This window comes from Adiantum capillus-veneris, chromosome 16, assembly GCF_014529385.1.
Source record: "Adiantum capillus-veneris isolate H3 chromosome 16, ASM1452938v2, whole genome shotgun sequence".
Lineage (NCBI taxonomy): Eukaryota > Viridiplantae > Streptophyta > Polypodiopsida > Polypodiales > Pteridaceae > Adiantum > Adiantum capillus-veneris.
The window spans coordinates 42,372,660-42,444,748 of record NC_140946.1 but is presented as its reverse complement, the minus strand read 5'-3'; the positions used below and the strand labels follow the sequence as shown (position 1 = coordinate 42,444,748).

The window sequence follows — 72,089 nt, the reverse complement described above, 5'->3', positions numbered from 1 at the left end:
GGTCGACATCAATATCGACATCGACATACATCACTTATTCGTCTTCAGAGCATCATCTATAGACCAGGTACACATATATATCATCAGATATATATATTGCAGTCTGCATTGCTACTTCTTGTGCTTGCCAGGTTCCAGGGGAGGTGTGGCCATACGACGGCTTGACACCACTGGCATGTATTGCAGATTGATGTACTGTGATTGTGGGTCTGCTAGTTGTGAGTCACGCTAGCAAACAGACCGCCGCAGCGGTCATAGGACAGTGATTGGTCTATTATAGGATGTATGCTAGTTCTGGGCAGTTTGCTGAGCCATCTGAGAGGGTCGTGTGTGAGGTTTTTTGAAGCCAAGCACTGGGGGCTGGGTTACCCAGTGTGAGGTGGATTAGGTTGCTGGAGTTCCCCTCTACACGCATCCTCTTCGGCGACTTTTATCCCTTAGGATGTATGACTTTGTGTAGACACTGGATTGCATCTTATGCGTCAGGCCGTTGAGGCATTGTTCAGGGTTCAGTCTTGAGACAGATACAGGTTCTATCATCGCCCAGAGAGGAGACAGTGTATGCTTACAGGACAGCATATTACAGGGATTTTTTAGATTTGTCATTGGTCAGCTATTTATGATTGTTTCTTGAGCTATCTTTTGGTTCCCAGAGCTCAGTTTACAGGGGAAACTCTATCAAAAATTTTCAAAAATACTGACAGTTCCTGAGGAGAGGTGTTCAGCTTGTTGATTATAGCTTGTTTACTGTGTACAGAGGCCAGTTTACAGGGGAAACTCTGCCGGATTTTTCTCAGGAGTAAACAGTTTGGCAGATATGGCATCTTCTCACAGTGAGACTCTTTACAACATAAAGAAGCTGGATGGCACAAACTTTCCATTCTGGAAGAAGCAGATTTGGCAGGTTTTGGTGCAGAAAAAACAAGTGAAGCCACTGAAGCTCAAAGGGGAGAGACCAGAATTTATGGCTCAAGATGAGTAGGAAGAGCTTGACGAGTTAGCTTGTTCCACAATCATGCTGACACTGGCAGAAAATGTTTACTTCAATGTAGCAGAAGAGACTACAGCGTATGGCGTATGGCAAAAGCTATGTGATATGTACGAGAAACAAAGTGCTGCTTCTCAGATTTACTGGCTCAAGAAATTGGTGGATTTGAAGATGAAGGAAGGGACAGCCATGTCAAATCATCTGAATGAATTTCACTCAATTTTCAGCCAGTTAACAGCACAAGAGATATACTTTCCAGATTCAGTGAAGGCTATGTTTCTCTTAATCACTTTGCCAGACAGTTGGGATACTTTTCGTACAGCGTTAAGTAATTCTGTCGCGCCAGAAGGTCTTACAAGTGCCAATGTAGAAGGCAGCTTGCTCACAGAGGAAGTGAACAGGAAGAACATTGACAAAGGCAAAGGCAATAGTGCTTTGGTCGTTCGAGGGAGACAACAGTTTAAAGAGAAGAAGGGTAAGAAGGCACAAAACCGAAGTAAGTCTCGTGATTCGAAGTCAAAGGATGACATAGAATGCTACCATTGTGGCAAGAAGGGTCACATGAAGCGAGACTGTACGAAGTGGAAACAAGAAAAAGGCAAAACAAAGAGTTTTGAGCAAGATGAAAAGAAGAGTTCAGTGAAGATTGAAGAGGTGAATGTCACAGGATCTGGTTCAGACAGTGATTCTGGTATAGCAGCTGGTGACATCTTCCTTACAAGCAATCTTGATTCTGTTTTCTTGACTGCAGAGGATGGACATGCTATGAGTGATTGGATTATCGACTCAGGGGCATCTTTACATGTTTCTCCGCACAAAGAGTGGTTTACATCATATGTGGCTACTAAAGACTATGTCAGACTTGGCAATGAGCAGGTTTGTGACATACTTGGAGTGGGAGATGTGCAGTTGAAGTTTCAGAATGGCTCTTCTTTATGGCTCAAGAATGTCAGACATGTTCCAGCAATCCGAAAGAGCTTGATTAGTACAGGGAAGTTGGATGATGCGGGTTATGTGACAGTTTTTGGGAACAGCGCTTGGAAGATCTCCAAAGGTTCGATGACTGTAGCACATGGCAGCAAGTCAGGAACTCTGTACACTTTACATGTTTCAGAGGTTAAAAACCATGTAATTAATGTGATTGAGCAGCCAAGTGTGTCACTGTGGCATCGTAGGTTGGGACATATGTCAAAAAGAGGAATGGAAATACTTTCTCATTATGGTTATTTGCCTGGCTTTTCATTTCAAGATTTCGAGTTTTGTGAGCATTGTGTTTATGGTAAGCAAACACAAGAACCGCACAGATCAAAGAGGAATCGTAGGGACGAACGGTTAGCTCTTGTACACAGTGATCTATGCGGACCAATGCCTGTTTTGTCACTAGGGGGAGCAGCGTACTTTTGTACATTCATAGATGACTATTCTCGCAAAGTATGGGTTTACTTCTTGAAGCACAAGGATGAGGTGCTCAAGGTCTTTAAGACATTCTTGCAGCTGGTGGAGAATCAGAGTGGTCAGAAGCTGAAGTGCTTGAGAACTGACAATGGTGGAGAGTACGTTTCCAAAGCTTTTCAAGACTTTTGTCAAGAAAAAGGGATTAAGCGGGAACTTACTGCACCATATAATCCTTCACAGAATGGGGTTGCAGAACGTATGAATAGGACCATACAAGAGAAGTTCAGAAGCATGTTGTCAAATGCTGAGTTGCCTAATGGATTTTGGGCGGAAGCAGTGGCTACAGCAGTCCATTTGATCAACAGGTCTCCTAGTAGGGTTCTGGATAAGAGTGCAGTGGCCGAGATGCTATGGACAGGCAAGGCACCTTCGTATAAGCATCTCAGAGTCTTTGGTTGTGAATCTTATAGCCATATTCCTAAGGAGTTCAGAAATAAGTTAGAACCAAAGAGCAAGAAGTGTATATTTCTTGGCTACGGAGAATCGGGCGAGATGGGTTACCGGCTTTGGGATCCTGAGTCCAGAAAGCTTATTCGTAGCAATGATGTGCATTTCAATGAAGCCAAGTTTCACGCTAAGCCAGAGAAGACAGAGGAGATCAGAAGAGTTGTCTTCAGGGAAGATGGACCTAGTGCTAGCACATCAAGACAGCATGGTCAGGCTCACGAACAGCCTATAGTGGCTAGAGAGGCAGAATCAGTTGTGGTGAGACGTTCTGAGCGTGTCTCCAAACCACCTGATCGTTATGTGCCATCTCTAAATTATGTCATGCTCACAGATTGCGGAGAACCATCTTGTTACAAGGAAGCATTACAAGTGGTTGACTCAAAAAAATGGCAGTTGGCCATGCAGTCAGAGATGACAGCTCTGCATAAAAACCAGACATGGAAGTTGGTTAAATTACCACAGGGCAAAAAGGCTCTACCTTGTAAATGGGTTTACAGGTATAAGATCACCGCTCATGATAGTCAGCCAAAGTACAAAGCAAGGCTTGTTGCCAAGGGCTTTAAGCAAGAACAAGGCATTGACTTTGATGAAGTCTTCTCTCCAGTGGTCAAGATGACTACATTGAGATGCTTTCTTGCATTGGTTGCTATATTGGATTTGGTGTTGCACCAAATGGATGTCAAGACAGCGTTCTTGCATGGTGATTTAGATGTGGAAATTTACATGCAGCAGCCAGAAGGGTTTGTTGAGAAAGGCATGGAACATTTGGTATGCCAGTTGTTAAAGAGTCTTTATGGCTTAAAACAATCACCGAGGGCATGGTACCATAAGTTCCACCAGTTTATGCTTTCTCAAGGCTACAAACGTAGTGAGTTCGATCACTGTCTATATACAAAGAAGGCTAAGGATGGCAGTTGGCTGATCCTTATTTTGTATGTGGATGACATGTTGATTGCCGGCAAACACTTGGAAGGAATTTCAGCTTTGAAGTCAAAGATGGCAAAATCGTTTGACATGAAAGACATGGGTGAGGCAAGTCATATACTTGGTATGCGCATTGAGAGAGACAGATCAAAGAAGTTGATTTGGTTATCTCAAACAGAGTATATTGACAAGGTTTTGCAACGTTTCAATATGGAGAAGGGAAAGGCATTGAGTGTTCCATTGCCACCATATGTGAAACTTAGCAAACAAGATTGTCCTGTGTCTGAGGAAGAAAAGGCTGAAATGGATAAGATTCCATATGCGTCTGCAGTGGGTAGTTTGATGTATGCAATGATTGCTACACGTCCGGATATTGCATTTGCAGTGGGAGTGGTTAGCAGATATATGTCAAATCCCGGCAAGAAACATTGGGAGGCAGTGAAAGGTATCATGAGATACTTAAAACATACAAAGAGTATGCGCATATGCTATGGTAGTCAGGATTTGAGTGTCAGAGGATACACTGACTCAGATTATGCAGGAGACTTGGATAAGAGGAGATCTACATCAGGCTATGTCTTTACATTGGCTGGAGGTGCCATATCATGGCGATCTCGATTACAAGATTGTGTTACGCAGTCTACTACAGAAGCTGAGTATGTTGCAGCAAATGAGGCATGCAAAGAAGCTATTTGGCTTGGTAGATTGGTTGCAGACTTGGGAATCAATGCAGATATGCCAGAGTTATATTGTGATAGTCAAAGTGCTATACAATTGGCAAAGAATCCAGTGTTCCATTCGAAGACTAAGCATATTGATGTGAAGTATCACTTCATTAGGGAAGTACTTGAAGACAAGCAGATACAACTGCTGAAGATCCACACCAAGGACAATCCTGCTGATCTACTCACAAAGGGACTTCCAGGAGAGGGCTTTGTGCATTGTCGTGAGTTATTGGGCATTGGATAGATGGCAGCCATGTAAATCTTTGTACATTTATGTTCATAGATTTACAGTTACTTAAAGTGCCACATTGGACTTTAAGTGGGAGGTTGTTGGGATTAAAGCCCAAGTGGCCTCTTATGCGGATATGGCCGGCCGCCCGCCTAACTCACTTACCTCTAACTCTTTGTATATACTAACATATTCTTTGTGAATACTAAGGAATTGGGAGATAACCCTTCTAACAGTTCTCTGCGTACTGTACTGTGTAAGCTCACTGTGTGTGTGTGTGTGAGAGAGTCGACCCACGCTCCGCTCCGCGACTTCATGTTGTCCCTTGAAAGCTTCATCGGCAGTTACAGTATCTCCCATCTCGAAAGCTTGAATGCCCAACTTAGTGACCAACTCCGTTGATATAAAATTGTGAGTAGAGCCAGGGTCAAACAAGATGAAGACATCATTCTCCCTTACTTTTTCCCAAGCATAGGAGAGAGGTGATCATTTGCAATGAGCATCCTCTTTTGGAGCTTTGATGGTGGAAGCTCTAGGAGTCTCACTGCGGGCATTTCTCTTGGGACAAGAACGATAGCCATATCCTTGCTCCCCACACTTAAAACACTAATGGTCCTTGCGAAAAGCTTCAAGATCTTCAGGAGAGAGTTTGTTTTTACCGTTGTCTCCCTTCTCCTTGGACCGATTGTTGTTGTTGTTGTTATTGAAATTGCATTGGTTTTTCCCTTTGCATCATTTTTGTCTTTGTTTTCCATGGGCTTGGCATTCCGTCTAGCCCCCTGTTAGAAATTGATGCGGGAAGCAACCATGGTGTGGTGGATTACTTCCGTGATAGAACCAGGCCCTTGGGAGTTGGCATACTTGGCCATTTCTTCAAGTAATCCCGCACAAAATTGTTGCTTTTTCTTGGCGAAGTTTGGAAGACAGTAGCCTTGAGATATAAATCCCAAAACTTGTCTACATATTTGTGGATAGACTCGTTGAAGAGAAACTTCAAGCTCCGCACTAAGCACTTTGTCCTTTGCATCTCTTGCAAGGAATTACTTCATGATGGAAACTCCTAGAGTTTTCCATGTCTTTGGGGTATCACCATTGTCACGAAGGCTATCCCACCATTGAGGAGCATATTTTCGGAAGTGTATAGCTACATAGTGTAGCTTGGAGGACTATGTGAAGCCCTCGTCTCCAAAGGCCGCATCAAATTGTTGGATAAAGGCCAATACTTTGTTTGTGGCACCAAAGGTGCCATCATAGGTGAGAAAAGAGATACTCTTTTCTCTCTCTTTGAACTTCTTGAGCTTTTGTGATCTTTGTTATGCAGGGTATGATTTACGATGTCCTCCCCTCTTGTATTCTCTATGAGAACAACCATAGCTTTCATCGGAAAGGAGGAAGGTGAAGGAGAAGGAGAAGAGGGTGACCTCTTTTTTTCTTTGTTTCCTCTCTTCCCTTTCGGAGTAACGAGGAGAAAGACTATGGGTTGACCATTTCGTCTTGGAGGAGTTGGCGATAGTCTAAACCGCTGCCTTCATGGAGCCACATCTTTAGAGGAACTTAGAGATTCACTTCTTTCTCGTTCTTTAGATTCCTCCTCTCTTATGGGAGAGAGTCTTCTTTTGGAAGTCTCATCAAGAGGCCTCCTAAACTCTCTCTCTCCTCTTGCAGAGAAAGGGAAATCTCATAAGCACGAAGTTCTTGGGTAACTTCGGCTTGCAAAGTAGGGTTGCCTATAGCTTGATGCAAACTAGTAACGAGATAATTGATAAACATGGGGGCATCATCATTAGCACTTTCATGTACAAAATCAAAGTAATTAATGTTCATTCTACTCTCTTGGTTATTGTTAGTCATGCTAATTATACTTATATGTTTACTTAGTGTATCCTTTGACAATTCAAAACCTTAGTTGCTACTTCTCTTAGCCTTTAAAAATAAGCACTTAAGTATCTACACCCACGGCTCGAATTGGTTAATTATAGAGAGTAGTGGAGTGGGTCTAACATAGCAGAATTACCGCCGAGCGATAGCTCCTTTCGGACTTCTTATGGCTCAATAATGGTAAAGTTGTAGGCAAGTCTTAAAAAACCGCACTATTAAGACCAAAGCTCCCGAGGTGTGCACCATATCCCACATAATGGACTCAACAAAACCGATAATAGATCCCAGTCCCACTTACCCTAATATAATCAACAAAATCAACTATGAATAGGCTATTTAAGAACCTCTAAGCAAGAAAAGAGAAACCAAATGGTCTGATACCAATGTAACGGAAAGGGTCTATGAACTTTGAGAATAGCGGAATTAAGAGAATTCGAGTGAGCATTTTAGTGAGATTACTTTGAGAACATAGAGGGTGAACTTAATTGATGGTAGCAACATAAACATAATACTTAATTAACTTGACATGAACAATACTTTTGCAAGAGAGAGTATTAGAGAACATGACAATAGTTGAGGACCGGATTTACTTGGATCCGGCGGTCCCCCCTTCAAAAGGCATTTGTATTATAGATTCTCCCATCAAGAGAGACTTGATACAATACAATCTTTGTGTTCCTTGTGACCTTGGTGATGCTATAAAGATGGAAAGCTTCATATATCATGAGCATAACATAAACTTTGCAAAAATCATTGACTATCCCAAGCCTCAATCCCAAGGCCTCAAACACCTTCGAAGGTGGCGAGAGCTAGCAGGGAATGAAGGTAGGGAAGAGGAAGAAGTATCATTCATAGAAGAAAGAAATAGTTTCTCACTTATTATCACTCTTCTTGCTTAGCGTAACATAATAGCATAGTAATGAAGATGAAGAAGATGGCAAGCTTAAGCATTGAAGCATGGCTCTTGGTTGGATTTGCATTCCATAGCCAAAAGTGTTGGTGTAAGCTCTCCACTTCTCAACAAGCTTGAAGAAGGAGATGAAGCTCTTGCACTTTGCACTCCACATAATGAGAGAATGTGTGTGTGTGTGGGAGAGTATACACCCCCCCCCCCGCCTCTCTCTCTCTCTCTCTCTCTCTCTCTCTCTCTCTCTCTCTCGCTCGTATTATTTAAATATATCATTTACACATGTGTCCTATTTTTTCTCTTTTGAGAGAAAGAACTTAATTATTTATATTTATGCATCTAATTCTCATTGGACCGCTTTAAAGCCTATCCAATAGGATTCAAGCACGTCATGTGGAGGACGTGTCTTTTACGTTGCTTAAGTCATTTGGTTTGAATTGAGCACTTCAAGCACTTAGTCAATTAAGCATTGAAATCGTTTATGCCTCTTGAGAGTTTATCTTTGAATTGAACACTTCAAGAACCTTAAGCATTTAAGCATGAGAATCACCTCAACTTCAAGGTCAGCCTTAGCTTACCTAAGGTCAAAGGACGTTTTAACACTAACTTTTGAGATCTTTAATGAAACTAACCCTAAGGTCTTTTAAGCTCCATTAGATGCACATTGCTCTTTGATAGACTAACTCCTTTTGGACCCCTATTGAAATGTAACCATCTCTCCTATTGGTCACTTGTTGAGGTAAATATAGAAGCACTTATTACACATTGCTCTTTGGTAAACCGTCTCCTTTTAAACCCCTATTGAAATGCAACCATTTCTCCTTTTGGTCCCCTGTTGAGATAAGTATAGAATCACATATCTATATCTTAACTCTTGTTTCCCTTTTATCTTCCCATATTAAATAATCAATTTAAGATGGGAAAATCATTTGGTGAAGTTAGATATTATATTTTATGACAAAGATCATCGTCCTCGTAGATGTCGAGAGCTGAAGTGGGAGGTGCTTGTGTGTGTAGAAAAGCACACACCTTGCTTCTCTTTCTTTGATGCCAGAGAAGAAGCACCTAATCTCCCTCCCTCTCGCCAGCCGAGAACCGAATTGGGAGATGTGTGTGTGTGTGTGTGTGTGTGTGTGTGTGTCTCAAAAAGCACACACCTTGCTTCTCTTTTTTCGATGCTAGAGAAAAAGCACCTTATCTCCCTCCCCCTCGCTATTGAATCTGATGTCAGATCTCGGATATATTGCCATCGAGAAGAAAAACGTGGAGTGTGTGCATGGCCGAGTATGGCCATGATCGAAACTCCTTTCTCTCTCATCGTTCGAATCTGCTTTCTCTCTCGTTGAGACTGTGTGTGCCGTGAGTGAGGCAAGGAAGCTCTCTCTCTCTCTCTCTCTCTCTCTCTCTCTCTCTCTCTCTCTCTCTCCATCGTAACAGTAGCATTAGTATGCCAACTGGCTAAAGGAATACATTATTTTATACTACAACTGTAGGCCAAGGTCTTTGTAGAATGTCTCATGTGTTATGTATATTGTTAATAGTTTAAACTCTCTCTGTCTCTCTCTGGTTGTGCACACAGTTGCTATGTCGCTGGGGTTGTAGCGAGCACCGCCGATCAAAGAAACCTCCCATCTGTCTCTCTAGAAAGCCCTCACTTCTCATCAACTGAAAAAAACCCAGAGCTTTTGTGTCCTAACCCTATTGGCCCTACCTTGCAATCAATGCGTTCAAAGAGACTGCATCCCGGATAGGAAGCTCCTCAAGCACTTTTTGTGCTTTCTAAAGTACACAATGTTTGGCATTGCAAAGCAAGATGGCATTTTTCAACCCCCCCTAACATACACTATAACCGTGAATTGATTGGCCCATATCAACAAAGAGGGCAACAAATGCGCTATGAACAAGCATGCCAAGCACGACATCTTTTTTAAACATCCCCCTCATGTGCACATGACTTCAAGATGCAATGTGTCAGTGATTGCATCTAAAGAAATACCCTTGCTTCGCTCCTAGGAGTCGACATTCTGGACTGGAAAGCTCTTCAAGCACTCTTTGTTATTTTTAGAGAGATGCCCTCATTTCTGGACTGGAAAGCACTCTGTTATTTTTAGAGAGATGCCCTCACTTCTGGACTGGAAAGCACTCTTTGTTCTTTCTAGAGAGATGCCCTCACTTTGCATTGGCTGAAAACTTGCAATCAATGCGTTCAAAGAGACTACATCCCAAATAGGAAGCTCCTCAAGCAACTTTTGGCATACATGTCCACCAAGGCATTGCCAAGCAAAACGTCCTCATATCGATTGCAAGGCACATATATTGTGATTGCATCTGCCCTGGCTTTCTTAGGCATTGCCAAGCACGATATCTTTTTTAAACACCCACCTCACCTATACATGCCTTCATGATGCAATGTGTAGATGATTGCATCTCAAGAGATGCCCTTGCTTCGCTCCTAGGAGTCGACATTATGGACTAGAAAGCTCCTCAAGCACTCTTTGTTCTTTTGAGAGAGATGCCCTCACTTCTATACTAGAAAGCTCTCCAAGCACTCTCTACTCTTTCTAGAGAGATGCCCTCACTTTGCATTGGCTGAAAACAGCCCAAAGCTTTTGCATCCTAACCCTACTAGCCCTAACTTGCAATCAATGCGTTCAAAGAGACTAGATCCCAGATAGGAAGCTCCTCAAGCAACTTTTGGCATACATGTTCACCAAGGCATTGCCAATAAAGACGTCCTCATATTGATTGCAAGGCACATATATTGTAATTGCATCTTGCCTTGACTTTCTTAGGCATTGCCAAGCACAACATCTTCTTTAAACACCCACCTCACCTATACATGCCTTCATGATGCAATGTGTAGATGATTGCATCTCAAGAGATGCCTTTGCTTCGCTCCTAGGAGTCGACATTTTGGACTGGAAAGCTCCTCAAGCACTCTTTGTTCTTTTTAGAGAGATGCCCGAACTTCTTGACTGGAAAGCTCCTCAAGCACTCTATCCTTTCTAGAGAGATGCCCTCACTTTGCATTGGCTGAAAACAGCCCAGAGCTTTTGCATCCTACCCCTACTGCCCTAACTTGCAATCAATGCATTCAAAGAGACTACATCCCAGACAGGAAGCTCCTCAATCAACTTTTGGCATACATGTCCACCAAGGCATTGTCAAACAAGAGGCCCTCATATCGATTGCAAGGCACATATATTGTGATTGGAAGAAAGTGGTTTCCATGAATTGAGAGATTAAGCAATGTAAGGTTGAGATTGTATCATGGATACCCCCCCCAAAAGAAAAGAAAACCCTTGGTGTGCACTCCTCAATTCACCGTGCCCAAGGAAGTCTCACATCGACAACCCTTGCAATCAGCTCTGTGTGTGAGAGAGAGATAGATAGAGAGGACTTCCAATATTGGAGAAAACACAAATGTTGTGTACCCTACCCTATTCTACCTCCCACTCAGCCACCATAGCTACGCTGAAGTGTAGCCAGCTTGACAATGGGGATCTGCAAGACATGACATTTCTTTGAATTCTAGCACATCAACCTATGCACTACTGTTGAATAGGTATTCAAGTGAAAGCTTCATCGTCATCACCATCGTGTTGACCATTAACACTGCTGCTTTCAATTTCCCTGACTGCTTCCTCCATTGTTGCGCGCTTGGCCGCCTTACCTTTTCTTTTACGTCACCTTACCAAGGAAGATACAAACTCGTCAACAAACACACGTAGAGAGAGAGAGAGAGAGAGAGAGAGAGAGAGAGAATGGCCATGTGTAGCGAGCCTCTCTGATCCTGCCTGGGCTGGGGCCTCTTGACTACTTCTGAAGGCTACCAATGCTCATGAACAATGTGAGTACTTTACCCACTGTTCGATGCATAAGGCCACTATTCAAGAGCTCTTGTGTGCCTGGTTGGCAACGTGCTGCTTCACAACATTGTCCCACCTATGACCTCTCCTAATTGGCAGCCTGGCTATCCCACCTCTCGAGAGTGCTGATGACTATATTCCCTGGACTGAACGTTGTACACATGCGCTCCCAATGCAAGGCATCACAACAGCGGCAGCCTCAGTCCTAGGCGACCCGACGCGAGCAAACAAAACAGAGAGAGAGAGAGAGATTAAATATCTCCTGGCTGCCACCCACTTCATTACAACTCTGGAGTCAGGCGACGCGCTCTTGCTATCTCACTGTTCGTGTGCAGAGTCTGTAGACACACTGCCTATTGGTGCCAGAGCAAGCAGGTGTTGACATGTGGCAGGGGGGAACCGGAATCCCTCCCCCTTTTATTATAGTATAGAAGTATAGATAGATACACATGCGCACGCACACAAACATAAAGAGCAAACCATGGTAAGGGAACAGAAACCCGTGAAATTTTTGAGAACTTAGTTAAAAAATGTTGCAAATTTCAAAAAGTTAATTTGCTAGTTTTTCGGGTTTTCTTCTTTGCCGGGAGGAAACTCGACAATCCCGAACAATGCTTCACTTTATATAATTCTAGTTAAACTCAACTTATTACTTTCTTATTGTTTTAGAAAGCCACCGTGACCCTTTCACTTGTTAAACTTCATTCGAGACCCGTGGTGTACTGTGTGGAGGCACTGGTGACCCACAGGACTATTTGACACCACCTTGTCAGGTGGGATCGACGGTCCAAGATCTCTGAAAGATGTGGTCCGTCCATTTATTCCCAAGAATAAAAAAATTTCAATCGGTCTGCCCCCACGATTTGAACCCACCACCTCCCACACTAGACACGTCGGCTCTCCCATTAAGCTATCACGCGCCACTCGAAAAGGGTGAGAACATAGTATGATATGGCAAAAGTGACGGGATGCGGCTCATGCGGTGTTCACTTGGAGATCACTTTGGAATGGTTGGGGTCAGACGATGATCACTTGGAGATCACTTTAGAATGGTTGGAGTCACACGGTGACGACTTTGGAATAGGTAGGTTCACAAGGTGATCACATCTCAATTGGGAATCACTTGGCGATCACTTGATGTTCACATCGAGTTTCCTTGGGTTTCACTTCGATTGTGATCACATGACGATCACTTGGGGATTAATTCGCCATCGGACGTACAAAACCAATCCCGCCGCCCCCAATTAATAGCAACCATTGATCCCACCTGACACAAGTGGCGTCAAATAATCTTGAGGCAATCCTTCCCTCTGGAGCACGGCAGACGAGAAAGCGGATAAGTATGCACGTCTTTTGACATATCCAATCACGACATTGCAAAGAACCTGCATACAATCTCCTCAGCCCAAGAAGAATCACCAAACTTCCACCCGTAAGGTAACATTACACTGCAAAAAAGAAGTACAATATACAAATATTTGCCCCTTCTAAGAACTTTGCAGCCCCACCAAAACTCATTTTCTGTACTCACTTTCTTGCTATAGTAAGACCTATGAACAACCAGTTATTTTTTCCATTGGAAGTCCACCCAGAAGCGAATACAGTAAACCACACCAATTACAGTTGTGTTTGATTTACATCCAAGGACCAACCAAAGTATGGGACCAAAAACATAAGATGAGCAGCAAGAACATAGCTCCTGATAATATACAAATATTTGCCCCTTCTAAGAACTTTGCAGCCCCCCCAAAACTCCTTTTCTGTAGTCACTTCCTTGCTATAGTAAGACCTATGAACAACCAGTTTCCTTTTTCCATTGGAAGTCCACCCGCAAGCGTATACAGTAAACCACACCAATTACAGTTGTTTTCGAATTACATTCGAAGACCGACTTAAGTACAGGACCAAAACCATAAGATGAGCAGCAAGAACATAGCTCCTGATAATACCATTCAGATTTCACAAGCTCGTCAGCGGGCAGAGTATACACAATCTGAGGCAGCTTGTTTAGAAACATCGATGAATTTGGGCCACCACCACATATGACACTACACGCCAACATAGTCGGCTAGACATTTCGAAGTATTTTTGAAGTATCAAATCACTACTTCAAAAAACAATAACAATCTTCCTGGTATTCTCAAGACAGTCGTGCAAGATGGCGATATGAAAGCAAGATGCAATCATGCATCTCAATACCCACTTAATAGACAGCATAAGCGGTAGCCATAGACATAATGCTATGTAGTGAGACACTGCAGGCTGGTGGTCAGTTGCACATAAAAGACTAGCCCAAAATCTGCAGTGCTGTTGTGGTAAAAAAAAGAACTTAACAAGAAATACACTCAAAGAAGACACTGAATTCATTACAACAGACCTGACTATAAATCCGATGAAATTGTAAACGAAGCATAAGGCACACGTATGGAAGGAGCTCTCTCATACTTCACAAGTTGTTGCAAAGTGGGCAAACTACACAAGAATGTCCTGAATCTCTACATAAAGTTAGCACATGAGCTGATAAACGACCTGTGCACTAGGACTTTTGTAAATTGAACAGCGGACAGACACTGAACCCCCTGGACAGACACTGAACTCCCCGCCACAGCAAAGGTTCCAAAGCCAGGACAACCTCACAAACACAACCTTGAAAATGGCATATCAATCTCTTCTGATTGAGTGGCTCTAAGCCACAGCCCAAGCCACAAGCCCAGAATTGGAAATGCTTCCATTCATCCCACTGTGTGACCAAAAGTCACACAACCTAACATCTTCATACTTGGCTTCAGAATGTGCCCTAGCAGAAGATACCTTTCTTTCAGCCATGGCGTTACCAAAGTCGTACAACAGCAAACAAACAAAGAGCAGTGATTTCAAGCAGTGTACAAGCTCCTCACCTCGTACCTTGAGAAGAGCTACACCGGGTATCTTCAAGCAAGAGGGTCAGCGAGCTACAGACCGAATCGCTGAGTCCAATCCCGGACTCGTAATTTGATAAAGAGAATAGGCGTAGTTGTTGGCAAAACAAAACAAGGCGTCTGGAGACAAACGTTGGTAGTGCCCCATATGGAAATCCACAGATCCGAGGAGGAAAGGCAAGGTGGGGTACTTAAATGGAGTTTCTGCTCGCAAGGGCAGCACAAGCACACAGCTCCAGAATGTGCCATTGGGATTCCACAAGCTCACTCAATTCCTCACCCTGTTTGCTTGCCGGATCGCCTGTTTTGACCACAATAAAGATCCAGTGGGGAGCTTGCGGCCTCCAAATGGCCCATGATGGAGCTATGCAGACAGTGCGTGTGCTTGATAGAATGCCCCTCCTCTGACGGCTTTGCCGTGACAACAGATCTTGAGTGCGTGCGTTCCCTTATTGGACGGGTTCAGACTGCTCACCGTTCACACCGCAAGCTACGTGGTCACTGGTCCTCAAGATTATTTCCAATATCATACTATGTTCTCACCCTCTTTTCAAGTGCCGTGCGATAGCTTAATGGGAGACGGACGGACGGTCCGTCCACATCTTTAAGAGATCCTGGACCACCGATCCCACCCGACAAGGTGGTGTCAAATAGTCCCGTGGGAAGGATTGTGAATGCTCTGGCTGGTGGGCTCCCAAAGTAGTACGCTTTACTGCAAGGTTGGAGGTGGTTTTTATACTAGCAATAGAAGGATTTGTAAACACTTTGTTGGAGTGATTATGGGAGCTAGTTTTCTTTTAATTATCCAGACTCCCATGAGAATTGCATTGATGTTATGTGGGCAGTGAGTGAGAATTTATTGGAGTGAGCAAAGTTATGATGGGGATAGTTGGAGTATGCAAGGCATGGATCAATTACGTGAAAACGGAGTTGGCAATAAATTTTCCTCTGTGAATGAGCAGCACTCTCTAATTTATTCTCCATGTTGTATCTGTAATTCACATACATATTACAAAGGTATCATACTTTCTGCTGAAGGATGTGCAACTATTCCTACTCCACTTCTTTAACCTTGATTAATGCAAGAAAGTCTTGAAGAGGACAGAAGAAAAAGTTTTATCCTTACTTGGAGACTCTTGAGTTTCATTTGATATGAGATGTTTTCTTAGTACTCTTTACAAAGTTAGCACTTTACTTTTCCTATTTTGTTTTGGGGAGACAACAAGACGGTACCCATCTTCGACTCCTAAACTATACGAGACAAAACTCCAGTAGCACTATCTCGTCAACATTTCCATTAGTTTTGATAGGTTTGCACTATCTCATCGATAGTTCCACGTAACTTACCCAAGGGAGCTAGCTTAAGTGGTTGGACTTGTATCACCAAGTTGGTGGGTTCAACTCCCACTTGAGGAAAACCGTTCAAATGTCCAAATGGTGTTGATCTTGAGGGGCAAATACATGAACGAACTACAAAGTAGGGCCATATGCAACATTTGACAAACCATATACAACTAGGCACATGGGCAAAAATTGAAAAGCTGGATGAAGTGGAAAGTCTTTTAAAGAGAATTGAAAGTATCATGGCCAACTTAAGAAGAGAGAGGATGGCATTGCCCTCTAAAAGATGGGCACTTCCCACCAAAAGTTCTTTCTATGACTACACTTCAAAATCCCAACATAACTAGAAGGCCACAAATAGGATTAGCAAGAAAGCAATTTGCTACCAATGGAGTTTCTCAATGTCGACGGGTGAAAGCATACCAACTAGTACCATCTGCAACCATGGTATAGAGGAGGCGTAAAAGAGGAGGATTAGTCCATGATGAAGATGATAGATCATAAGTAATTGGCATCACTACACAATCTTTTGAGGGAGATAAAAAAGGAATTACCATCGAGAGCACTAAATTAGAGCTGCCAAGGAGGTCTCAACCATTGTAAAAGACAGTCCACTTGTTGAAGGGGGCTCCTATAATCCAAAGATGGGGAAGTTAACTCTAAGAAGACAAGTAAGAAAATGTCAGTGCTCAAAAATGATTTTCATCCATAGAAAGCCTGATAGAGAGAGTAGCCCTCCAACCCAAGCACTAAGTTGCATTTATATGTCTATTTAGTTATTTTTGCATGTTTAAGATGGGTTTATACATTGTATTTTTGTATAGTTTTCAAATATTCGTATAAGTTGAGGTTTTTTAGGTCGAATAGGTTTTTGATGAACCATTTTTCAATTATAAACATTTTATTTAAAAAAGCTTTTTAATTGACAATGTGTTTTATATAACAGTGGGCGAATGCAATTGGAACTTCCATTGTGCAACTTCTCATTTTGCAAATTTGTGGATCTTGCTTATAGGAATTTGTGGAGCATTGCAACATGTTTCATATACACGGCGTGAATATGATCAAAAAATTCATTTTGCAACTTGTGATTTTGGAGCTTTGTGGAGCTTGCTTACAAGAGTGCAAAGTTTTCTTAGAGGCATTGAAGCTCACAAAGTTTTAGGTAACTATCAATCTTACAACCTCTTCGTTGAAGTAACATACCTTTAATTTTGGTTGCTAGCTTGTGTTGTGTAGAGGCTTGCCTTGCCCTTTAGGGTTAGTTTGCAGGTACTTGAGCACATTTTACGGTTGTGTAGACCTCATAGTCACACTTGAGAAACGCTCTACATAGTGTAACCTGACTTGTGGCCACTGGCTGTGTAGACCTTAGGGTCACACTTTTGGGAGAGCTAAGAGAGTATAGAATCTTACTCATGCTATGTAGAGACTTGCCTCATTCTTGGGAGATGAGTTATGGTGTAGCAATTAATTCGTGCAATGTTAGTGGCTTTGTCTCACATAGTGACTTCAAGATTTGATTACTTTAGATTAGGTTTCTCATATTTTTCATTCATCGACATTCACACGCAACAAAAGTGTAGAGTTGAAGTTTACATTCTCTGTTCATCCTCATTCATTCCATGAGATATTCGATGTAGATGAATGTGTTTGTTGTCTACATCCCGCCAATCCTATCAAGATTGATGTAGGACCTATTTCTATAATTTTTCATATAGTCAGCTATTGACTTGTGTTGGAGGCATGACTAGATTGACATTAAAAGTTATCAGTCACCTTTGTAATAGTGTTTGGACTTGTGTTAGTGACATTATCTCACATGGCTAGGCTGTGTTGTCTTACTTTTCAAGACAAACATACAAAGTACGTTGTGTAAAAGATACTTTGGTTGTGTGAAAATATCTTTACTCTCTGATAACCATTACTTGCTCAAAAGTTTCCTTATATGGAAATAAGTGTAATTTGCATTGATTGTTTCAAAATTCTTTATAGATCGTCTTGGTGTATTAGGATTGTAATAGCTACAAAAATTCTCGGATATGTGTTTATGTATGCCTCTAGTGTTTATGATTATCGCTTTTTACACATGATAGAGACAAGGTTATCACATGAACATCGCAAATTCATGGCCAAAACCACAATTTGATACTTGCACTAGCTCGTAGAGAAAGATCTATGACATCTAATTGACCCTGGTACTCCTCTTTTATTCAACGGCCTCGTCAATTATCTTACAATTTCTTGAAAAAACTATAACTCACTTTTGCATCCACAATTTGCTCCATCTTTAATTCTCATAGGTTCCATAATTCAAAGTACCTGTCCAACCAAATCAAGGGCAAATTCTAGCTTGCTTCAACGTCCTAAAAAATCCCGAGAAGTGAAAGCCCTTCATGGCATGTGTGAACAAATGTATCTTTTTCATTTCCAAGTAGTTGCATGCATAATTGAAGGGTTAAGATAAAACAAGTGGCAAAGGCACATGAGTATCCATAACACAACACAATTGTAGGAGGAGATACAACTACACCTGCAGATCGATAAAGGAAGTATAGCCAGCCATGTCTTAAGCTCTAGACCTTGATTAAGTTTTAGCACCCCATCTTGTATCTTCTACCAAAAAGGGTGATATTTGTTAATAACTATGGGATCACGTACTTAGCAAAGAGAGAAGTTTTCATACAATGTGTAAATGTTAGGATCGCCGATATATGCTACCAGTATGACAATAGTATGTAGCCAATATGAATAGGTTAGTATAGATATGAACCTGATAAATTGGCATGATATCGATACATCACAAAGATACTATCAAGGCTACCAAATCTAATGAATGGGAGCAACTTATATTATTTCATCCATAGGATAAGGCATGTACAAGATGAACACTCCAATGATGAGTGGTAAGATGGAGAGTAAACTCAACTAATGATAGACTTATGATGGAGCAATCCCCAAGCCTAGTACAAGGCTAATGAGCTCTACAACATCAATTGTCCGCTGGTGAAGTGTGAGTGTGTGGCCAAGTTCCAATACCACTCAATACAAGTGTAAAGTCTACATTTATTTAGTCTCTTGCTTGCATTGTTTGTCCACTCTTTGTCCATTTTTTAATCAACTAACCTTTGTTTTAGCTTCTCTTATGTATAGATATAAACCATGACTCTGAGTGAAATAGTTAGACATATTGTATACAGAGATTATCAATGATATAAGAAATGTGGCTACAATTTGTTACGATATAGACGTGGTAGTGATGTGTGTGAGCATACTTAGGACCATCGGGGCATTTTTTCCCTCTTTAGGGGGTTTTTTCCCCCGTGCACTGTATATACGCCCATTCATTATAGGGCTATCCATCTTTCCATTACACACTAAGTACTACACTCTCTGTTGTGTGTAAAAAAAACTAAGTAATACACTCTCTGTTGTGTGCCTTGAGCTTCCTTCATCTTCTCCAAGATGTGTGCATTTCTGTGCAACCCTAATTCCAACAATTGGTATCAGAGCAGGTTGCATACTCCTGGGCTTAGTCGCCAGCAACTCCAGCACACACCTGCTCACTTTCTTCGATTTTTGTGAGCTTTGGCGAGCATTTGTAGGTCAAGACAACTTTCAGGGTAGCTTGTAGAGCTGAGCCTGCTCAGATTTCTGATTCGGACTCATTTTGGCCTCCGTTTCCACTACAAATAGTACTGCACAAGCTATTTCGTCATTTTGTGCAAAATTTCTGGCAGTGCCGTTTTTTGCATAACAGGTTCCTAACAGTCTTCTAAGGTTTGTGCTATATAGCACGTGTTATTCTCACTTCGTTTCTCCTCTTTTCAGGTAGTTTTCACATCAGGTGTAGCATTTACCATGGCTGACAACAACACAGATGTATTCAAGATGTTTGCTTGCTGAGGACAGAATTGGATATGGAAAATTACCCTATGTGGGCTTACATGATGCAACATGTTCTTGTGTCAAAGGGTGTTTGGAATATTGTGCAAGGCATTGATGTATGTCCTGGTTCTGAGGATGTAGGCGATGTTGAGGAAGTTGCAGGTCTTGCTACTGCTGTTAGAGTTGGTTTGCCTATGGTAGAACAAGCTCGTTGGGATACAAAGGATGCGCAGGCTCATGCGTTGATTGCATTTTCTGTGAAGAGCACCATTACTCCTCATATTTGTTCAGCGAAATCTGCAAAACGGGCTTGGGATATTCTGGCTGGTCTTTATGCAAGCCGTAATGAGGAAAAAATTGCATTGCTGCGTAAAGAGCTGGAGTCAAAGATTATGCATGATGAAGATGATATGGACACTTTCCTTAATGGTGTCAATGATATCAATGAGCAACTTATTTCTGCATGTGAAGTCATTTCAGACAGTTCCCTTGTGCAGACTATTCTTGATGCCTTACCAGATTCTTACCAGAATTTTGATAGTACTTGGAGACTTATGACCCAAGGAAATCCTAAATTTTTCAGGTTTGATGCATTTTGCACATTGATGTTGCAAGAGTCACTTTCCAGAAAAAACAGGACTAGACAGCGTGCAGATGAACAGGCTTTTATTGCTGCTCAAAGAAAGGGTGGTAACATCAATGCAACCACTTCTTATGGTTCTTCTGTGAGTGGAAAATCACCTATTCCTAATGCTTTTGCTAGCAGCAATTCATCTGGAAATTCTGGTGATAAGGGCAAAAAGAAGATGTGTTGCCATTATTGTAAAGCTAATGATCACTTGATCAAGCAGTGTCATAAGTTGAAGGCAAAAGAGGCTGAGAAGAAAGAGGGTAGTTCCACTACAAATACTGGTTCCACTACAAATGCAGCTATTGTTGAGTCTTCTATGAAAGGAGACTGTGATGCTAATGTTGATGCAGAATGGGCTTTTAGTGCAGAGTGTACCTATAATCCTACTGTCCATGATGCATGCATGTCAGTTGTTGCAGATTCACATGTGTGGTATTTTGACAGTGATGCTACAAATCACATTACCTCACATCATAATTTGTTCACCTCTCTTGAGTCTGTCCTTCATGGAAATTCAGTTACTTGTGCCAACAATGCCTCTTATCCGGTTTAGGGAGTTGGAAAGATTGTGCTTACTGCTGCAAATGGCAGTTCTTTCACACTTGTTGATGCACTTTATGTACCTGGGATCAAGAAGAGTCTTTTGTCTGTATTTGCACTTGTTAGACTTGGTCTTGTAGTCAAATTTGTGGATGACAGATGTACAGTACATGATCTCAGTTTCGGTGATGAAATTGTTGCATCTGGCATTTTATGTCGTGGGTTGTATAAGCTCACTTTGTATGACAAGTGTGGGAAGAATTTTGCAAATGCAGTTTTGGATTCAAAAGCTATTTCAGATGCAAAACTTTGGCATGCACGTTTTGGTCATCTGAATTTTCCTAGTTTGCTGCGTTTAAAGAAATCTGATATGGTTACTTCTTTACCGCCTCTTGAAGCACCTGTCAAACATGTTTGTGAAGGCTGTATTTTGGGTAAGATGCAGCGTTCTAAGTTTCCAAAGGATGGTTCAGTTAGGGCCATATGCACGTTGCAGCTTGTGCATAGTGATGTTTGTGGGCCCATGCAAACTCCGTCCTTGGGAAATTACCTTTACTTTGTGACTTTCATTGATGATTACTCCAGACATGCATGGGTATTTCCGCTTAAAGTCAAGTTCAAAGTTTTTATGTGCTTCAAACAATTTCTGGCTATGGCTGAAAATGTCTCGAAATGTAATATGGGCACCCCCGTTCCGATCAAGGGGGGGAGTATATGTCTCATGAATTTAATGCATTTATGGCTAGTCGTGGGATAAAACACCAATGTACGGTGCCTTATATGCCTCAGCAAAATGGTGTTGCTAAGACAAAAAACATGTCACTTACAGAAATAGTAGGATGTATGGTCAAAAGTCAATCTTTGCCGCATTCTTTTGGCTTGAGGCCATCACGTGTGCCACTTATGTACTAAACAGGTGTCCTACGAGAGCTTTGCAGTCTCCATATGAAGCATGGCATGATAGAAAGCATTCTATTGAGGACATGCGTGTTTTTGGTTGTTTGGCATATGCTTTGGTGCCACAAACACAACGCAAAAATTGGATGATAAGGTTGTCAAATGTATTTTTGTTGGTTATAGTGTTGAAAGCAAAGGTTACAGGTTGTATCGTCCACAAACAAAGCGTATTCTGGTTTCACAAGATGTGTTTGTGAAGATTCTGTTCAACCCTTGGTGTCATGTACTAGAGACATTAATGTAAGCTGATAGGACATTTATGACACTTTGTTGCCTCTTTTTAGTGGTGGAAGTTCGAATGTAAATTCCAATGAGGCAAATATACAACCTATGGGGGTTTCTAAAAATGTTATAGATCATCCTATTATTGATGTATATGTACATGATAAAATGCACCTTTGTCTAGTCGAACTCATTCAGGCTCTCACCATGCATCTTATGCATCAGATTGTTATGCTTTGGCTGTGTCTAGCCTACATGATGTTGAGGAACCTCTGTCTTTTGATAAAGCACAGAATTCAAAAAATTGGATGGCTTCCATGCAATCAAAATATGATACACTTATAGAAAATGACACATGGACTTTATGTGATTTGCCTCCTGGCAAAAAGGCCATTGGTACGAAGTGGGTTTACAAGTTGAAACGCAAGCCGGATGGTGAGATTGATCGCTATAAGGCTTGACTTATTACAAAGGGTTATGCACAACAAAAATGCATGAAGAGACTTTTTCTCCCACTTGTCGTATGACTACTGTGCATTTTCTATGTGCATTGGCAGCTTATTTTGGTTGGGATGTACATCAATCAGACATTGTTACTGCTTTCTTGAATGGTGACATATTTGAGGAAGTTTATGTAATGCAGCCTCGCGGTTTTGTCAAGAAAGGACAAGAGGATAAGGTGTGCAAACGTAACAAAGCTTTTGTATAGGTTGAAGCAATCTCCTCTTGCTTGGTATGTGTTAAGTATGGAGCCTGATTTACCCTTGTAATTTTCTGTGGTAAAAGCGCACATTTGTAAGGCCCCCATTATGAGGAGAAGCCATCGTGCGTGAAGGAAAATCACTCACCGGAAACCAAAATTTTCACGGACAAGAATCAAGGGCGACTTTAGGGGCCTCGGGGGTGGAGGCCCCCAAGACTTTTTTTTCCCTCGCCGGAATATTATGGCCGGACGGCGGTCGGAAAATCGTCGGAAAACAACCGGTTGGTTGGCCAGTGGTCGATAGTCAATGGCCGGTGGCCGGTGGTCGGAAGTCAATGGCCGGTGGGCCGGTGGCCGAATTCAAAAGCGGACTTGTCTTCTCAAGGACGGCCACACATGGGCGGATTGGAGGGTCCGATTTGGACTTATTCGCACAAGGGCGGCTACACATGGTTGCCTCTCATAAGAGAGGGCAGTCCTTTTGGCCTATAAAAGGAGGCCATTTCTACACACATTTCATAGTGTGTGAAGTTGATGCAACAAGGTGAGTGTGAGGTGGTGAGAGTGAAGCAAGGCGGGAGCTCCATTAAGGGTATAATCCCTTTGTAAACTACTTCTTGTTTTGAAGTACTAAAGCCATTGAGTGGCTGCTTTCCCGTGGACGTAGCCCACATTGGGTGAACCACGTATATCGTGTGTACTCTCTCTCTCTCTCTCTCTCTACTCTATAATCCCTTGTGTGTGAAATCTATCTCTCTCCATTAAGTAATCTACTCAAATATCTATTTAGCTACATCTTATTTCCTAACAACTGGTATCAGAGCAAGGTTTGCTCGTAGCTAAATTATCTCAAGGAAAGGATTCCTTGAATTGAGTGGGAGTTATGGCAGAGGAAGGGAAGCTCAAGATTGAGAAGTTCAACGGCAAAAACTACAAACATTGGAAGATGAATGTTGAAGACTATCTCTACCAGAAGGATCTCTATTTTCCACTAGGCGGTCTTGCAAAGAAGCCCGCAACAATAGCAGATGAAGCATGGATTGTCCTTGATCGAAAGGCACTGGGAACAATCCGGTTAAGCTTGGCGTCAACGGTGGCCTTCAATGTTTCGGAGATGAAGACCACGGAGGACTTGATGAAGTCACTTGACGACTTCTACGAGAAACCATCAGCATCCAATAAGGTATTTCTTATGAAGCGCTTGTTCAATCTAAAGATGGCAGAGAATGGTTCAGTTGCAGAACACCTAAATGACATTAACACAAACAGTAGTCAACTTCGATCGGTGAAAATCAATTTCGATGACGAAGTGCGAGCTCTCCTTATACTATCATCTCTACCGGATAGTTGGGACAGCCTTGTGATGGATGTAAGTAATTCTATCTCTGGTACAAATACTCTTAAGTTTGATGATGTTGTGGGTGTTCTCCTAAGCAAGGAAATACGAAGGAGAAGCACAGGAGAATCATCAAGTGCTGCATTGTCAGTGGAAACAAGAGGAAGGCCTAAGGAGAGGTTCAAAAACCAAAAGAGTCGTGATCGCTCAAGGCGGAGCAAGTCACGCACAAAGTCAGTTCTTGAATGTTGGAACTGCGGCAAGAAGGGCCATGTCAAGAAGGATTGTTGGTCCAAGAAGAAGAAGGAGACTGAGTCTCAAGACAACAAGCCAACATCGGAGGCCAATGTGGCAGGTAAAGTAGAGCAAGATGCTCTAATTCTCTCATTAGACAATGTGTCTAATTCTTGGATAGTAGATTCTGGGGCTTCATTCCATGCGACACCACACAAGCAACATTTCCAAGATTACACCAAAGGTAATTTTGGGTATGTATACTTGGGAGATGATGAAGCTTGTGCGATTGTCTGCAAAGGTACAGTTTCTGTCAAAACTGCTAACGGAAATGAATGGAAGCTTAAAGATGTTAGGCATGTTCCTTCTCTTCGCAAAAATTTGATCTCTACAGGACAATTGGACGATGAAGGTTACAACATTGCATTCGGAAACAAACGGTGGAAGATCACAAAGGGATCTTTGGTGGTTGCCAAGGGAGAAAAGATCGGTACACTTTACTTGTGTACTATTAGCACGCAACCTTCAGCTTGTGCAACAACTACAGAAGTTGACAGTGCGGTGTGGCACTATCGACTTGGGCATATGAGTGCCAAAGGAATGCAAATCCTTCAAACAAAGAAGCTTCTACCAGGTTTGAAAGAAGTGGACTTAGAGTTCTGTGAAGATTGTGTTTATGGTAAACAAAAGAGGGTAAAATTTCAAAAATCAAGAAATGAAAGAAAAAACAAAAAACTTGAGTTGGTTCATTCTGATGTTTGGAGTCCTGCAAGTACACCATCACTTGGTGGCTCATTGTACTATGTAACATTCATAGACGATGCGACTAGAAAAACATGGGTTTATGTCATGAAGAATAAATCCGATGTATTTTCCATATTTCAAAGGTGGAAAGCCTTTGTGGAGAATGAAACAGGTACCAAGGTTAAATGTCTCAGATCCGACAATGGAGGTGAATATTGCAGCCAAGCTTTTGAAAGCTTTTGTGCTAGCAATGGCATTCGGAGGCAAAGGACAACCCCAAGGACACCTCAACAAAATGGGATTTCGGAAAGGATGAACAGGACAATCATGGAGCGAGCACGAAGCATGCGGCTACATGCAGGTCTACCGCTTGAGCTTTGTGCGGAAGCTGTAAGTACGTCTGTGTACTTAATCAACCGGTCACCCTCAACGGCATTGGATGGGGGAGTTCCATAAGAGGCATGGACAGGTAAACCGGTGAATTATGCATTTCTCAAAGTGTTTGGGTTTGAGGCTTTCATTCACATAGATAGAAGCCTAAGATCAAAGCTAGATGCAACGTCCAAAAAATGTTTCTTCATTGGCTATGGAGAAGGTGACTTTGGGTATCGCCTGAAGATGGTAAAATCTTAAGGAGTAGGGATGTAATTTTTAACGAACAAAATATGTACAAAGATTACTTGGAAAGAAAACAAACAAAAGAAACAGGTGATGAGTACATGGAGCTTGAGGACGGTGAAGACTCAAGGACTGCAAACGGTGACAATGTGCAACAACGTCAACCAAATGAGGAGCCTCAACCTATTGCCCGAAGATCTACAAGAGCAAGTAGACCTCCAGAAAGGTTTGTTTCTTCCTTCAACCATCTCTTGATCTCAGATTCTGGAGAGCCAGAATCATACGAAGAAGCTATGCAACATGAATCCAAAGAAGAATGGACGAAGAGCATGCAAGTGGAGATGGACTCACTACATCACAACCAAACATGGGAGTTGGTTGAGTTGCCTAAAGGTAAGCGAGCAGTTCAAAACAAATGGGTATACAAGGTGAAGGAAGAAGAAGGTGGGAAGAAAAGGTACAAGTCTAGGCTTGTGGTAAAAGGGTTTTCTCAAAAGAAAGGTATTGACTTCAATGAAATATTTTCTCCTGTTGTAAAAATGAACTCAATTAGGCTTGTCTTAAGCCTTGTGGCTGCTCATGGTCTAAATCTCGAGCAAATGGATGTAAATACGGCATTCCCTCACGGTGACTTAGAGGAGGAGATCTCCATGCTTCAACCAAACGGGTATGAAGTAAAAGGTAAGGAGAAAATGGTTTGCAAATTAAAGAAGAGCTTGTATGGTTTAAAGCAAGTATCAAGACAATGGTACTTGAAGTTCGATCGATGGATGTTGGATCATGGATTCACAAGATGCAACTCGGATCATTGCGTCTACACGAAGAATTTGGGAGATGGGAAATTCATCATCCTAATGTTATATATTGATGACATGTTGATTGCAAGTGCTAACATGCAGGACATCAAAGACCTAAAAGAGGATCTGTCTAAATCTTTTTGAATGAAAGATTTAGGTGTTGCAAAGAGGATACTTGGTATGAAAATATCAATGGATAGGACGAAGAAGACAATAAAGCTATCTCAAGAAGATTACATCAAGAAGGTACTAGAAAGGTTTGCAATGCAAAATGCAAAAGCAGTTTCTACACCTTTGGCTGGTCACTTTAAACTAACGAAGGATATGTGTCCAAAGACACAAGAGGAGATAGCTTATATGTCTAAAGTTCCATATGCTGCAGCGGTAGGTTCTCTAATGTATGCTATGGTTTGGACAAGGCCAGACATTGCACATGCAGTGGGAGTTGTGAGTAGGTTCATGGACAACCCAGGTAAAGAGCATTGGCAAGCTGTGAAGTGGATACTTAGGTATCTAAAAGGGACAACAACAAATGCTTTGTATTTTGGAGGAACTGATATTTTTCTAGAAGGGTATGCTGATGCAGATATGGCAGGTGACAAAGATACTCGAAGGAGCACTACTGGCTATGTGTTCAGGGTTGGAGGCACAACAGTAAGCTGGGCTTCAAAGCTGCAGAAAGTGTTTTCACTTTCTACCACAGAAGCAGAGTATGTAGCAATGACGGAGGCAAGCAAAGAAATTCTGTGGCTTCACAGATTCTTAGAAGAGCTTGGATTCAAACAAAACAATTGTGTCTTGTACAATGATAGCCAAAGCGCTATCCATCTTGTGAAGAACTCACCCTTTCATTCAAGGACAAAGCACATTGAGGTGAGATATCACTTCATACGCACTCTTTTGGAAGAGGGACAGCTAAAGATAGGAAAGGTGCATACAAGTAAAAATCCTGAAGACATGTTTACAAAGGTGGTCAACAAGGAGAAGTTGAGCTTTTGCTCATCTTCAATCGGCATTCAAGGATAAGAATCCAAGATGGAAAGCAGTCACAGGTTTGGTTTCCAGATCAGTCTCCAAGTGGGAGATTGTTAATTATGGAGCCCGATTTACCCTTGTAATTTTCTGTGGTAAAAGCGCACATTTGTAAGGCCCCCATTATGAGGAGAAGCCATAGTGCGTGAAGGAAAATCACTCACCGGAAACCAAAATTTTCACGGACAAGAATCAGGGGCAACTTTAGGGGCTTCGGAGGCGGAGGCCCCCGAGACTTTTTTTTTTCCCTCGCCGGAATATTATGGTCAGACGGCGGTCGGAAAACAACCGGTCGGTTGGCCGGTGGCCGGTAGTCAATGGCCAGTGGCCGATGGTCGGAAGTCAATGGCCGGTGGGCCGGTGGCCGAATTCAAAAGCGGACTTGTCTTCTCAAGGACGGCCACACATGGGCGGATTGGAGGGTCGGATTTGGACTTATTCGCACAAGGGCGGCTACACATGGCTGCCTCTCATAAGAGAGGGCAGCCCTCTTGGCCTATAAAAGGAGGCCATTTCTACACACATTTCATAGTGTGTGAAGTTGATGCAACAAGGTGAGTGTGAGGTGGTGAGAGTGAAGCAAGGCGGGAGCTCCGTTAAGGGTATAATCCCTTTGTAAACTACTTCTTGTTTTGAAGTACTAAAGCCATTGAGTGGCTGCTTTCCCGTGGACGTAGCCCACATTGGGTGAACCACGTATATCGTGTGTACTCTCTCTCTCTCTCTCTACTCTATAATCCCTTGTGTGTGAAATCTATCTCTCTCCATTAAGTAATCTACTCAAATATCTATTTAGCTACGTCTTATTTCCTAACAGTATGAAAAGGCTGACACTCATTTGGTTAAACGAGGCTTACGTAACAGTCCAACAGAAAGCACATTGTATGTCAGGAGTGAGGGCAATGTACTTCTCATTGTGGTTCTTTATGTAGATGATTTGCTAATCACTGGACCAAATAAGAGACATATTGATGAATTTAAGGCTGATTTGAATGCTACTTTCAAGATGAAAGATTTGGGGCTGTTGCATCATTACTTGGGTATACAATTTAATCAGTGTGATGGTGGTATTTTCTTGTGTCAGTAAAGTTACATAGAGACATTGCTATGTAAGTTTGGACTTCAGGATTGGAAACCTATTGCCACTCCCATGGAAACAGGTTTGAAATTGAATCTTCATGATGCTGGTGATTCTGCATGTCACTGTTTACCAAACTGCTATTGGATGCCTCATTTATATATGCAACACGAGGCTGGATATTCAGTTTGCAGTCTCACAGGTCAGCAGATTTATGCATAGCCCAGGGTCTAAGCATTGGCACATTGTCAAGAGGATTTTCCGCTACTTGAGTGGCACTTTACATCTTGGCTTGTTTTATCCCAAGGGGGGATCATTGCCGCCAGACTTACATGATTTTTCAGACTCAGATTGAGCTGGTTGTTTTAACATGCGAGTGTCCGCAAGTGGGTTTTGTTTCATGCTTGGTAGTTCATGTATATCATGGTTGAGCAAGAAGCAACCTACTGTGGCCACTTCTAGTTGTGAGGCTGAGTACAAGGCAGTCTTCACTGCTACAGTTGAGTGTGTATGGTGTTGGGGTATAGGCGTCTGTGCCATGCCCGGCCGCCCAGTGTCTGGGCGCCCACTGACTTGTATACCTTATACATAGCATAAGTGTATAGGGGGCTGCTCACTCTTTGAGTCTCCCCACCCATATCTGTGTCATGTGTCTCCTTCTCTCTCTCACTCTCCGTCTGTGGTGCTCCCCGATCCCCTTCAATTGGTATCAGAGCTATGGTGACCGCGGAGAGCACGACGACTTTGAGAGCTTCGAGGCGATAGCTCGCTCGCTCTCGACGGTGGAGTTCGATCGCGGAGTTTCACGGAGAGCGATTTTATCTTGAGGAGCATTGTCTTTGGAGCTTAGGATCTTGGTGTGGTCAAGCTTGGTCGAGGAGGCGGTTGCGGCTTCCTTGGTGAGAGGAGCTTTTGAGCTCAGTGGAGCTCGTTAGAGAAGTGCTCGGCGGAGGAGAGCTTGACATTCGAGTGCTTGGATGTTGTTGTGGCAGAGCTCTTGCGTTGGAGCTTGCATTGAGAGGACATTGCATCATGCAGAGTGGAGCAGGAGCAAGTTCAAGACTGTGTGCAGCTCGTTTTTGCCATTTTCGGGCTCTAAAACGCAGTTTTTTGCGTAGCTCCGTCATACAGAGTCAGATCTACATGATCCAGGAGTCTAGGTCAGGGTTTTGGCACGCTCCAGACGCGATGGTGATGTCTATTTGCTGAAATTATGCTTTGAATTACAGCAGGTACAGCAGCAGGTTTATTTGTGCACTTTCGGGTCCCAAAAACACTGTTTTTGGTATATCTCACACACACGGAGTATTTTCTGCAGCAACCAGCAAATTCATAGGTGTACACAGGTTTTTTGGATATGCATTTGTCCAGAGAGCCACTCATGCGAGAGTGAGCTATGTTGCCATGGTCTTGGCGGTTTATGTATGCCATATATGGATTTGTGTATTTGTTTGTGGCCGAGATTATTTGAGATTTGGCTCAATTTATAGAAGAAATCGGTTGGATTTTATCCAGGTTCTCGCCATAGCTTCTACGTATCCGTAGGTTGCTCTTTGACAGTTTAGTGGTTGAGTTTACTCCCACTTTGACAGGTGATTTTCAGTCATCATTTGGTTGGAGTTTGGAGTCACTTGTGTATGCCCTTGTGTGCCGTATTTCGTATTGCGCATAGCGACAGATCTTGCAAGGTTTTGCGAAATGTTGCTATACTTATCTGGTAGACATTTGGTCATGAATTGAAAGATATTTTAGCAGCAATCATCACTCACATGTATGTCATTTGAGGTGCCGTTGAGTGGTACTCCGGCAAGAGCGGGTATGCTCATATGTATGACTTTGTGAGGTGATTCCGGTCGAGGTTATTCCCAGATTGGCCATTGTGGCATATATTATTGTCTCTTTGAGGTTTACTGTTGAGATTTTGCTCCAGTTCCAAAGGAGACTCTGCCAAAATTTTGTCAGATATTTATGCGGATTCGAGTCATATTGGCTTGTGATTTTGTGCAAGGTTTTGCACGGTTATTGGTGCAACTTTGCATCAGATTTTACAGCCATATTTGCAGACTTTTGTTGATGCGATTCGAGCCAGTTTAGGGCTGACTTGTATTGACATTGTGGGAGCTCTATTTTGGAGTGTGTCTCATAGGTTTTACATTGTGTTTCTGGCCATATTGGTAGACAGTTTTCAGGTGTTGTTGGTGAGGTGGTTTTGCTTTCTAGTTTGCTACATTGTGCTCATGGCAGAGACAGGTGATCGATCAGATTGTGACCTCTCACAGATGTGCGTGTTTGATGGGTCAGACTTTGCGGCATGGAGAGAGTGTATGCTTGACGCATTGACACAGCGAGGGTTGCATGGACCATTGAGTGGTGATGCAGGTAGACCTTCATGCTTGTCTGACGATCAGAGGCAGGAGCTAGAGGAGATGGCACTATCTACACTCTCTTTGCACCTTGCAGAATCTGTATATGCTCTTGTTATGTATGAGACTACTTCGAGAGCACTTTGGCGCAGATTACATGATATGTATGATAGATCTGAGTCATCAAGGACTCGTGTGAGACATGTACCTTCACGAGTACGCCGATAGGTGACATGTTAGTATTGTGGTCATTCTAGACACATTAGACGACGCTGTTTTCGTCGTATGTGACATCGTAGGAGACATGGTAGTGTCAGAGATGTATGTAGTGATGCCATGGACTCAGTTTCTGTGACAGTTGAGGCACATGTAGTGTCGGAGTATACTAGTGACGGGGATGTCATTTTTACCTCGAGCTATGCACGAGATGCTATACATGTGGATAGTGCACTCCCTTCGCACTGGTTGCTAGACGCAGATGCTATGTTTCATGTCACGCCGCATCGTGCATGGTTTTGTAGCTATTCTAGCGGGATGCTTGGCAGTGTACGTTTGACCGATGGATCGGTGCATGCGATAGCAAGTGTAGGAGATGTGAGACTGTCATTACCGAGTGGTGCATCTTACTTGTTACGACATGTGCGCTATGTACCAGATTTGACAGTGAATCTGATCTCGATTGGTCAGCTTAGAGATTGTGGATGTCAGATTTCGCTACGAGAGCGAGATTTTGTGATGCATTTGGGTTCGCTAGTGATTGTAAGAGGTGCCAAGAGTGGTACAGGTTACCCATTGCATGTGGATCACGGGAGAGACGATGTTGTCTCTGTGATCATGCAGCCAGGTAGACAGTGAGAGAGCAGGCGAGTCTCTTTTGCTTGTGGGTTGCAGGATGCTTTGCATGGAGTGTAGAGTAGTGAGCTCGTTGTGCACACAGTTGGGGCACGACTTGAGCACTCACATAGAGAGGTGACAGAGTCAGACATGCATGCTTTGCTAGTGACTGAGCAAAGCAGAGACTCAGTTGTGCTAGATACTTCTATGCAGGATAGATAGGTAGAGCGGTCTTGCTCTAGTGAGTCACGACAGGAGGACGTTGTGCAAGAGTCTATGCATACGGAGTTAGAGCATGAGAGCTCTAGTGATTCACAGCAGATTGAGTGGTCATGTTTGCAGTGGATGATTGCAGAGGAGGCTAAGATGTCAGCGATTATGCAGTCATTCCTTTCTATGCTCGACAATGAGCATGGGGATATAGTTGTGCAGGATATGTCTTCCAACAGACATCTAGAGCAGCTGGTTTGCTCTGAGGTTGCACGACAGGTTGATGCGTCTTTTGTGGACAGTCAGGAGATGCATGTGGCTGACACGCCTTGTCAGTCAGAGATGCCTATTTCCAGGGACATATATGTTGATGCATGCTCTGTAGAGCTAGCAGGGCCCGCTAGCATTGCATCGGCATTCGGTGGTCTCATGTATGAGATGTTGATCTTGAGACCGGATATCGCAGTTGCAGTGGGAGCATTTGCAGTTGGGGTTGTCAGTCGTTTGTTGACTGATGATGGCATAGTGCACGAGGGAGATATGCAGGTATTGCATACATACTTGCAGTACGTGTGCGGTACGTCTAGTGGTGTATGGACTTACACGGGAGCAGGACAGCCGGATGCACACGATCACAGCCAGCCAGTGGGCATCGGTTGAGAGCGGTTTTCTCTCACCTTTTGTAGTCTTTAGACTAGGTTCTCTTGCTTAAAGGAACAGTCGCCTTTAAGTGGGAGGTTGTTGGGGTATAGGCGTCTGTGCCTTGCCCGGCCGCCTAGTGTCTGGGCGCCCACTGACTTGTATACCTTATACATAGCATAAGTGTATAGGGGGCTGCTCACTCTTTGAGTCTCCCCACCCATATCTGTGTCGTGTGTCTCCTTCTCTCTCTCACTCTCCGTCTGTGGTGCTCCCCGATCCCCTTCATATGGCTCAGACACCTTATGGCAGATTTGGGTGTTGGATAGGACACTGCCAACACTATCTACATTGGCAGCTAGAGCACATTGGCAGTTGCGAGGAACCCAGTTTTTCATGCTCGCACAAAGCACATTGAGGTGCATTACCACTATGTCAGGGAGAGGCTCTCAACAGGAGAGATTAGCTTGGCTTACGTGCCAACACAGGACAACCTTGCAGATCTTTTGACAAAGGCATTGTCTCCTCAGAAGTTTGAAGCTTTCCGCAAAGCTTTGGGCTTACTCCCCTTTGTGGACTGATCATGTCCTCAGAGCATGGCACTTCCCTTTACTCATCTGCCATCTCTTGTTCACCACATCACTCCAGGAGGGATTTATTACCATATAGATGTGGTAGTGATGTGTGTGAACACACTTAGGACCGCCGGGGCATTTTTTCTCCTCTTTAGGAGGTTTTTTCCCCCATGCAATGTATATACGCCCATTCATTCTAGGGCTATCCATCTTTCCATTACACCACTAAGTAATACACTCTCTGTTGTGTGCCTTGAGCTTCCTTCATCTTCTCCAAGCTATGTGCATTTTCCTGCAACCCTAATTCCAACACAATTTATGTCTGTAGGTGGCCAACTTGGTGACTTCACTAAATATAGCAGAAATTGAATTATGATGCCTCTTAGAAAATTATTATCCATACTTTGATCACTTTTTCTCCATATACCTCCACAAGAAAATGAGTAGATTGAGAAAAGTTTTCTCTAAATCAATGCTTAGAAATGTGCACAACCTAAAATGTCCCCTTCGATGCAGGAGCACTTTCCACAAATTGAGTAGGTGATTTTTGTAAAGTCTTCGAATGCATAGACCAATCAAATAGATAATGTAGGTCTCCCCTTGTGCCATACCATTAAAATAAGTTCTTCTTGGCATAGCTTCACCATGCCATTATAACAAGAGTAATGTTGTGACATGGGTAGATTCTTTTGTATTAACACTTGAATAGTTTTGCAAGGTTTCGTAGGAGGTAGCATGTAATGAAAATGACCTATTAACTTTGAGAGTAGCGGAAATTAGAGAAAGTACTTTTGTGAAATTACTTTGTGAGCATAGAGGGTGAACTTAATTGATGGTAGCAACATAAACATAGCATTTAGCTAACTTGGCATGAACAATACTTTTGCAAGAGAGAGAGTTTAGAGAACATGACAATAGTTGAGGACCGGATTTATGTGGAGCCGGTCCCCCCTCCAGTAGCCATTTGTATTATAGTTTCTCCCATCAAGAGAGACTTGGTACAATACAATCTTTGTGTTCCTTATGACCTAGGTGATGCAATGAACATGGAAAGCTTCATGCATCACGAGCCTAACATAAATTTTGTGGAAAACATTAACTATCCCAAGCCTCAGTCCCGAGACCTCAAGCACCTTCGAAGGTGGAGAGAGCTAGTAGGGAATGAGGGTAGGGAAGAGGAAGAAGAAACATTTTATAGGAGAAAGAATTAGTTCCTCACTTATCATCACTCTTCTTGCTAGCATACATAATAGCATAGTAATGAAGATGGAGAAGATGGCAAGCTTAAGCATTGAAGCATAGCTCTTGGTTGGATTTGCACCCCATAGCCAAGAGTGTTGGTGAAGGCTCTCAACTTCTCTACTAGCTTGGAGAAGGAGATGGAGCTCTTGCACTTTGTACTTCACACAATGAGAGTGTGTATGTGAGTGTGTGTGGGAAAGTGTACCCCCCAAGCATGCCCCTAGCTTCCTTGGTCGACCCCCCCTTGTAGCTCGTGCTTGAAGCTCATTGGACCCCTCCAGGCCTAGCCAATTACATGCAGGGGCATATCAAGCAGCAAGGGTAGCCTTGGGACAAGTGTCCCCCTTTCCCTTTTGAGAGAGAGAGGACTTGATAAATGCTAAAACAATTGATTAAATCAACTAATTTATCATTGGACCCCTGGGGAGGCCAACCAATAGGCTTTAGGCACACCATGAGCAACATGAAAAGGAACTTGACAAGTGTCCCTTTTTATTTCTTTGTACCAAGCTTGCCTTGTGTGAGGGTGTGTGTGTTCTCTCTCATCCCCCCTCTTGTAGGGCTCACCCCCTCCTTGTAGGGATATTATTGACTTTTGCACACCTTACCCCCAAGCACCTTAGTTAGCAAGCATGACAAAGCACCTCAAGCCTGTGTAGTGTTCTCACAAGCACCTCAGGCTCCCTAGTCGGCAAGCACGACAAGTACCTTAAGCATCTTAGTCATCAAGCACGACAAGCACCTCAAACACCTTAGTCATCAAGCACAACAAGAACCTCAAGCTTGGGCCGGTTTCCCACCTCAAGCTCAGCCCTAGCTTACCTAAGGTCAAAGGACTTTTTAACACTAAATTTTGGAGATCTTTAATGAAGCTAACCCTAAGGTCTTTAAGCTCCATTAGCTAGCCTTTCTCTTTGACAAACCATCTCTCATTTGGACCCCTTTACCATTGGCCCCGTGTTGAGATAAATCTGAAAGCACATGTCTATATTCTAACCCTTGTTCTCGTTTATTCTCCCACATTAAATGATGAGTTTAATATGAGAAAATCATTTGGGTTGGTTAGATATTAGATTTTATGGCATAGCATGTGAGAAGTCTTTTGAAGCATCAATTACCCAAAGGAGAACTTTGATTGAAGACGCTTGACTTCCTTTTGGAACCATTAAAGTTAGGTATGATGAAGCTTCCATTCCTAGATTTTCTCTTTGAGACCTCAACAAGAGATAAGTGCATCTATTTCTCTTTTTTAAAACTAGAATGGGGCAGTTAGCTAATGGTTGAGTGTGAAGTTGTTGTGTAGGGTTAGATTTAATGTGAAATGTATACATTTTTGCAATAGATTACGTTTATAATATATTTTTTAAAAAAAATATTTCTAAAATCAACACTTTATGTTTAATAGAAGTATTTTGGTTGTGTATATTTAGGGCAGCTCTTAGAGTACTTGAGAGAGAGAGAGAGAAAGAGAGAGAGAGAGAGAGAGAGAGAGAGAGAGAGAGACTGATCTCAACTTTTTCCACCATTTGCAGATTCCAATAGCAGAGTAGTTGCTTCCAAGCATGGCATGCAAAAACTGTCACCATAAGTGCCTCCTTATGCTATGTAAGCCCCAAGTGCATACATAGCATAAGGAGGCACAATACACTGAGCACGAGCTCCATAAGAGCCCAAGAGAAAACTAGGGCCGGGTGTAGCCCCCAACTGGGATGGCCTGCGGCTCCAACTGGCCCGCTCAGGGCTCTGACTACCACCTGCACACAGCCCCCACTGTGGGACTACTCACTGTCTACACTCGCAACTTGTGACGACAAGGATGCAACCCGACTGTAGGCTGCCCCGAGACCTGTATTTGCGTATGAATCAACCCTGTTGTTATCGTTTGTCTGTGTCGCATTCCTTACGCTGCTTATCAAGTGCGTGCCTTGCTCGTGACTACCAAGCCCTTGGAGCACCAACCTTGTCAAGAAAGCTACAATCATCAGTGTGCCCACTCTACCTAATTGGGGATCCCATGCCCTGTTTCGCATCTTGCGAAGTCGGTCACTTTGATTGTTCATGCGTCTTCCTACCCCAGATAGTCTACTCGTTGTCCTCTGTCTAGTCTCATTCTGGTTCAGCATAACCTGTTGCCTAGCTGTGCCCGCCAGCTGATATATACCAGTCTGTGTGAGTAGTAGGCCCCTCGATTCATGTTTATGCTGCTCATCTCCTGTTCGTCCATCATGTTTTTCCCTAGGGGGAATCCATCGGCCATCTGTGGCCTGCTCAAAGACCTGTACCCAAATCAGCCCCAAGCTGTGTTGAAAATGAAAAAGTGAGGAAAGCCTCTCAAGGGCTGATGCAAAAGGCCCCAAACTGGGGCTAAATCAAGGATAAAATGCCAAGGTAGAAGCCGCAAAACCTGGTCAGCAGAGAGCCCAAAAGAAGGTTGACAGAATATGCTCATCAACAAATTTTCATGTTTCCATGAGAATGTCCCATATAACGTACATTTTGACCAAGGAATCACCGATAAAACTAATCTTACCCATCACAATTTTGAAACATGGACACAAATGAAACAACCTTGGTATTATTGATCTGAATTATACAAACATACGAAAGCCTAGAAGGAAAAATGAGACAGATCAAAGCTATAAGGCTGCTTCATCAAGACCGAAATAAATCTTTGTACATACTGTAAATCTGTAAAGTCTTATGAGACCTGCATGCACTGAAGGTAACATCTCACGAGGCACAAGCCTAGCGGGCTGATCTGCATGTCTATCAATAGGTGGCCACTCATAGAACTCAAGCTCGCGGCCAAGCCAGCCCAGAATTGATGATAAGCCCAAGCTCAAAAATGACTCGAGCTCTGCAAAGACTACATGGAGCCTGATCGGCTCATTCGAAACAACGGGTTGATCCTTGCCCAAGTCATAAGGCAGTCACAAATACTCTCCTCATCACAACAAGCGGCAAGTTGTGATGCTTGACAACATGAGGAGCCTTGTGCATAATGTCCAATATATCGTCATGGACTACAGTTTCTACGCGCTTATCCATAAGCACATCTCGGCAACCACATGTGCCGCACACCATCTCCTCCATCTCGCACTCAAAGTCATGCATAACATCCTCACACTCCCAAAGTCCAATCATACCCAGATCAAGGGTCTCCTCATCTACATCATTGTCTAAGTCGTGCTCACACACCGCAGAGGGCTCCCACAATGTACATTGACTTTGCTAGATCATACAAAACTGGGGCAACTCATGGTGCTGATGCTTATGCATATCCTCACTGGTCATCTCTACCACACAAGCCTCATAGGCGTTCATAAGAGCATCATGTTGATCCTCCTCAACAAGAGGCAAGAACTCATCCTCACCTATGTCCACATCCTCGTACATCATCTCACTAGTAATGCGCTCATCTACCACATACTCCCAAGCATCCCCATCGTCATGTGCATAGGACTCTATCAAACCCTCATCGAGCTCTACGGACTCATCAGTGTCCGTAGCAGTATCATACTACGTATCTGTTAGGAAATAAGACGTAGCTAAATAGATAATTGAGTAGACTACTTAATGGAGAGAGACAGATTTATATACACGAGATTATAGAGTATAGAGAGAGAGAGAGAGAGAGTACACACAATATACGTGGTTCATCCAATGTGGGCTACGTCCACGGCAAAGCAGCCACTCAATGGCTTTAGTACTTCAAAACAAGAAGTAGTATACAAAGGGATTATACCCTTAATGGAGCTCCCGCCTTGCTTCACTCTCACCACCTCACACTCACCTTGTTGCATCAACTTCACACTATGAAATGTGTGTAGAAATGGCCTCCTTTTATAGGCCAAAAGGGCTTCCCTCTCTTATGAGAGACAGCCATGTGTAGCCGCCCTTGTGCGAATAAGTCCAAATCGGACCCTCCAATCCGCCCATGTGTGGCCGTCCTTGAGAAGACAAGTCCGCTTTTGAATTCGGCCACCAGCCATTGGATTCGGCCTTTAAAGTTGCCCCTGATTCTTGTCCGTGAAAATTTTGGTTTCCGGTGAGTGATTTTCCTTCACGCACGATGGCTTCTCCTCATAATGGGGGCCTTACAAATGTGTGCTTTTACCACAAAAAATTACAAGGGTAAATCAGGCTCCATACTTAACAATCTCCCACTTGGAGACTGATCTCCAAACCAAACCTGTGACTGCTTTCCATTCTGGCTTCTTATCCTTGAATGCCGATTGAAGATGAGCAAAAGCTCAACTTCTCCTTGTTGACCACCTTTGTAAACATGTCTGCAGGATTTTCACTTGTATGCACCTTTCCTAGCTATAGTTGTCCCTCTTCCACAAGGCTGCGTATGAAGTGATATCTCACCTCAATGTCCTTTGTCCTTGAATGAAAGGCTGAGTTCTTCGCAAGATGGATAGCGCTTTGGCTATCACTGTACAAGACACAATTGTCTTGTTTGAATCCAAGCTCTTCTAAGAATCTGTGAAGCCACATCATTTCTTTGCTTGCCTCCGTCATTGCTACATACTCTGCTTCCGTGGTAGAAAGTGAAACCACTTTCTGCAGCTTTGAAGCCCAGCTTACTGCTGTGCCTCCAACCGTGAACACATATCCAGTAGTGCTCCTTCGAGTATCTTTGTCACCTGCCATATCTGCATCAGCATATCCTTCTAGAAAAATATCAGTTCCTCCAAAATACAAAACATTTGTTGTTGTCCCTTTTAGATACCTAAGTATCCACTTCACAGCTTGCCAATGCTCTTTACCTGGGTTGTCCATGAACCTACTCACAACTCCCACTGCATGTGCAATTTCTGGCCTTGTCCAGACCATAGCATACATTAGAGAACCTACCGCTGCATCATATGGAACTTTAGACATATAGGCTATCTCCTCTTGTGTCTTTGGACACATATCCTTCGTTAGTTTAAAATGACCAGCCAAAGGTGTAGAAACTGGTTTTGCATTTTGCATTGCAAACCTTTCTAGTACCTTCTTGATGTAATCTTCTTGAGATAGCTTTATTGTCTTCTTCGTCCTGTCCCTTGATATTTTCATACCAAGTATCCTCTTTGCAGCACCTAAATCTTTCATTGAAAAAGATTTGGATAGCTCCTCTTTTAGGTCTTTGATGTCCTGCATGTTAGCACTTGCAATCAACATGTCATCAATATATAACATTAGGATGATGAATTTCCCATCTCCCAAATTCTTCGTGTAGACGCAGTGATCCGAGTTGCATCTTGTGAATCCATGATCCAACATCCATCGATCAAACTTCAAGTACCATTGTCTTTATGTTTGCTTTAAACCACACAAGCTCTTCTTTAATCTGCAAACCATTTTCTCCTTACCTTTTACTTCATACCCCTTTGGTTGAAGCATGTAGATTTCCTCCTCTAAGTCACCGTGAGGGAATGCCGTATTTACATCCATTTGCTCGAGATTTAGATCATGAGCAGCCATAAGGCTTAAGACAAGCCTAATTGAGTTCATTTTTACAACAGGAGAAAATATTTCATTGAAGTCGATACCTTTCTTTTGAGAAAAACCTTTTACCACAAGCCTAAACTTGTACCTTTTCTTCCCACCTTCTTCTTCCTTTAGCTTGTACACCCATTTGTTTTGAAGTGCCCGCTTACCTTTAGGCAACTCAACCAACTCCCATGTTTGGTTGTGATGTAGTGAGTCCATCTCCACTTGCATGCTCTTCGTCCATTCTTCTTTGGATTCATGTTGCATAGCTTCTTCATATGATTCCGGCTCTCTAGAATCTGAGATCAAGAGATGGTTGAAGGAAGGAACAAACCTTTCTGGAGGTCTACTTGCTCTTGTAGATCTTCGGAGAATAGGTTGAGGCTCCTCATTTGGTTGACGTTGTTGCACATTGTCACCGTTTGCAGTCCTTGAGTCTTCACCGTCCTCAAGCTCCATGTACTCATCACCTGTTTCTTTTGTTTGTTTTCTTTCCAAGTAATCTTTGTACATATTTTGTTCGTTAAAAATTACATCCCTACTCCTTAAGATTTTACCATCTTCAGGATTCCATAGGCGATACCCAAAGTCTCCTTCTCCATAGCCAATGAAGAAACACTTTTTGGACTTTGCATCTAACTTTGATCTTAGGCTTCTATCTATGTGCATGAAAGCCTCACACCCAAATACTTTGAGAAATGCATAATTCACCGGTTTACTTGTCCATGCCTCTTCTGGAACTCCCCCATCCAATGTCGTTGAGGGTGACCGATTGATTAAGTACACAGACGTACTTACAGCTTCCGCCCAAAGCTCAAGCGGTAGGCCTGCATGTAGCCGCATGCTTCGTGCTCGTTCCATGATTGTCCTGTTCATCCTTTTCGAAATCCCATTTTGTTGAGGTGTCCTTGGGGTTGTCCTTTGCCTCCGAATGCCATTGCTAGCACAAAAGCTTTCAAAAGCTTGGCTGCAATATTCGCCTCCATTGTCGGATCTGAGGCATTTAACCTTGGTACCTATTTCATTCTCCACAAAGGCTTTCCACCTTTGAAATATGGAAAATACATCGGATTTATTCTTCATGACATAAACCCATGTTTTTCTAGTCGCATCGTCTATGAATGTTACATAGTACAATGAGCCACCAAGTGATGGTGTACTTGCAGGACCCCAAACATCAGAATGAACCAACTCAAGTTTTTTATTTTTTCTTTCAGTTCTAGATTTTTGAAATTTTACCCTCTTTTGTTTACCATAAACACAATCTTCACAGAACTCTAAGTCCACTTCTTTCAAACCTGGTAGAAGCTTCTTTGTTTGAAGGATTTGCATTCCTTTGGCACTCATATGCCCAAGTCGGTAGTGCCACATCGCACTGTCAACTTCTGTAGTTGCTGCACAAGCTGAAGGTTGCGTGCTAACAGTACACAAGTAAAGTGTACCGAATTTTTCACCCTTGGCAACCACCAAAGATCCCTTTGAGATCTTCCACAGTTTGTTTCCGAATGCAATGTTGTGACCTTCATCGTCCAATTGTCATGTAGAGATCAATTTTTGTGAAGAGAAGGAACATGCCTAACATCTTTAAGCTTCCATTCATTTCCGTTAGCAGTTTTGACAGAAACTGTACCTTTGCCGACAATCTCACAAGCTTCATCATCTCCCAAGTATACATACCCAAAATTACCTTTGGTGTAGTCTTGGAAATGTTGCTTGTGTGGTGTCGCATGGAATGAAGCCCCGGAATCTACTATCCAGGAATTAGACACATTGTCTAATGAGAGAATTAGAGCATCTTGCTCTACTTTACCTGCCACATTGGCCTCCGATGTTGGCTTGTTGTCTTGAGACTCTGTCTCCTTCTTCTTCTTGGACCAGCAATCCTTCTTGACGTGGCTCTTCTTGCCACAGTTCCAACATTCAAGAACTGACTTTGTGCGTGACTTGCTCCGCCTTGAGCGATCACGACCCTTTTGGTTTTTGAACCTCTCCTTAAGCCTTCCTCTTGTTTCCACTGATAGTGCAGCACTTGATGATTCTCTTGTGCTTCTCCTTCGCATTTCCTCGCTTAGGAGAACACCCACAACATCATCAAACTTAAGAGTATTTGTGCCAGAGATAGAATTACTTACAGCCATCACAAGGTTGTCCCAACTATCCGGTAGAGATGATTTTCACTGATCGAAGTTGACTTATGTTTGTGTTAAAGTCATTTAGGTGTTCTGCAACTGAACCATTCTCTGTCATCTTTAGATTGAACAAGCGCTTCATAAGAAATACCTTATTGGATGCCGATGGTTTCTCGTAGAAGTCGTCAAGTGACCTTATCAAGTCCTCCGTGGTCTTCATCTCCGCAAACATTGAAGGCCACCGTTGACACCAAGCTTAACCGGATTGTTCCCAGTGCCTTTCGATCAAGGAGAATCCATGCTTCATCTGCCATTGTTGCGAGCTTCTTCGCAAGACCGCCTAGTGGCAAATAGAGGTCCTTCTGGTAGAGATAGTCTTCAATCTGCATCTTCCAATGTTGGTAGTTTTTGCCGTTGAACTTCTCAATCTTGAGCTTCCCTTCCTCCGCCATAACTCCCACTCAATTCAAGGAATCCTTTCCTTGAGATAATTTAGCTGCGAGCAAACCTTTCTCTGATACCAGTTGTTAGGAAATAAGACGTAGCTAAATAGATAATTGAGTAGATTACTTAATGGAGAGAGACAGATTTATATACACGAGATTATAGAGTAGAGAGAGAGAGAGAGAGTACACACGATATACGTGGTTCACCCAATGTGGGCTACCTCCACGGGAAAGCAGCCACTCAATGGCTTTAGTACTTCAAAACAAGAAGTAGTTTACAAAGGGATTATACCCTTAATGGAGCTCCCGCCTTGCTTCACTCTCACCACCTCACACTCACCTTGTTGCATCAACTTCACACTATGAAATGTGTGTAGAAATGGCCTCCTTTTATAGGCCAAAAGGGGTGCCCTCTCTTATGAGAGACAACCATGTGTAGCCTCCCTTGTGCGAATAAGTCCAAATCGGACCCTCCAATCCGCCCATGTGTGGCCGCCCTTGAGAAGACAAGTCCGCTTTTGAATTCGGCCACCGGCCATTGGATTCGGCCACCGGCCACCGGCCATTGACTTCCGACCACCGGCCATCGGCCATTGACTACCGGCCACCGGCCAACCGAACGGTTGTTTTCCGACCACTTTCTGGCCGCCGTCCGGCCATAATATTCCGGCGAAAAAAAAGTCTCGGGAGCCTCCGCCCCTGAGGCCTTTAAAGTTGCCCCTGATTCTTGTCCGTGAAAATTTTTGTTTCCGGTGAGTGATTTTCCTTCACGCACGATGGCTTCTCCTCATAATGGGGGCCTTACAAATGTGCGCTTTTACCACAGAAAATTACAAGGGTAAATCAGGCTCCATACTTAACAGTATCAACCACACAAGGCATTGTGTCCTCTATGCAAGGAGTGAAGCATCTAAACTCATCATAGGCCGTCTAGAAATCCTAAAAATTGTCTCAACATCCTACTCATGACAGTCAATGTTATCACCTCTTTGCTGCCAAGCATCCAATCTATGTCCTTTCAATTTCTTCCCTTGTGTATCTCCATCTCCTCCTCAGTAAATTGAGTTGTCATCTCTAATTGTATCCCTCGATGTACAAGCCACTTCTCACATGAATTACTCCATGCCTTCTCAAACAACTTATAGATCCTCTCTGAAGTCGGCCGGTTTGTACATCTATCGTCATATACTTGTTCTACTACTTCCACCATAACCAAGAGGCAATTACATGTCTTGTAAAGACTATCAGGATATCCGTCATCCAGCCATACACAACCGGACCCAGCCATCAAATGGGGGTTGCATTAAGGATAAAATGCCGAGACGGAAGCCACAAAACTCGGTCAAAAAAGAGCAGAAAAGTAGGTCTGATTTGATAAGACAAAGGGAGCCTAGAAGCGATTAACAAAAAGGGCCCAAGAGGAGGGCTGGAGCTGATGGTAGGAAGGCTGAACTGTAGCGTGAACCTGCATATCCAAGTCTCAAGGAGGCAATGCAAACCAACCCCAGATGGCGATTATAATTGAACAACATAGAGCACGTCCCTTCACTCAAGCCGGGATCCCACAACATGTATGTACGCACAGCTCTGGAATAGCTCACTCTACTAAGCTCTAACAACACGGAGAATGTGCCTAACTAGTAAGAAATCCAATCCGCACATATCCACTACAGTTGATCCATGAATCTGCATAGTGTATGGTCACTCATTTGGTCCGGAACCATGATAGCGATTCCACGCTCTTGTGTCAATCACCCACTATGCTTATCCAAAACCAATGATGGCGGAGCATCTTATAATTCCAAAACCATCGGTAAGGCTGATCCGCGGTCTCCCATAAAGGGGGCAAAACCATATCCCACATACGAAAGGCTGATCCGTGGTCTGTCATAAAGGGGGCAAAACCGTATCCCACATACAAAAAGACAGCCAATCACCTAGAGACAAGAAGAGGCGATCGACTCAAGTAAACAACATATAAAAAATAATCCATCTTGCTGGTCCATCTCTCCCTCAAACATGCAAAACTCTGACTGATCTAGAACCTCAAAGAAGCATATAAAATGACCCCTCAACGTAGTACACAGCTGATGCCAAAGCCTACCATCAACAGAAAATCTAGACTACTACCCTCGAACTCAATTGATAGGGAAGGTGGATGCGCGCAGTGAGCATTAGTACCCAGTACAAGAAAATGAGCATAGTAATCGTTCCAGATTCGATATTCCAAAACCCCCACGCCCTTACATTTTCGAGAAAAAATTCGGCCCAAATTCTGTTATGTTCTTGTATCTCGATTGACTCTCTAACCGGGACTACGGTAGTCAATGCTATCTGGGCCAGTAATAATGTCGCGTGCTGTCTCGCAGGACACCTTGAGAGAGTGGGCATCCAACCCTCTAAAAGCATCATGTCTGGCCCATCCGACCAGGCTCGGAGACTCCAGTTGCACTCAACCAAGCTTCGCGCGTCTCTAGCCAACGGGTCCCTCGTCGAGGGTACCATAGTCGAAAACTGTTTATTCGTGTCCTCTTCAGTTCCATACAGGTTCGTCCCCGATAGGGCCTGCTTTTTCCAACTGAGTTGTATCCTTATGGCGACTGACCTCTGTGGATCTGCCCCACATAGCTTGGCTCCCGCAAACAACCCATAAGACGGCTTCGAAAACATTCTCCGTCAAATCTCCATAACCCGAGCTGAGGTCCGATCACTGTGCATTACTGTTAGGTCATGCCCCCAATCTTGTCCTGTTGTTTCTTGCACATCAATGTCCGTTTGCATCAGAATCACACCCATCACCTCTGGTAACTCACTGCTCATTCCACCCGAATGCGGGGATCTGACCACCCTTTCCAAGCATCCCCACAACTCTCTTTACCACACATGCCCCAAGCCAGTTTCCTCATAGCTGGCATTCCTGCATCCCCGACCATCCTCGGGTTAAGGCTACTCGTACATGTACTATAACTGCCATCGGTGGATGGGTTCGGCATCAAGCACGTCCCCGCCCTCAGCGACATACCATTGGTTATACGCGTATCAATTGGCCCTTCCTGGCCCGCATCACGACATCCATGCAACGCTCCAGGTTCACCGTTTCATCCTGACTTGACGGGCTGCCCAACCTCAATTCCTCGCATGCTAGCAATCAGGCTACCCTGGCCACCCTCCGTGACCCCGGTTGTCGCCCATTTTACTCAGCACCATGCCAGCTTCAGTGCTGCATCCAGTGAGCATTAAGCTCCAGTACCATAAGACGAGCATAGTAAAAGATCCAGATTCGATATTCTGGCGTTCCCAACTCCCTATGATTCGGGAAAAAAATTGGCCCCAATGGGGCCCCAATTTTGTGATGTACTTGTATCTCGTTCGACTCTTTAGCCCTGACTACAATAGTCCATGCTACCCGGACCAGAACAAAGGTTGTCTGCTCTCTTGTAGGACACCTCAAGAGAGTGGACACCTAGCCCTCCAAAAGCATCGTGCCTGGCCCCTCAAACCAGACTTGGGGGCTCCCGCTGCACTCAACCCAGCTTCGCGAATCTCGAGTCAACTGGCCCCTCGTTGAGGGTACCATAGTCGGGAACTTGCTATTCTTGCTCACTTCAGTTCCATGCCTGTGCGTCCTCGACAGGGCTCGCTTCTCCCAACTTAGATATATCCTTATGGCGGATAGCCTCAGTGGATCCACCCCGCATAGCTTCGGTCCTGTAAACATTCCACAAGTCAACTTCGCGGACATTCTCCGTCGACTCTCCATAACCCCATCTATAATCCGATCATTGTGCATCGTTGTTAGGTCATACCCCCAATCACGTCCTGTTTCTTCTTGCACATCAATGTCCATCCGCATCAGAATCGCACCCATCACCTTTGGTAACTCTATGCTCATTCCCCCCGGTTGCGGGGACTCTAACCATCCTTCCCAAGCATCTCCACACTTCTCTTTACTACCCATGTTCCAAGCCAGTTTGCTCATAGTTGGCAATCCTGCATCCAAGACCGTCCTCGGGTCAAGGTTATTCATACCTAGGCTGTAGGTACCATTAGCTGATGTGTTTGGCATCAAGCCTGTCACCCGCCTCAGCGCCATACGATTGGTTAGGCGCATATCAACTGGCCCTACCTGGCCCCGCATCCCTTATATTCAAGTTGCGCCCTCCTCCGAAGGCCCCACTCTCATCGGCGAGAGTGGTCTACTTATGATTGCACAATTTGGTATGGTATGCATGAGACTAATGCAAGTCTAGGCTATGTCGACGATGATGACGGTGATGACGACGATGACACTAGGGCTGAAATCTTCAATCTTTCTACTGCTGTCCAAAAACGCTATGGGCTGAAATCTGCTAATCTTCTATTCGTTGAATTTTGAGTCTATGTCGGTGACGATGTCGATGACGACGATGCGAAGACAACGCGCTGAAAACGCAGATACTGAAAGCTGTGTTTTTCGGGCTGAAACTATAAATCTTGCGGAAACTGACCGTGCGGCAAGGAACTGCTGCGGGAAGGTGAGATCTGCGAGGTTCAGGATTTAATCTGCGGGTACTAACTGCTGAAAACTCAAAACGCTGATGTTCCTTGACTTTCCGTCGCGGTAAAGGTGCAAAACGCCGGGGCTGATCTGCAACTAAAAACGCTAGGGCTGAATTTTGGTCCTTCTGTCGCTAGGATTCTGTAAATGCAAAAACGCTAGGCTGATCTGCTGTGTCTGGCCGTCGCCGGGTTGGTTTGCAATGAAAATCGTTGGGGCTGATCTGCAATGGAAAAAATGCCAGGTTGTCCTTGGCTGAAAACACTAAGTCTCCTGCCGGGGGGGTTGTGCTGAGAAGTTGCTTGTTGAGCGTGGAGCCATTGCTGCCTCTTCTGCCATTTAGTGCTAACTTGGGTTTGCTTATATATTTTCTTAGCAAAATTGCCCTACCTACTTTTGTTGGAAAGTCACTTAAAAATAATAAGTGAAAATACCAAAAATAGGGAAAATAGGCTAAATGCACTGGAAAATTCCCCTGACTGAATTTGATGGATTCTGAAGGGAATATTGATGATCATGTTGTGTGCAACAAAAGGATATGCATCTACACTAAGTGACTGGGCATGCACGGTCTACGGATAGACTCACAAAAGTGCCAAATAACTTCTAAATCTAGACTGACTGGACTGACTGAACCCTTGTCGTGCTGTAGCTTGTCCACGGACACATAGGGATGGATGTGTCACGTGACACAGCTCAACCAAAAAAGGAGTAGGATAGGGTTGGAGCACTATGTCTCACCCTGTGTTGCATACAGAATGTGGGCTCAAGCCCCGCTCGGGAGACCAGCCGAATAACCTCAAAAAGCCTCGACACTCTGGCTCAGCTGAAAGGACTGCTCATTGTCTGCACTCGCAACCTGTGACGACAAGGATGCAACCCCACTGTAGGCTGCCCTGAGACTTGTATTTGCGTATGAATCAGCCTTTTTTTTATCGTTTGTCCATGTCACATTCCTTACGCTGCTTATCACCTGCGTGCCTTGCTCGTGACTACCAAGCCCTTGCAGCACCAACCGTAAGAAAGCTACAATCATCAGTGTGCCCACTCTACCTAATTGGGGGTCCCATGCCCTGTTTCGCATATTCCGAAGTCGATCACTCTGATTGTTCATGCGTCTTCCTACCCCAGACAATCTACTCGTTGTCCTCTGTCTAGTCTCATTCTGGTTCAGCATAATCTGCTGCCTGGCTGTGCCCACCAGCTGATATATACCAGTCCGTGTGAGTACCAGGCCCCTCGATTCGTGTTTATGTTGCTCATCTCCTGTTCGTCCAGCATGTTTTTCTATGGGGAATCCATCGGCCATCTGTGGCCTACATTCGAGTCATTACCTTCTGATCCATTAGGAGCAATACTGGTCTTTTTACCTCCCGTCTATCAAGACGGGCAAACCCGGCCAAGTGCATTCCCTCGTGCTATTATCTCTGCACCTCCACGCATGCATTTTGTTCCATAATCGAACGCATCCCAGTATTGGGCACCTTCTCCGGGGTCCCATATGAAGTCACTGCACGCATTCACATTCCCTATCAATTGAGTTCGAGGGTCAGTCATGATGACGACGAGACCTCTCTTGTCCTTCCCTTCATGCCTGCCAACGGCTTTGCATGTCTTCACCATCAACGGGCCCTTTTTGGCTCCATTGACTAACTAGTTAGGGGACTCATTAGTCCAGCAATCAATCTGCCCTAGCCAGCTTCCGTGACTTCGATCGGCGCCCATTTCAATCAGCACCACAGTGCCTCTGCTCAGGGTGCAACAAACAGTTTCCCGACCGTCTGTATCCCTAGTCAGGCGGGTCTTCCACTTCGTCCACACACAAAGCATCTGTACTCCCCTCTTCTTTCACTTGTGTTGCCTCTTGGGCCAGCTTTTCATGCCTTTAGCGAGGTCATCTTCAAAAGATCTTATACCATATATTAACCCCCAGGTGCATACATAGCATAAGGAGGCACAATGCACTGAACACGGGCTCAACAATAGCCCAAGAGCGAACTAAGGCCGGGTCTATAGTGGCCGGTGTCACCAGTAAATCCAACTCAATACATATCCCACGAGTGAGGAGAGACTCATCTCGACTCGGGGAGCCAACACGGCTCAATCAAAAAAGGAGTAGGATAGGGTTTGGAGCACTACGGCTCACCTTGTCTTGCATACAGAATGTGGACTCAAGCCCCGCTCGGGAGACCAGTCGAATAACCTCAAAAAGCCTCAACACTTTGGCTCAGCTGAAACCAGGTGGAGAGTAAGTAGTCCACAACCCATGGCGGGTAAAAGCACATTCACAGCCCACTGCGGGCATGAACCATAAGCCAAAAGTAATGCAAGGACCTTGTGCCCGATGTCGAACCAAAAATGTCCGAAGTTGTCCTATCTACCACACGCAGCCCCTAGCTGACTTGATATTGCCTGCAACAAAGGCTACCCCGCAGGGTGCAGAGCATGTACCACGCGGAATATAGAGGATGCAGCCCCAGCGGGGTCTGCTCCTGCTTCAACCCCTGTAGGAAGATAGAGTCCACATGGCCCTCGGCTGGAATAACCTGCGCATCCGTACTCATCTCACGAGAGAGAGAGAGAGAGAGAGAGAGAGAGAGAGAGAGAGAGAGAGAGAGAGAGAGAGAGAGAGAGAGAGAGAGAGAGAGAGAGAGAGAGAGAGAGAGAGAGAGAGAGAGAGAGAGAGAGAGAGAGAGAGAGAATTGTACCTGCCTTTACTTCATAGCAGAATAGAATCGAGAAGAGCAAGTTCAATCTGTAGAAAGATAGAGTCCACACAGCCCCCGGCTGGAATAACCTGCACATCCGTACTCATCTCACGAGAGAGAGAGATAGAGTCCACACAGCCCCCGGCTGGAATAACCTGCACATCCGTACTCATCTCACGAGAGAGACAGAGAGAGAGAGAGAGAGTTGTACCTGCCTTTACTTCAGAGCAGAATAGATTCGAGAAGACCAAGTTCAATAAAGCAGAAGAAACTGACGCCTACTTTTACTTCAGAGCAGAATAGATTGCAAGAAGAGCAGGTTCAATAAAGCAGAAGAAACTGATGTCGGGTGCAGAGAAAGAGTGACAAAGTGGGAGAAAGAAAAGTCACGATCTCATTTGTGTCTTTTCGCTAACGTGGCATAGCTCTCCTTTCAGCTTTCAAAAAATAGTCTTTGGGCTAACTGCCCTAAATACACATAAGATTTTCTAAGGAGCCCCTAATGTTAGAGCTTATCTAGATAGTGAATTGGAGAATAAACCATAAATGCTTTTAAGGATCCAACCGATAAGCAAGTTAGCATGCTTATCATTTAAGCCACTCCAAAGCTCATGAAATGGAGCAGCAAGTGGTTGAATTAGAAAGAAAAGGTTCATACGACCCAATTCTTTGTCATGGGCATCTCCCATTATTTTGATAAAGAAGAAAGATGGGTTCATACAGGTATGTGTGGATTATAGCGATCTTAACGAAGAGGTTATTCGGGCACTTTTATTTTGCAAAGGGGACACCCTATTACATTTGAGAGTAAGAAGCTCAATCATTCTAGCCTATGAGAGAGAGTTACTAGTGATTGCACATGCTCTAAAATAGTGTGAGTGCACAATACATGTGTGTGTGCATGCTTGTGTGCGGAGAAGAGGGAGAAGCAAGAGAGCAGCAAGCTGTATCTCTTCATTCTTTGTATATAAAAGAATAAGGTAGGCTAGTGTAGTCAGCGGGCGGCGACACCAAACGTCTGGCTAGGGCAAAGGCACATCCGTTTTTACCCCACCAACAATCTCCCACTTAAAGACGAATGTGTCGATAAGTCGGTCTTACTAGCTAGACTACTAGTATGTTCAAGAAAATAGGTGAGAGACTCTCTCAACCTATACACATTGGCTCACTCACCCAATCTGTATGTAGTTGTATCGCTCTAGTGATAGATGAGCATGCAAATCTAGCAGACATCTTTGTATGGTCTGTATGGCTCCACTAAGAGCCAATCATCGTAGAACTGAGAATTCTTGCTGCAAATGCTCCCACTCTAGCTGCTAAGTCATGCCTTGACATTAACAGGTTGAACATGAGACGTGTGAAAGTTAACAAAACTTGCGCAAACTTGGATGTGCTAGCCTCCTTAGCACTATGTGCATGCACTGTATCATCAGAACTACTCATCACATATGGATGTGGCATCACTGACACTGACACTGGGATGGCTACGTCCCTCTCATCCATAGGAGGAACTATGTGTCCTAGCATCAACTTATCAGCCTCTAGCATGAGCATACAAAAAATTGCCATGTCTATCATCTCTGCATGTGCCTCTAGGGAGCAACAGACCCACTCTACCTCTGTCTACACAAACACTGATAACACGTGATGTGTCTCACTCAAGCAATCCCGCTCCACCATTGCCTCTACAAAGTCCACTTGCATGTCCTGCATAGCTACATGCTCTGTCTCTTGAGCATACTGGAGCTCAACCTGTGAATGAGACACGTCTCATCCCTCGCTCCTACACTTTTGTGTCGTCATTGAGAATATGTCATCTCGTACTTGAGATACCTGTACTGGATAGACGATGTAGTACCTAGCTCCTTATGCAATGACTAGGTGGTCCAACTGCACCTGGAAAGATTGCTCTCAAAGAAGTACCTGAAAATCACTATCTCTCAAACATCTCATTGAGAGCAAGCTCTATGAAATCTCAGGAACATAACACACATGTAGCATATAAGATGCACCACTGGGTAATGATAAGCATTCATCTCCTACACCCTCTATGTCATATGTTGATCCATCAGCTAGATGCACACAACCAAGGATCCCACTAGCAAAAGTGCTAAACCACTCACGACATGATGTGATGTGGAACGATGCGTACTCATCTAGTAGTTATCGAAAGCAAGTGCTATTTCTATCAAACATAGAAGCAAGAGGAACACTAGAGGTAAACCTGACATTACCATCACTAGCTTGCAAAGCCACCTCTCTATTCAAAAACGTTTTTGCATCACGCATACATCTCTATTGCTACCTCACATGCATGAAACATTGATTTCTAATGCACCATGTGTGTAAGGTCCCCAAACCCGCCGACACCAAAAACAGGATGGGACCATTGACATGTCTCTAGGCCTACTAAAGTCCGAGTCCTTAAACATAAAGAATTCCAGGGAATTCACCCTTACCATTGACAATGGTTTAGGTTTATAGCCCTAGAAAGAGACCTAGTCTTGTCTTGCAGTGGAAACGGGACCTAGAAGCCCTAGAATGAGACCTAGTCTTGTCTTGCAGTGGAAACATTGACAATGGTTTAGGTTTATAGCCTTAGAAGGAGACCTAGTCTTGTCTTGCAGTGGAAACAGGACCACAAAAAAAACTATTCCGGCCCTATAACTTCCATAATTCAGATTAAGGTTTCCTTAGCCAACGCTTTTTTCCCCCCTAACATATGTGAGGGCACAGCCGTTGGTGGATTCATCTTCCAAGTGAAGAAGTTTCTAATTTTTTGAGTGCGAGGGAATGGCTAGTTACCTGACTAATCAGGTCCACCCGTCCATGACAACCTTAGTCAATCCCCACTTACCACCCCGCACTCACACATGATTCTTTTGTTATTTAATTACTACCACGTTGTTATCACAATTAAAATAATGATTCCTTTTATCCTTCATAACAAGATTTTATTTAAACAGCCCTTGAAAACAGTATTGAAAACATTCTTTTAGTAAACAGACATCTTTAAACTTAAGACAGGGTACTGTCAATCAAAACATTGTCCATAATATCCATGACCAGTACTCTTCTTGTCTCAAGACCACCTAAGGGTGAAAAAACGCCACCCATTCCTTATTCATAATCCGGAGTGGATAAACCCCCAGCCAAGGGTCCGGGTGCCCATACACCAAACCAGTTGCCCATACAACCGGGCGGCTCCCCTAGGATAAAAAATGGTATCCTAACTTATGTAGAAACATCAAGACATGACACGGAGTAGAAACTCAACGTTCATGGGGGTAACCGACTTATCCGTGGCTGGAAAGCCATCATTATCATCAAAATATACCAAAGAGTCGGAGGTGTCTTGAGACAAGCTGTCTTAAGGATGATCAATCATATCTTTCCTAATTCAATCAGTTTTAACCCAAACAATTCTTTCCTACATTATAAACAAATGCACGTTGAAAGTTACCTTCCGTTTTTTGGTCAATTATTCTTTTTTTAATTCTTCCTCACTCCTTACGTATGTAATGCTAACTTATAAAAGAACTTAAACTATTAAAGATTTAATTGAATAATGGGAAACCCACCTGGGATTGATCGGCCATATGCTGTTGCGCTGGCTCTTGAAGACTCTCCTTCGTAGGCCTACTACTAGGCCCAGCTTCATCGTTGTGCGACGCTCTAGTTCTTTTTAGAGCTCTGCCCTCATCATCGGATGTAGGATAGGCTCGGGTCTTTTTAGGTGCCATAACTTCTTATCCGTTAAAAAAAGGACGTCTAATCATTAGGTAAATTATCTGAAATCTAGACTTAACCTTTGTATTCAACCGTAACCCATCCAAGGTTAAATTTGTAGTCTTAATTGGTAAATTCTTGACCTAGTAACTTCTTATTTCCTATAAAGGCATGATAACTTTTTCCACAGCTTCCCTTAAGGGTTTTCTAAGCTATCCTAATTTACTTATAATTTTGTATATCTTTTTCCTAATTTCCCCATCGAATTTTAAGCGTGGAATCTACTTATTTTGAGCTTAATATTTGTTCTATTTATTTTCTCTTAAAGAATTCATTTCCTCAACTTTATATCACAGGTTTACACTTACTGCAATTTTTCTAAAAACTTTTGACCGCAAAGTCTATTTACTTTAATTAATGTTTTGCTACAAATAGGACTTTTGGTCAATTATAATTTCCTAGCCTCACTAATTAACTATGGTATAATTACCACAAGTAGATAAGGATATTTTTGACCTTTGGTAATTATCTTATTATTTTCCAATTTAATTATATAATTTCCATCTTCAATTTTCATCTAAAATTAGGATAATTTGACTTAAATAAATATTTATACTACTTTTCTAACCTTGACATAATTATCACGGCCTCTTTATTATGTAAGCTAACTCTGATAAATAGAATGTAATCATATAACATGATTTACTAATTTCTCCCTTTAAATTTCAACCAAAATTAGTATATTTTGACTTAGATAAATATCTATATTAATTTTCTAACCTTGACATAATTATCATATCCTTTTCATCATGTAATCTAGCTCTGATAAATAGCATGTAATCATATAGCATGATTTACTAATTTCCTCTTTAGTTTTTAGCTAGAATTAGTATAATTTGACTTAGATAAATATCTATACTACTTTTCTAACCTTGACATAATTATCATGTAATCTAACTTTGATAAATAGCATGTAATCATAGCACATGATTTGCTAATTTCTCCCTTTAATTTATCCTCAATAATAGTGGTTTTTACTAGTATAATTATTTAAAATAATTATCTGTGGTTAAAATAATTATCACGGGTTACTTAAGATGTAATTTACCTCTGATGATTATCTCAAAGCTTTTTAGGTTAATTTGCTAATTTCCCCCTTTTATTTTCCCCTAAAAATAGTGTAATTCTACTAAGATAATTGGTTAAACTAATTACCTGAAGTTGAGATAATTATCACGCATTCCATAACATGTGGCTTACCTCTGATAATTATCTCAAAGCATTTTAGATTAGTTTGCTATTTTCCCCTTTGTATTTTCCCATAAAAACAATGTAATTCTATTGAGATAATTAGTTATACTAATTATTTGAGATTAAGATAATTATCACGGGTTTAATAAGATGTGATTTACCTTTGATAATTATTTTAAAGCATTTTGGATAAATTTGCTATTTTTCCCCTTGTGATAATTATCTCAAAGCATTTTGGATCAATTTGTTATTTTTTCTCTTTTAATTTGTCCTAAAAAACAGTGTAATTCTTCTAAGATAATTAGGTAAACTAATTATCTGAGGTGAATATAATTATCACGGGTTTCTTAAGATGTGATTTATTTTTGATAAATATCTCAAAGTATTTTGGATTAGTTTGATCATTTCCCCCTTTATTTTTCTCTCAAAAACAGTGTAATTATGCTTAATTAATTATGAAAATTACTCAAAAAATTACAAGATAAGTTTCCTAGCATAATGGCAGTCTAACATAGCTTTGATAATTATCTCATCTTAATCTAAACTTAATTAGTATAATTACCATTAATTTATGGTTAAAATGTGTAATTTCAATCCTAATATGATATAATAATTAATTAGCTTAATATCCCTAAGCTTAATCACAATAATCAGCAGAGATATTTAATTAAGAGAGGATTTTTTAGTATACATAGGATTAATCTTCAATTAATTAAGAAAATTGTAAATAGCTTAACCTAGCTTTGCTAATTAAGAAAGATTAGAGCTAATTACCGTTTAATTAACCAACTAGAGCTTGAGCTCTAGTGATTTCTACGTAGAGGTCTCTCTAGATGAGAGAGAGTGTGCCAAGGCTCCAAGTCTGTCTAAATTGTGAAGCAAGGGGTCATATTTATAGGTTTCTGGGCATTCACTGGCTGAATATGGCAGTAACTTGCAACTCAAGCAGCCCTACAACTCCAGATGGCACCCCTTGCTGCTAAATGAGTCCCTAGCAGGTCAGTGATGACCCTCCCATTACCTGCCAGCTTTAAAATATCAATTCTACTATATTTTGACCTATTTTTGCTTATTTGGTATCTTGTAAATATCTGGGAGGCCTGTAGTAAAGTCTATGCTTAAATGATTACTGCAACCCTTCAATTTTTCTTAATAATATAATTTACATTGAATCTTCTTGAAGGACTAGCAGGGTCAGTTTTTGTCCGAATTTAAATCTGAAAATTTCTAGCCCGTGGTTTGCTGTGCTTAAGATTCCAAAAATACCAATTTTTATTGCTTTTGAGATAGTGTTTTTACCTGATTTCCTGATCATGATCAATGCTTTCCTAAATCTTAAGTTAATTCTCGATAGCTAGAAAGGTGGAGACCTTACACTGTGTGACCACAATGCCAACAATGCATGTATCGGCAAGAGAGAGACCTCCATCTCTCACGAATCATCACTATTGACTCTGATATGTTACACATAATGGATATCCTTGTTAAGAATGGTACCTGATTCACCCTTGTAATTTTTATTTTCAAAAATGCACATTTGTAAGGCCCTCTTTATAAGGAGACACCGACATGCGTGAGAAAAATCTCCTATCAAAAAACCAAAAATTCAAACCCATAATATTCCTTTTCATTGAAATATTATGGCCGGTGGAAAATGATCGGAAAACAATTGGTCAGTTGCACGTCGTCGAAAGTCTATGGCCAGTAGCCAAATTCAATGGCTGGTGGCCGATTTCCAGGCGGACTTGTCTACCTAAGGACAGGTACACGTGCTCTCACAGGAGAGTTCTACTCGAACTTATCTACACATGGTCATCTCTCATGAGAGAGGACAACCCATTTTGGCATTTAAAAGGAGGTTTCTTCTACACACAAAATGCATTGTGGTGAGTGAGTTGGTGAAGTGCGAAGTGGTGGTGAAAGAGAGTGAAGCAAGGCGGGAGTTTCATTTATGGTTGCTAATCCCTTTGTAACCTACTTCTAGTTTGAAGTGAAAATCCATTAAGTGGCTGCTTTCATGTGGACGTAGTCCACACTTGAGTAAACCACGTATATCGTGTGATCTCTCTCTCTCTCCCCTCTATTATCTCTCTTGAGTGTAAAAATTATTTCTCTCTATTAAGTAAGCCACTCTAATCTCTATTTAGTTATGCCTTTATTCCTAGCAACTGGTATCAGAGTGGGGTTTGCTCATAGTTAAAATATCTAAAGGAACAGATATCTTCCTTGAATTGAGTGGGAGTAATGACAGAGGAAGGTAAGCTCAAGATCAAGAAGTTCAATGGTAAAAACTACCAACGTTGGAAGATGTAATTGAAGACTATCTCTACCAAAAGGATCTCTATTTGCCACTAGGCAGTCTTGCAAAGAAGCCCGCAACAATGGCAAATGAAGCTTGAGCATCCTTGACTGAAAGGCATTGGGAACAATCCGACTGTACTAGATGTCAACGATGGCTTTCAACATTTTTGGAAATGAAGACCAAGAAGGATTTGATGAAGTCACTTGATAGCATCTATGAGAAACCGTCCCCGCAACAAATAAGGTATTTCTCATCAATCTAAAAATGGCAGGGATTGGTTTGGTTGCAAAACACCGAAATGACTTGAACACCAACATAATTCAACTTTGATCGGAAGGTCAACTTTGACGATGAAGTACAAGCTCTTCTAATACTATCGTCTTTGTCAGATATTTGGGACAACCTTGTACTCTCAAGTTTGTGGGTGTTCTCTTAAGCGAGAACATGTGAAGGAGAAGCACAGATGAATCATCAACTAATGTAGCACTATTGGTGGAAACGAGAGGAAGATCGAATCAGAGATTCAAGGATCAAAGAAGTCATGATCGCTCAAGGCAGAGCAAGTCACGCACAAAGTCAGTTCTCGAGTGCTAGAATTGCGGCAAAAAGGGCCACATTAAGAAGGATTGCTCATCCAGAAATAAGAAAGAGTCACAGTCTCAAGAAAGCATCAGAGGCCAATGTAGCAAGTAAAGTCTCAAGCCAACATCAGAGGCCAATGTAGCAAGTAAAGTCTCAAGCCAACATCAGAGGCCAATGTGGCAAGTAAAGTGTAGCAAGACGCTCTTATACTTTCATTAGACAATGTATCCAATTCTTGAATAGTAGACTCCGGGTCTTCATTCTATGAGACACCCCACAAGTAGCATTTCCAAGATTATACCAATGACGAAGCTTGTGAAATTGTCGGTAAAGGTACAGTTTCTGTCAAAAGTGCAATTGGAAATGAATGGAAGCTTAAAGATGTTAGACATGTCCCTCACTTCACAAAAACTTGATCTCTACAGATCAATTGGATGATGCCAAGTCACAACGCTGCAAAAGGATCTTTAGTGGTTGCAAAACGAGAAAAGGTGGGTATGCTGTACTTATCTATGGTGAGTGCACAATCTTCAATTTGTACAGCATCTATAGAAGTTGACGGTGCGGTATAGCACTATCGGCTTGGGCATATGAGTGCCAAAGGTATGAAATCCTTCAATTGAAAAAGATTCTACCAGGTTTGAAAGAAGTGGATTTGGAGTTCTATGAGGACTGTGTTTATGGTAAACAATAGAGGGTAAAATCCTTAAAGTAGGAAATGAAAGAAAAACCAAAAATCTTGGAATTTATATAGGTAAAGAGGAGGAATCTTTTGCAATCTTTAATGCCAGACAAGAGGGCCCTGACACATGGCCTCACCTCATTAGGAAGACCATTGCCTTGGCATTATTTAGGGATGATGATGCAAGCTAGTCGATGGGTGGCCATCGCCAGGGAGAGAATGAGAATATACATTACAAGTGGTCGTGTGAGTGCGTGTAAGTGTGTGTGCACGAGAGAGGAAGAAGAGAGAGAACCATTGATTTTTAGAGAGAATTTTCAGCCATGGAGAGAGAGTGAGAGTGAAAAGTGTATGTGTGTGTATGTATGTGCTGAAAATTGGTTGTTTCAGCTTGTGTGTGTGTGTGCGCGCGCGCACGTGTGTGTGTGTAGGAGAGAGATAGAGATTTTTGTTGGTCAGAGAGAGAGAGAGAGAGAGAGAGATAGATAGATAGATAGATAGTTCTATTATCGTCCTTGGAGGTCAAATATGACCTATGGGACCAAATGAACATGTCACGTGGTGTGAGTGGAGGTCATAAGTGACTCTCGATGCTAAAAAATGGATGAAATGAGCGTCGCAATAGAGAGTCCACATCGAGGAAGGTATGTAGGGAGAGCTGATGGCTGAATATATGGGGAAAAGAGGACCTAATGTGGTCAAAAGCTGAGCACTCAGTAGTGTGTGGTACTCACTCTCTCACGCTTGACGAGGGCATAAGGTGCAAAGTTGATGAGACTCCTCGCGAGTGCCCCAACGTCCTGTCTTGCAGCGTAGAGAATGGGAGCTAAGACGAATGGAGGCAATGGTGCGGATCGCACTCAACGGGACGGGCTCAATGATGTAGAAATGGGTTCGGTTACCTCGTTCGGAGAAGAAGAGAGATTCGTAGTGTGGTGTAATGGCTGAAGCGAGAACCTCTAGATTTCTCCCAAGCCATGATACATTGGCGTTGCAAGAAGGCCTCATTAACTTGGGAGTCGATCGACGCATCCTTGACCAAGTGACATGCATCCCATCTTCCAAACCATTTCTTGATGTCAAGCGTCCACCCCGAACTTAGTATTTTGCTCTTGCATGTCTTTTGGACCTTTTGACTTGCTTCATATGCGATTCTAGGAAGTCAATGCAAAGGGCTATGTTGTGTCTTAAGCATGTACTGCACAACCCTTTGCATGCCCAAGACCTCAATGGGAAGCGATCCGGACTCAAGAAGTAAGAGCATGTAGGGTGTTTGTGTCTTGACTTGGAGAAAGTTGGTGAGAAAACACTTTTGAACATTCTCAAACTCTTTCCAAGTAGACTTCCCGATGCTTCCACCCCACACCTCCACTCCATAAAGAAGCACCGGTGTCACCAATGTGTTAAAGAGGTACTTTTTGAGAGCCCAACACTTGATCTCTCTAGCATTGCACATGTTCTCAAATGCATAATAAGCCCTCTTTCCGGATTCCAACGACGCATTGCACAATTTTTCCATTTATGATTGGATGGAACCTCAAGGCCAAGGTACTTGAAGTGATCTACCACTTCAAGTTGCTCATTGTTGTATACAATGCATGGATTTTCATCATTGAGGGTCTTTACAAGCATAACCTTGGTTTTGGATCCATTCACGATCAGCCCGCTATGTAGGCAAAAGCGTTCCAAGACACTCATAAGCTTTTGTGCATCTTCTAAGGTATGTGCCAAGAGCACTACATCATCGGCATAAAGCAAAAGCATGATCACCACATTTCCAATCTTAACCTCTTCTATGCCTTCTTGCTGCATAAAATCAAGAACCATGCATTCCAATTCATCAATGAGTAGCCCAAAGAGGGTTGGGGAAAGTGGGCATCCTTGTTTGACACCAATGGTGCTTGCAAAAAATTCTGAAATTCCATCTCCCATACGTAATCGACATGTTACTTTTTGGTAGATGCGAAAGACTGCATGCATAGCTTCTCTTGGCACTTGAAGGCTTTGCATACGTCTCCAAACATTTCCTCGTTGTACCATGTCAAAAGCTTTTTTGAAATCCACAAAGCAACAATACAACTTTTTTCCTTTCAATCGAGACGCTTCCATAAGAACTCGAAGAGTGACAAGGTGATCAATAGTGCTATGATGCTTGCGAAAACCTGCTTGGCCAAGCGCACGTTTGCCATTCTTTTCAGCCCATTCACTTATCTTCATCTCCATGATACATCCAAATAACTTTGCCATCAAAGAACCAACCATTATAGTGCGATAGTTGTTCACATTGTTTACATCTCCTCCTTTGTGCAAAGGTTTGATCCAATTTGAACTCCAATCATGAGGCATGCCATGCTGAAGTGCAAAGTTAAACATATCGCATATCCAATATCGTGTTTTCTTGCTTGTCCATTTAATCATTTCAGCTTTGACACCTTGAAGGTCCCCTGCCTTGCGAGTAGCAAGCTTCTCAAGCGTGCGACATATATCTTCAATGGTAAAGAAGGGAGACATAAACGGAAACAAAAACGAAAAGGTTTGACAGTTTTTTAGTTCTGAGCTGCTCTTACAACAAATCCTTCCACTACACAGAAAACTTTTGTCTTTACATCAATGCGTAGAGGGCTTCATGCTCTTTGATTGATGCTATAGATCACCTAAATCGGAGTTCAAATGAGTGAGTTATGGTCAAAAGAGTGAACTGTTGTCTACTAGGTCAAAAAACGGCTGTGTGTGTGTGTGTGTGTGTGTGTGTGTGTGTGTGTGTGTGTGTGAGAGAGAGAGAGAGAGAGAGAGAGGAGACAAGGAGGTCCCTCCCTCCTCCTCTGTTGACTTTGGCTTCATTATTGGCCACCCTATTTTCAAACTATAGATATTTTATTGCTTAAATAAATTGAGAGTAGAGCCCCATGGAAAGAAAAGCATGGAAAAGGAAGATGCTCTTGGCTCCACCAATGCTTGACCATAATGCACCCTGTTGACCATCCATCCCATGGCAAGCTCTCGTAAGAGATTTTTTTCTCCAAGCTTCGAGTCTTCAAATGGGCGTTCATCCATGAAGCCTTGATGCCTTCCCGTCAAGTGCATACCAAGAGAGAGGTGGACCAAAATTTTAAAAGTGGCCCTCATTAGCCCTTCCCTTTAAGCTAGAGACATTTATGCCTCTAGCTCCATACTTGATTCTTCTTTGGTGGATGTGGAGGAGTCTCCCTCCTCAAGAATATCTATCATTGGAGCTTGATCAAATCTCAAAAAGTACTGCTTCTTTGATACGTGTTTTGTGAAGCCTACCATCTGCATCCATCAATCGATAACTGCCATTGTTGTAGCGCTTTCTAATGACGAATGGCCCCTCCCATCTGGGTGAAATTTTTTTATCCTTCCTCGTATCAAACCTGTTGTCATATCTTAGAACCAACGTACCTTTCTTGAGACCTTTTGCCTTAAGTCCCTTGTTGAAGGTAAGTCAATGTTGCTCTGCCTGTGTTGCATAATAGTTGATAGCATCTTCTCTATCTAGTTGGAGCCTGTCTAGATCAAGAATGTGGTTGTGGAGATGAACATTAGGGCGCTCCATCTGCGTAGCTAGCACCCCACCCTGAGACTAGCCAATTGTACTTCAATGGCTAAAATGGCCTCTTTGCCATATACCTAGTGATATGGTGTGAATCCAAGGGATGTGCAAAATGAAGTGCGATAAGCCCAAAGTGCAGCCATAAGGTGCCTATCCCAATCACTTTTGTGATTGGTTACCTGTTTAGTGATGATATTGTAGATCATACCATTCACCTTTACCACCAAACCGTTGCATTATGGATAGTAGGGAGGAGTGTCGTTGTTAGATGCCCAGCTTCTCCATCAGCTCTCCTACAAGGTCTCCTCTAAAACCAAGTCCCCTGTTAGAAATTATCTCAAGAGGAGTGCCAAAATGGCAACAAATGTTTTCAAATACAAACTTAGCCACTTCCTTAGCTATAATCTGGGTGGTAGCAACTGCTTCGGCCCATCTGGTCCTGTAGTCCACACCCATGATGATATACAATTTACCTGATTGGGTCCTTAGCAAAGACCCAATATCATCAATTTCCCATTTCTCAAATGGTTCATAAGAGATGATAGGAGTTTGTGGCTTTTATATGAGTCTCCTATTGTCAACCTTCTGACACTCTTTGCATGTTTTGCACCAGTGATGCACATCTCTTTGCAAACTGGGCCACACAAACCCGGCTTATAGAATCTTCCTATGTCATAAAAACCAATACCTAATTCTCCCAAATGATTTCTCATGTTAAACTGATCATTTAATATGGGGAAGTACCAGGGGAGTAAAAGCTAGAATATTAGTAAGGCTACCAGACCGATCTTTGCAGGGACAAAGGAGAAAAAATAGGGATCCAAAGAGGGGACAGTCTGCAAAAGGGCAATGTGCTTCAATGGGGCTTAAAAGACCTAAGGTTCAGGTCCATTAAGGCTTCCATACGCTAAAGTTCCAAAAATGAAGTCAATTGTCCAATGGCCAAAGCAGGGAGAAAATTGGATGGTCATGGGAAGACTAAGAAGTCTTCCCACATCCCTAGGAAGGAGGGGGCAAGCCCTTTTAGTAGGGGATGAGAGAGAAACACACACATACACACTCCAAAGCTCCCCCTTTACACAAAGGGAATACTAGACACATGTCAGGGTCCTAACCCAGTTGCTCCCAATCTCCCCTCAAATCCTATTGGATGGCCATAGAGGTGGACCAATGAGAATTAGGATAGAGTAAATTTAGTCTAATCAATTTAAAAATGCTTGATAAAAGAACCAATAGAAATTAAGCTCCCTAGAAGACTATTGGACAGTCTACTAAGGGGTCCAATGAGCATCCAACAGCCCAATGGCTTGCCTGATTCCTTTTGTCAAGAAAACAAAAAGGTCCAATGAGAGTTTAGATGAATTATTTAATTACCTGAAGCTCTCACAAAAGGGAAAGGGGGACACTTGTCAAAAGGCTATCAACTATGCTTCTAATTTGTGATTGGCTAAGCTTTACATGAGCCAATGGGAAGCCAACATGAGCATTTAGCAAGAGGGGTCGACCAAGAAGAGAGAGAGGGCTGCATTTTACTGTAACACAATGCTACACACACACACACACACAACACATGTGTATAAGAAGAACCCCATCTCCTTCTCCAAGCATTGAGAAGTAGGCCTACACCAACAACTCTTGGCTATGGAATGCAAATCCAACCAAGAGCCAAGCTTCAATGGCATGCTCATCTCCTCTACCATGCTAATTACTAAGCTAAGTTATGATTTAAGAGTGATTATGTGAGGAGAATACTTCTTTCTCATAAGATACATATTCTTCCTCTCAATCTATCCTCATTCCCTGCTAGCTCTCACCATTTTTGAAGGTGTGAGGTATTGAGACTGAGACTAGGGACTGTTAACTGAGTCAACGTCAGTTAACAGAATATGTTAAAGACCAAAGACGTACGAATGCACATCGAAGTTCAAAGTGAAGACGCAGTAAAGATTGGAGTTACACATTTTTCACATTTTTTCCAAAATGGTCACATATTGTAAATTCCCGATTTATTTCAAGCCATTGTAATATTTTAATGTGTTACGGGCTCAATGGGAGTTCCAAGATGTAAAGAACAGTTCAGTTACTGTGCCTAGGTTGCAAATACAGTAAATGGTGGAGCCCTAAAGGCCTTGGGCACCCGGACATTGCACATTTTTACCCTAGGCACATAAGGCAGTGTGTAAATGAAATTAGGGTTCTCAAGCTCATTTGTTGAGAGCACTCTTTGGTGAGAGCTCTTGAGGTGTGTGGCTATGGAGTCCTTGAGCTTCTCCTTGCTCATGAGACTTGATTAACACTAATCAATGATTCATTCTCTCTCACTATGCCTCTCTCTTACTTCTTATGATTGCCTATGATGCTTAGATTAACTAGATATTAACTAATTATTGGTTAATCCCTCTCTAACTGAGTCAACGTTAGTTAACAGAAGATGCTAAAGACCAAAGATGTACGAATGCACATCGAAAATCAAAGTGAAGAAGCAGTAAAGATTGGAGTTACACATTTTTCACGTTTTCCCAAAATCGTCACATATTGTAAATTCTTGATTTATTTCAAGCCATTGTAATATTTTAATGTGTTACGGGCTCAGTGGGAGTTCCAAGATGTAAAGAACAGGTCAGTTATTGTGCCTAGGTTGCAGATATAGTAAGTGGTGGAGCCCTAAAGGCCATGGACGCCCGGACATTGAACATTTTTACCCTAGGTACATAAGGCAGTGTGTAAATGAAATTAGGATTCTCAAGTCATTTGTTGAGAGCACTCTTTGGTGAGAGCTCTTGAGGTGTGTGGCTATGGAGTCCTTGAGCTTCTCCTTGCTCATGAGACTTGATTAACACTAATCAATGATTCATTCTCTCTCACTATGCCTCTCTCTTACTTCTTATGATTGCCCATGATGCTTATATTAACTAGATCTTAACTAATTAGTGGTTAATCCCTCTCTAATCTTGTGTGATTGCCCTCTTTTGCTTGTGTGTGCATGTAGGTTTGATTGGAGTGGGTGCTCGATAGATCTATGTGTGTGTGCTTGCGATTAGTGTGTTGCATGATAGGATTAGTGTTGTGTGCGTCTTGCAATCGTAGTGTGTGTGATTGGGTTGATTAGAGGCGAAGAGAAGTGGATATGGAGATTGCCCTTCATTGCGGCTTAGCTCCTCCATATGCCGAGAAGCTCACCTCATAGAGTTAACCATTTGTGTTGCCACGATTAGCTCACTAACCGTGTGAGTGTTTCCATGCCCTAGCCGGGTAGCTCATCCCTCCGGATTGATAATTTTGTTGGCCACTGGAGCTATTGCAACGATGGGACCCCCAACATTTGGCGCCGCTACTGGGGATTATGGCCTACGCTAGTGTAATCATGGCATAAATGAATGCATTCCCTCACTAATTTCACTTGTGTGTCTATGTTTTTGTGGATTTTGAATGCGTGTGTATGAAGCATTGTGTTCATAATTCCCTAATGTGTAACCGCATCTTGCCAATTGTGTGTTTACACACTCTAATTTCACACTAACCCCTTGCTAATTTGACTAATTTTTGCTAACTTACTAATTTGCTATGAAGGATTGGAGCATTCGACCATTCAATTGATCTTCAACAGAAAGGTAATTAAGGTGGTATTCTCAACCTCCCTAGAATCTAGGGATGTGTAGAATTGTGTAGAGATCCCACCATGATGATGCAATGTAATGCTATGTAATGTTGATGCAATGCTATGTTGATGCAATGTGGATTGAAAATTTTACGATTTTCCGTTTTCACGCCGTTCTAATGCCGAAATTTTTAAGATTTGGTGGCGTATGATTTGACAAGATTCAATTGCTAATTGGTGATTGTAGGTTGGTAATCGGATGCCTAATTGAGTTGATTGCAAGCTTGGATGGTCAATTTCAAGTGTGTGTGCACTAAAATCAAGTGTGTGTACATTCTAATTGAGTGTGTGTATGCCTAATTTTAGGTGTGTGTGCACTATTTTTCCCATGTTTGAGCACTTAGAAATCAATGTGTGCGTTATGATTTTCAATTGTGATGATTGATATGTGTTGTGCTCATGTCCAACTAATGATTTGTGAAGTCACATTGCAAATCCGACAAATTTAACCCTTATGTATGCGCACCTAAAGGTTGGTAAAAACTGTCAATTTGTGTGTGTGTGTGTGTGTGTGTGTGTGTGTGTGTGTGTGTGTGTGCCTAAAAAAGTGTTTAATTTGCATGGTTAATTCAATGTTTTGATTGCAATGATGAGGTGTGTAATGATGAACTGCTGCGTTTTTGTGCTCAAAACAGGGATTTACACACTCTAATTGCGTCAATTTTTGACATAATTTTGCTGGTTTAATTACCTTGTCTTGATTTTATTGATGAAATTAATTGGCAATTGAATTGATGAGATTTTGGCAATTTTAATCGGTTGCACTATTCCTCAGTGTGTGGAGAATTTGTAGAAAATTTTTGGGTATTTTTTGGATAATTTTTGTATTAATTTTTTATTAATTTCATAAAAAATTTATTTTGCGATCTTTACGAGCTATTTTGTGTGTGCGTGTTTATGGCATCATTTTGTTCGCATTTGTGCCCTCCGTGGTCGAGTTTTGAGCGTTTTGCTATTTCCGAGGACCGGGTTGACAATTGTGTCGTAAATTACATTTGCGGTAAAATTTGCTATTTTTGGTGTGTCGTTGCATGTTGTAAATGCTCAATTGTGAATGACGATGATTATCTAAGGTTCCTAATTTTTTTTGGGATTTTTTTGGCAATTTTTGGCCTATTTTTGGCATTTCTAGACGATTGGAAATTAAAGAATTAAAATAATTGATAAAGAGCCAGTTCGACTTTGATTTCGTGGCTTCCGGCACATAAAACTCCTCGTCGGATAGATCTTCACGGTCTCTTGGGACAGTTTCCTACGACGTTAAAAAAATCTTCCTCTTTCTGTCACCTGCGCTCATTCCGCGTGAACACTCCTCACCCTCTCTCTCTCTTCTCTAACTTTCCCTCTCTTCAGTGTTAGAAAAAAACCGGGGTACAGTGTATTTTAATCAGCTGAAATCCTAAAATCCCGGTTAGATTTTGAGCTTGCCTTGAAGAAAACCGGACAATTTCCACAAGTTTTAGTGTAATCACCGGCAAAAGCTTCAAATTTTGACCAAAAAACCCGAGAGAATCCCCTTGATCTCTCTCTCATACACTCTCTCGCTCACGTGCACCCTCCCCTTTCTCTCTCTCTAAATCTCTCTCTCTCACTCACTTTCTCTCTCCTCGTTCCCTGTTGCCCCGCGTGAACGCCAACACTCCCTCCCCTTTCTCTCTCTTCTCTCACTCTCTCTCTTCTTTCTCTTTATCTTATTCTCTTACTCTCTCTCTTCTCCCACTCTCTCTCTCTTCTTTTTCTTATCGTCTCTCTCTCTCTCACACGCTACACGCCAAGCCACCCCGTTGTTCCCTCTCTTGCGCTGACCACCTGTAGCTCGCTGCCCCACACGGCCCGTACGGCTCGCTGACAGGCCCCTCAGTCCGCCCCTGCGCACGCGAGCTCTCCGCCTCTCACTACTCTCTCGCTCTCTCTCTGTCTCCCACTGCGCGGCTCCCCTGCTCCCGCTCTGCTGCCTCTGGAGTCTCCACCTGCACGCTCTGCCACGTCATTCGCGTGCCAGTCTAACTGTTTCGTGTTGCAGGTCAACGCCAGGCCCGAGTAGCAAGGTAAGTCTTTCAATACACTTTTAAAATTAAAATAAAATCCAAAAAAACAAAAATATATGTATATATATAATAATAATAAATAAATAATTCACAAAAAAACAAGTAAAATTCACAAAAAGATTAAAAAAGAAAAAAAACTCATAAAAAAGAAAAACCTCATAAAAATAAAAACCCCTTTAAAAATTCATTAAAAATATCAAAAAATCATTCAATATTAGAAAATATAGAAAAAATTCATAGAAAATAAAAAACCACATAGAAAATCATAAAAATTTCAAAATTGATCAAAAAATCATCATAAAATCAAAAAACTCATAAAAAATTAAAAACTTCTTAGAAAATTCTAGAAAAAAACAAAAATTAACAGAAAAAAATCACAAAAATAGTTAAAAACTCAAAAAGGTCAAGGAAAATTCATAAACTAACCGAAAAAACAATATAAATCACAAATTTAAAACAAAAAATCACAAAGTCTTCAAAAAACCCCAAAAATTTCACAAATTCACAAAAAATTCTTTAAAAATCAAAATTTTCCCAAAAAAAATATTAAAATCCATAAAAAGACTAAAAATTTTAGAAAATTCAAAATTTCACAAATAATTAGAAAAAATAAAAAGAAAGTCGCCGAAAGTGCCAAAAAAAAGAAGAAGCCAAAAAAACCCAGAAAAGCAAAAAAAATCACACGCCCAACAAACAGCACAATGAGAAAATCAAGGGTCGGCCAAAAAAAGTAAAGCCAAGAATTACACCGCGCAAAGTGACATAGTACAGCCGAAAAAAGCGAGCGAAAACACTCGAAGCCGTAAAGCGGCATACAAATTTCTAAATTTGTCAAAATCAAGCCGAAAATCGACAAGACAGAGTTGTAAAACTCGTCAAAGCTTAGAAATTCGAGCTAGATTTTGGGAAATCCTTGGGAACTGGGAGTGAATTAATTTGGCCAAGAATATTATTATTCTAGCTAAATTTTGACAGAGTTGTCGCGATTCGATCAAGGAGCTAGAATTAAACGTGCATGCTAGAAAGTGGTAAGTGCAAGTATAGCAGTGCAAATTAGCTTCTAGTTGGACGAATAGGGGCACAATTGACATGTGAATGCAGATTAAGCTAGTACGAGCATCAAAAATTCTGCTAATCAATACCAGAATCTGCCAATTGATAGTTTTTGTAGATTGATCCAACATGGACTCAAATCGAGCCGAGAGGTCAAGTACAGCAGAGCAAGCTAATAGCAGTGGCAACACATGCACAACTGCAACCGACCAAATTTTGCAGTTATATGGCTACAATGGAGACAAAGTCTTATATGCAGATACAGAAGGCCATAGAATAGCAAGTGCAAATCAAACAGAACAAAGAACAACCACTGAAGCTATTCAGCAGAGAATGCCATCAAAGCCCGAAGTAAAAAAGAACGAGGTTGCAGACAACCATGAAGAAATAGGAAGTCCAAAGATCAATCACTCATTGCCAGTCAACTCAGCCAATGTAAGTCAGAGTGGAACACAAAGTCTCAAGTCACTCTCCATAGAGACAGAGTTACATCAAGATGGTCTAGACCATGGCAAAAGTAAGACAAAAAATTTCCATAGAACCAACAATTAAAATAGTTGTAATTCTCAGTAGTACAAAAGGAGCAAGTGTCAGATGCAATGCTCTACTGGATAACGAAGCAAAGTGCAATATGGTTTCAAATAACATCCAGAGCATTCTAGAGATTACTTAAGACAAGCCAAGTAACAGAGAAATCATGGGTAAGGCTACAAGTCAAAAAGAAATGGTTGCTACCCTTAGCATCCAAAATCATGAAGAGCGGGTAAAGTTTCAGGTGAAGCCTTCAAAAGACATGCATGCAGATGTCATCCTTGGACATCAGTGGTTAGACCAACACAAGGCCTACAAAGAAAACAAAATGCTAATACTCTCTTTTCCAAAAGGTAGCCAACAACATTTACAGGTACCGTTAATGCTAGATTCAGAGTTGCAAAAGTCACAAGGATCGAAGACAAATCTTACAGACAAAGGTAAAGCTAAAGTGGAGCTTCCACTGATTAGCAAAGAAGATGTGACAGCATATGCCTCTACATCAAAGAACCCCCGTGGATTAGCTTCTTCAAGCAAGTCAGGCTTTCAAAACTTCAAGTCAATTGCTGACCCAACTGAAACCTCAATGGAGACACACGAAAAAGCAAAGGTATATCAGCCAGAGTACTCAAGAAAGCAAAGAAAAGTTAAGCAAGTGTTCGTTCCAAGCAGTTTAGTCAAAGTCAATGATCCAGTTTGGATTAAAGGTAGGAGTTCAACACAAAAAGACAAACACATGGGATGGATAGCATCACAATGGAGCTTAAAAGAACAGGAGTACTATGGAGGTAACGGACAGATATGGGTACCAAAACCGCAGGTTAGGGCATATGAAGTAACTTCAAGACCCTCCCAAGAAAGAAGGCCCACAAGGTATCAACCTCGACAATATTTTAGTAAGAAGCATGTATATTGAAAGATGCTAAAGTCAACCACAACTCTCACGAGGATACTATACAGAGACAGATCTCAAAGAATCTTCCTCTTGGATAGGATTCTACACATCGTATACAAAGATTTGGCTACCAGTCAATCACAAGCCAACTGCAAGTACACCAGACTTGCATGAAGATCACAAGAAATCAACAAGACCTAGACCGAAGCAAAGTCAACAATGGAGAAACAAAGGTCATCAAGGGATTTGGATTCCTAAGTCTTTCAATGCTCCTAGTCAAAAGTCAAATGTCAACAATCAACAGAGGCCTACAACAACATCAAGGATTCCTTACAACATGCCTAATTGGAGAATCAAACAGATAACGGAGTCTTCACAGTCAAAGAAGGACAACCCAACCAACGAGAATGCAGATTCAAAGATGATAAAACAGGTATGGAAAAAGAAACCTTCAATGCCAACTTGGTCCTTCACTAATTCTCTTTTTGAGGATTCAAGCTTACTTTTAGCTGAAGAAATGTTTGTAGTAAGCTCAAGAATGTAAAAAGTCAAGTCGCCACGGTGCAAAAAACACTCTTTGGCATAGTCAGAGTCGGGCTGCTTCTGGCCTATGGATACACTAAGCTATCTATGGATTGATTTTAGGATGCCATGGCATATGGGACATGGATCACAATCCATGGCTGAGCCATAAAATGAGCAAAGCATTAGTCCCAAAGCTTCAAGTCATATTAAACTCTATGCTAAGAGTCGTAGCTATTAAGCTTACGCGCTCAAGCTGGAAGAGTTGAGCATATCTAAAGTCATGTTGCTCATGTTGGATGAGATGAGCATAAGAGTCGAAGTCTATTAACTTACAATTGGTGGAGTGTCGTAGAGTCCAACACTCACGCACAGTGCATAGTAAGATGAGACCACATATCCTCATCAACAAAAACCATTCTTAAAGGGGTGCTAGCTTGCCAAGCCATGTCATATGCTTTTATAGATACACTATCTTTATGAATAACCCTTCAAAATCTTTCTTGCACAGCATATTGTTTTCCATACATTTTTGTGTATGCATAAATAGGATGTCCGATCATTGGACATATGCATTAGACACTCTTTCTTGCTTCCACCTATGCACCTTGAGTAGACTACAAAAGGCAAACCAATTTTCCATCATGCTACCTTTTCATATTTGCTACCTTTTTAATTTCATATCTATCAGCAAATAATCCCTTGAGTACTTTATTAATATTGCCCGTGCTCATAAGTACTCCAATAATGCGCTTATCCCAAAGGCACTTTTTCCCCAGTGGGTCATCCGGGTATTAGACCCTAATTTAGAACCTCATCATTCTACTTCTCTTGTACATACTTTTCATAATAAACAGAAGCCTCATCATTATGCTATTACAACAAACAAATGCAACATCATCTCTCACAATAGACATATTCGGACCAATGAAGATGTTGCAACAAATCGAACGACAAAATAAAGACGATCAGCCCATCAACAACCAATCAAAACCTTCCCTTGCCTCCACGGACACCTTTCAATAGTGCCCAAGAACGGGCACTAAAATCGGAAGGAGAGAATGTTAACTGAGTCAACGTCAGTTAACAGAAGATGCTAAAGATCGAAGATGTACGAATGCACATCGAAGATCAAAGTGAAGAAGCAGTAAAGATTGGAGTTACACATTTTCGACGTTTTTCCAAAATGATCACATATTGTAAATTCTTGATTTATTTCAAGCCATTGTAATATTTTATGTGTTACGGACTCAATGGGAGTTCCAAGATGTAAAGAGCAGGTCAATTACTGTGCTTAGGTTGCAGATACAGTAAGTGGTGGAGCCCTAAAGGCCTTGGTGGGCGCCGAGACATTGCACATTTTTAGCCTAGGTACATAAGGCAGTGTGTAAATGAAATTAGGGTTCTCAAGTCATTTGTTGAGAGCACTCTTTGGTGAGAGCTCTTAAGGTGTGTGGCTATGGAGTCCTTGAGCTTCTCCTTGCTCATGAGACTTGATTAACACTAATCAATGATAAATTCTCTCTCACTATGCCTCTCTCTTACTTCTTATGATTGCCCATGATGCTTATATTAACTAGATCTTAACTAATTAGTGGTTAATCCCTCTCTAATCTTGTGTGATTGCCCTCTTTTGCTTG

The 72,089-nt window shown here is 42.4% G+C and overlaps 1 protein-coding gene and 2 pseudogenes across 1 annotated transcript; all 3 read right to left on the bottom strand.

Moving 5' to 3' along the window:
• Positions 1-13,845: 13,845 nt before the first annotated feature.
• Positions 13,846-14,841, bottom strand: LOC147438915 (uncharacterized). Its single transcript, XM_086484216.1, has 3 exons — positions 14,621-14,841; positions 14,320-14,460; positions 13,846-14,219 (listed from the first exon to the last, which is right to left on the bottom strand). Exons 1-3 carry the CDS (start codon positions 14,695-14,697, stop codon positions 14,108-14,110), a joined length of 330 nt encoding a protein of 109 aa, XP_086340342.1. The 5' UTR covers positions 14,698-14,841; the 3' UTR covers positions 13,846-14,107.
• A 21,079-nt stretch (positions 14,842-35,920) lies between these two features.
• LOC147438913 (uncharacterized) lies at positions 35,921-48,747 on the bottom strand (annotated as a pseudogene).
• LOC147438914 (uncharacterized) lies at positions 44,972-46,338 on the bottom strand (annotated as a pseudogene).
• Positions 48,748-72,089: the final 23,342 nt, after the last annotated feature.

Bases quoted from the DNA above. Each gene is read 5' to 3' on its own strand.
- LOC147438915 (XM_086484216.1), bottom strand. From the start codon at position 14,697: ATGGGCCATTTGGAGGCCGCAAGCTCCCCACTGGATCTTTATTGTGGT. The intron at 14,461-14,620 runs GTGAGGAATTGA...GTTTGTCTCCAG, and splicing joins CGATCCGGCAAGCAAACAGG to ACGCCTTGTTTTGTTTTGCC. The intron at 14,220-14,319 runs GTGAGGAGCTTG...ATCTTCTGCTAG, and splicing joins AGCTCTTCTCAAGGTACGAG to GGCACATTCTGAAGCCAAGT.